General features: G+C 37.6%; 2 pseudogenes across 2 annotated transcripts; one reads left to right on the top strand and one right to left on the bottom strand.

Moving 5' to 3' along the window:
* Positions 1-19,474: 19,474 nt before the first annotated feature.
* On the bottom strand, positions 19,475-23,161 carry LOC311606523 (rho GTPase-activating protein 35-like; annotated as a pseudogene). The gene has a single exon. The product of its transcript is annotated as a rho GTPase-activating protein 35-like (transcript).
* An 11,485-nt stretch (positions 23,162-34,646) lies between these two features.
* Positions 34,647-62,762, top strand: LOC311606512 (eukaryotic translation initiation factor 3 subunit H-like; annotated as a pseudogene). The gene is made up of 2 exons: positions 34,647-34,698; positions 61,798-62,762. The product of its transcript is annotated as a eukaryotic translation initiation factor 3 subunit H-like (transcript).
* The last annotated feature ends 9,327 nt before the right edge of the window (positions 62,763-72,089 follow it).

The following is a 72,089-nucleotide window of genomic DNA, read 5'->3' as shown; positions in this document are numbered from 1 at the left end:
GCTACAAGAGGACTCATAATGTTGTGGACACTTTGGCCTGGACCAACGCACTTTCCGAGACCCAGGATGATTACAGGAAACACGGTAGAGTGATTTGGGGATCATTGGCTGTGAGAGACATAAACCACAGGGCTATCCTCCAGTCATCCAGACAAGTGAAGCATCAGAGCTTTTGTTCTAGGGAAATCGTGAGAAAATGGATGAATCTATCACCAGACTCCTTTCACACAACTCCAGATGCTACCTGCCAAAAACAGAGTTGGCAAGATGACTAAAGGACAGCATAAAATCATACGCAAACCCCCCCCAAAAAAAAAGAAAAAAGAAAGAAAAAATGGTATCTCCAGATCCCAACTATCCCAAAGAAAACAGCCCAGAGAACTGAATCACAAAGGAAGTACAAGAAAATGACCTCAAATCCGTAGTAATGAAGATGATAATGGGGGAAACAAATAAACTTCATAATCAAATGAAGAAATATGCAGCCAAAACACTGGAAGACATAAAAGATGCCTATAGAGAACTACTGGAGAAAAATAAGGAAAATAGAAACAAACAGATGAAGGGAATCAATAAAACTGTTCAAGCTCTGAAGGCCTATGAAGAGACAATGGAAGAAACTCAAGACTATACAAACAATCAGATGAAAGAAATCAATAAAATAGTTCAAAGTCAGAAGTTGAAAATAGATTCAATGAGATACACACAGACAGAAGAAAAACATGAAGGTGAGAGCTCAGAAAGGAAGGTGAGCAACACGGAGGTGGGCATTTCTAACAGAATTCAAGAGATGGAGGAATGAATCTCAGGTCTAGAAGATAAAATCGTAGATCTTGAAGCAACCTTTAAAGAAAATGTTAACTCTAGAAAAATTCTCACACAAAACATCCAAGACATCAAGGACACCATGAAAAGAAGAAATCTGAGGATAATAGGCATTGAAGAAAGAAAAGATGCCAGACTCCAAGGCCCAGAAAATATTCTCAACAAAATCATAGAAGAAAACTTCCCCAATCTAAAGAAAGAGATGCCTATAAACATACAAAAGACCTACAGAGCACCAAATAGAATAGAAAAGTAAAGAAAAGCTTCACATCACATCATCATCATCATCATCATCATAATAATAATAATAATAATAATAATAATAATAATAATAACCAAATATACAGAACAAATAAAAATATTAAAAGCTGAAAGTGAAAAGGGCCAAATAACAATTAATGTCAAACCAACCAGAGATCCACTCAACTTCACAGCAGAGACGATAAAAGCCAGAATGGTCTGAACAGAGATCCTGCAAACCCTTAGAGACCGCAGATGCGAGGACAGACTACTTTACCCAGCAAAACTATCAATAAACATTGACTGAGAAAACAAAATATCCCATGACAAAAAAAATTCAAACAGTACATATCCACAAATCCAGATTTACAGAAGGTACTAGAAGGAAACCTCTACCCCAAAGGGACAAGGTACAACCAAAACTACATAGGAAATAGATTATGATACCATTGCAAAACCATAACACACAAATGCTCTACTGAAATCAACATCAATATTAATACTCTTATCAGTCACTGGTCATTAATATCGCTCAACATCAATACTCTCAATTCTCCAATAAAAAGACATAGACTAACTGAATGGATGCATAAACAAGATCCAACATTCCTCTTCTTTCAAGAAACACATCTCACCAATAAAGATGGACATTACTTCAGGGTAAAAGACTGAAAAAATATTACAGGCAATTGGTCACAAGAAGCAAGCAGGAGTAGCCATTTTAATATCTAAGAAAATAGAATTTCAACCAAAATTAATCAAAAGGGGTGGGAGGAAATTTCATACTCTTCAAAGGTAAAGTCAACCAAGATGACATCACAATTCTGAATATCTATGCTCCCAATACAAGGGCACCCACATTTGTAAAAGATCTGTTAATGAAGCTTAAACCACACATCGATCCCCACACAGTAATAGTGGAAGACTTCAACACCCATTTCTCAGTTAAGGATAGGTCATTGAAACAGAAAGGAAGCAAATAAATAATATCATTAATCAATGCCATGAATCAAATGGACCTAACAGATATCTACAGAACTCTTCAACGAAACAAAAAGGAATACACATTCTTCTCTATATCCCATGGAACTTCTTGAAAATTGATCACATTGTAGATCACAAAGCAAGCCTCAACAGATCCAAGAGGATTGAAATACTACTTTATATCATATAAAATAATGAAAGTTTTAGGTTGCAATTCAACAACAACAGAAATAACAAAAGACTCCACATACATGGATACTAAACAACTCTCTATTTAATAACATCTGGTTCAGAGAAGAAATGAAGAAAGAAATTAAGGACTTCCTGAAATTCAATGAAAATGAAGGAACAATATACCTAATTTTGTTGGAAACTTTGAAAACAGTGCTAAGAGGAAAATTCATAGCATTAAGTCCTTTAAAAAGAAATTAGAAATATCCCACATAAGCAACTTAACGAGTCAACTGTAATACCTAGGACAAAAAGAAGCAGAAACACCCAAGAGGAGTAGGTGTCTAGAAATAATCAAACTCAAGACTGAAATTAATAAATTAGAAACAAAGAAAACAATCCAAAAAAATCAATAAAACCAAGAGATGGTTCATTGAGAAAATCAACAAGATAGACTAATTAAAAGACAGAGACACTATCCAAATCAACAGGATCAGAAATGAGAAGGGAGACATAACATCAGACACTGAAGAATTACAAAGAACCATAAGATTCTGCTTCGAAGGCATATATACCAGAAAATTAGAAAATCTAAGGGAAATGGACAATTTTCTTGATCAATTCACTTTCCAAAATTGAGTGAAGAACAGATAAACAAGACAAATAGTCCCTTTTCCCCTATAGATATGGAAACAATCATTGATAGCCTCCCAACCAAAAAAAGTCCAGGTTCAGATGATTTCAGTGCAGAATTCTACCAGACCTTTAATGATGTGGTAATACCAATAATCTTCAAGCTACTCCAAAAGATAGAAATGGATGTAACCTTACCAATTTCATTCTATGAGGCTATAGTTACATTGATACCTAAACCTCACAAAGACCCAACAAAGAAAGAGAATTTCAAACTAATTTCTCTTATGAACATTGATACAAAAATACTCAATAAAAAACTTGCAAAAGGTATACAAGAACATATCAAATATATCATTCACCATGACCAGGTAGGCTTCATTCCAGGCATAAAGGTTATTTTAGTAAATGGAAATTCATCAATGTTATCCACCATATAAACAAACAGAAAATTAAAAACCACGTTATCATCTGCTTAGATGCAGTGAAAGCATTTGATAAAATCCAACACACATTCATGTTTAAAGTTTTAGAGATATCAGGGATACAAAGCACATACCTCAAAATAATAAAGGCTATATACAGCAAGCCAATAGCCAAAATCAAATAAAATGGTGAGATACTCAAGGAAATTCCTCTAAAATCAGGAACAAGGAAAGGCTTCCCACTGTCTCCATATTTGCTTAATATAGTACTGGAAGTTCTATCCAGAGCAATGAGGAAAAAAAGGAGATCTAAGGGATCCAAATTGGAAAGGAGGAAGTCAAATTATCCCTATTTGCAGATGATATGATAGTCTACATAAGTGACCCCCAAAATTCCAAAAGAGAACTCGTACAGATGATAAACACCTTCAGGAAATTGGCTGGATAAAAAAACAATTCAAAAATGTCAGTAACCTTCCTATATACAAATGACAATCATGCAGAGGAAGAAATTAGGAAAAATACACCCTTCACATTAGCCACAAGCAATATAAAATATTTAGGAGTTACTCTAAGTAAACAAGTGAAAGACTTATTTGAAAAAAATTCAAAACTATGAAGAAAGAGATTGAAGATGATGTGAGAAGGTGGAATGATCTTCCTTGCTGATGGATTGGGAGAATTAACACAGTAAAAATGGCCATCATACCAAAAGCAATTTACAGATTCAATGCAATTCTCATGAAAATACCTACACAATTTTTAAAGATATTGAAAGTTCAATTCTGTACTTCATGTGGAAAAATAAAAAACCCATAATTGCTAAAACAATCTTATAAAATAAAGGATCCTCCAAAGGAATCTCCATAGCTGATCTCAAACTTTACTATAAAGCAATAATAATTAAAACAGCATGGTATTGGCACAGCAATAGGCTGGTTGATCTGTGGGATTGATTAAAGACCAGATATGAATCCACACACATATATGATCACTTTATTTTTGACAAAGAAGCCAAATCTACTCAATGGAAAAAATATAGCATCTTCAAAAAAAGTTACTGGTCTAACTGGTTGTCTATGTGTACAAAAATGTAATTGGACTTATATTTGTCACCATGCACAAAACTCATGTCCAAGTGGATCAAAGACCTCAACATAAAACCAGAGAAACTAAGTCAGTTAGAAGAAAAAGTAGGGACAAGCCTGGAACACATTGTCAAAGGAGACACCTTCAGGATCAGAGCACAAACAGCCAGGATTTAAGGTCAAAATTAATAAATGGGACCTCATGAGGCTGTCAAGCATCTGTAAGGCAGGAGACATTGTCAACAGAACAAAGCAACAGCCTACATGTTGGGAAAAGTTTTTCACCAACCCCACATCTGATAAATATCTAATATCTAAAATATATACAGAATTCAAGATATTAAACACTACCAAACCAAATCACCCAATTGAGAAATGGGGCTCAGAACTAAACAGAGAAATCTCAACAGAGGAATATCCGATGGCTGAGAAACACTTAAAGAAATTCTCAATCTCCTTAGTCATCAGGGAAATGCAAATCAAAGCAACTCTAAGATTCCAACATACATCCATCAGAATGTCTAAGATCAAAAATTCAAGTGACACTACATGCTGGTTAGGATGTGGAGAGAGAGGAACACTCCTTCATTGCTGGTGGGAATGCAAATTAGTCCAGCCACTTTGGAAATCTATGTGGTGCTATATCCGAAAACTGGGAATAGGGCTTCCTCAAGACCCAGCTATTCCACTCCTTGGAATATACCCAGATGTTCCAGCACACAAAAGAACATTTGCTCAACCATGTTCATAGCAGACTTATTCATAATAGCCAGAACATGGAAACAGCCTAAGTGTCCCTCATTAGAAGAATGGATAAAGAAACTGTCGTACATTTTCACTAGGGAATACTACTAAGCTATGAAAAAGAAGGAATTCCCAAAATTACTGGACAAATGGATTGAACTAGAAATGATCATAATGAGTAAGTTTACCCAGAAGCAGAAAGGGTCAAATGATATATACTCACTTATATCTGGACACTAGCCCAAGGGCCATGTCCCATGAAAGTCTTCACATACCAGGAAAGTGGAATAGAGGTGAGGACATCCTATTGACACTGTAGGTGAGAGACTTATGGGATATTGGGAAAATAGAAGGATCCCGATGGTTCTAGAAAACTACAGGAAGAACATCAGCATAGACAGATCTTGTCCCAGGATTTCTGCTCAAGCTATGGCACCATCCGAGGACAATAATTGCAGTAAGCATCAAATTCCTACACAGATCTAGCCAATGGACAGGAAATTCTCCACCGTTAAGTGGAAAGTGGGGACAGTCTTTCACACAAACTCTAGTGTCCCATATTTGACCATGTCCCCTGGGTGGGGAGGCCAGGTGGCAGTCAAAGGAAGGATAACAGGCTACCAAGAAGAGATTTGATACCCTATGAGCATATATCCGGAGGAGGAGGTCCCCTTCAGTCACAGTCATAGGAGAGGGAAGTAAGGGGAAAATTGGAGGGAGGGAGGAGTGGGAGGATACAGGAGATCAGCTAACAATTTAGATGTAATATGAATAAATTAATATAAAATATTAAAAAAGAAGAACATCCTGAGTGAGGTAACCCAGACTGGAAAAGCCATGCAAGGTATATATTTACTCATTTGTGTATATTAACCACATAATACAGGATAATCATACTATGATAAAGAGACATATGAAGCAACCAATGTCCCTGTATGATGTGCATATATACCCTATTCTCAGATGTAGTAGATAGGCAGCAAGTCTCTTTGTGAGTCCCACAATATGGGAAGTAGGGACTTCTTCTTTCTTTCCTCTGCCCACCCTCAATAATGACCACAGAGATAGAGAATACAGGTATTACAGATGAGACATGAATGACTGATGTCAAATGTTAGGGATTTCTCCTGATTCTGAGGACTAGGGGAGGTAGGAAGATGAAGTGAGGGAGGGAAGGAGGATTGGTTGGCAATGAGGGTAGGGGCTACAATTGGGATGTGAAGAATTCAAAATGTATAACAAGTAAATAACTTATATTTCTAATACCACTACATGGGTATAGTTCTGAGACTGGCCGAGTCATTAATGTCTATGTCTAGACAATGATTTTTGTAGGTTACAGAATCCCTATGACTTATTATTTGATGCCCTTCCTCATATGGAATGAAAGAAGATATACAGATATCTTTTTTTCTGCTCTTACAAAGAGGAGAGACCTAGCCTTGATTGTTCTCTGCATCATGCACAGACCATACATTTATAATTTTAGGACTGTACAATGATTGTGAGGAACTGTATGTTTTCAGAACAAAAGAACGAGACACTGACACTAGATCAGACTTGATAGGTTCATTCCTCTCAGCATGCTTGACACTGACAACCTGCATGCTTCCTGTTTCAGCACCAAGTTCTTCAATTGCTGTTCCTCTTCAGAACAGGCTATCTCCAGGACAGATTCAAAGAAAGCTTCCTGTCCCAGTCAGTCCAACATTTCAGTCTCCCAATGGACTCTAATTAACCCTGAAATTTCTCAACATTAAGAAAATGTAATATAAATGCTATTCCTAGCTTGTTTAACAATTTCTCCAATTTTATTTGGGTCCCTACAAATGAATTATTTATCCCAAATCAGCTGCAAGAAATCTTAAGAGAATGACACCTCATTTCTTTAAAGGGGTTTTAGTAGGTTTTTGATTGCTTGCTTTTGCAATGGATGTTTCTTTTTTTTGTTTTTCTCATTTTTTGGATGATAAGATATATTTTTAATAATATTTATCTTTCTTTTTTACTTATAGATTTATATTATTATACATATGTCAAAAAACTACACAGAGAAAGAAGAACCACAGAATAATCACAAATTATATTAATGTTACATTCATAGTGTTCTGGCTATTTTTATTGGTCAAACTTGAAGAAAACATTTTCCTATCTTGGTGATTCTAAAATTCTGAATGTAAATCAATATCTATCATATCTCATCTTTATCAACTTAAAACATCTATCTATATCTCAAAACATCTTAACCTTTAAAGTACTAAGTTTAAATATAAAACTAATATTTGTAGCCAACCAGCCAATGGGCAAAATGTCCTCATTTTGACCACTGACAGAGTTCTCCCTAAAAATAGGCAAACTTGGATGCTTATAGAGCTGAACTCTCCCAAGAAAGAGTAACTCAATAGTTTCTGCCTCACAAATATGTTTATCATATATATTGGGTCAGAAGCCTGAAGAAAATGCTTCAACTTTATGGAGAATTTTGAATGACTGATAAGGCAGCCAATTGTTTCTCTTTTTTTCAATTTGGAAGCTACTAACATGTATGTATAGCTTACTCAGGTAATTAATTTGATTCGTTCTCAAGTCTCTGATGGGATTAAGATCAGAATGTTTAGAAACGTTAGTCTTACAATTAAACTTAGCTGTTTAGGGTTTAAGATGTTTTTAGGTCTACATCAATATTTTTTATTTTGTTTTAAGTTTATAATAATCAGATTTCATAGATATTGTTTTAAATTTAGAATTTTAGATGCACCAAGACAGGAAAGATGTTTTCTTCAAGGCTGCCAAATCCAAAAAATAAAAAGCAATGAATATAACATGTATGTACTTTCTCATCCTTTCATGGTTCTTATTGTTTTAGACAGTTTATTGTTAAATGTGTAATAATATAAATGCATATGTAAAAAATAAACAAAAAACAAACTGTAAAAAATAAAAGAAAATAGACTATAAAAAAAACTTAATCAAAAGAGATTAGGGAAAATACTTCAAACTCATCAACGAAAAACTCAAACAAGCTGACATTCAAATACTGAATATCTATTCCCCAAGTGCACAGTAACCCACCAAAGAACAGGTCAGTGAAACAGAAGCTAAACCAAAAAATAATGACAAAAATATATTTTAAGAATCAAAAGGACCTACCAGATATCTATACAACATTTTTGCCAAACACAGAAGATTATAGCTTTTTCTCAGCACCTCATGGAACCTTCTCCAAAAGTGATCATGTAGTAGGTCACAACACAAGGTGCAAGAGATATAAGAAGATTTAAATAATATCTTGCATCCTGTCTGACTGCCATGAATTAAAATTGAACTTTAACAACAATTAAATTACAAGAGTCTACACATATAGAAATGGAAAAAATTCTATACTTAATGACAACTCGTTTAGAGAAGAAATAAAGAAAGATATTAGGGACTTCCTAAAATTCAATAAAAATTACGGTACCACATAGCCAAAATTAGGGGGAAAAATGAAAGAGCAAAGTTCTAAGAGCAAAGTTCATGACAATACATGCCTTGAAAAAGAGATTGTAACCATCTCATACAATCAATCTAATTGCATATCTGGAAACCCTATAAAAATAAAATGATGCAAACACACACAAGAGGTATAATGGGTGGAAATAATCAAACATAGGGCTGAAATCAATAAATTAGAAAAAAGAGAACAATTAAAAGAATCAACTAAACAAAGAACTGGTTCTTTAAAAAAAAATCAACAAGACAGAGAACCTCTTAGCCATGCTATCTAAAAGGGAGAGAGACACTATTCGAATAAGTAAAACCAGAAACAAAAAGAGAAACATAACAATGGTTATTAAAGAAATACAAAGAATCATTAGGTCTTATTTCAAAAACCTACACACCACAAAATTTGAAAATCTATATGAAATGGACAATTTTCTTAATATACTTCACTTACCAAAGTTGAATAAAGAGCAAGTAAGCAAATTTAATAGTTTCATATCCCCTCCAGAAATGGAAGCAGTCACCAAAAGTTTCCCTCCCCCCCAAAAAAAATTCCAGGGGCTGATGGTTTCAGTGCAGATTTCTACAAGAACTTCAATGAAGAGATTATACCAATATTCTTGAAGGAATCTCACAAAATAGAATGGGAAGGATTATTACTAAACTCATTCTCTGAGACCACAGTCACTTTAATACCTAAACCACACAAAGACCCAACAAAGAAAGATAATTTCAGACCAATTGCTCTAAAGAATATTGAAGGAAAAATGCTCAATAAAATACTTGAAAACTGAATCCAAGAACACCTCAATGATATCATTCAACATGACTAAATAGGCTTCATCCAAGGCAAACAGAGATGGTTCAATATGTGGACATTTATCAATGTAATCCACCATATAAACAAACTGAAAGAAAAAAGAAACACTTGATCATTTCTTTATGAAACAAAAATAATTTGAAAAAATCCATCACTCTTAGTTGGACAAAGTCTTGGAGATATCCAGGATACAATATTCATATCTAAGCATTAATAAAGCCTATGTACAGCAAACCAATATCCAATATCAAATTAAATGGAGAGAAACTCAAAGAAATCCCAATAAAATCAGGCACTACACGTTTCCCACTCTCTCCATATCTCTTCAATACAGTAGATGAATTTCTATCTAGAACAATAAGACAATAAAAGGATGTTAAGAGGATCAACATCAGAAAGCAGGAAGTCAAAGTATCACTATTTGCCGGGCGTGGTGGCGCACGCCTTTAATCCCAGCACTCGGGAGGCAGAGGCAGGCGGATCGCTGTGAGTTCAAGGCCAGCCTGGTCTACAAAGTGAGTCCAGGACAGCCAAGGCTACACAGAGAAACCCTGTCTCGAAAAACCAAAAAAAAAAAAAAAAACAAAAAAACAAAGTATCACTATTTGAAGATGATATGATAATGTACACAATTGACTCCCAAAAATCCACCAGATAACTCGCACAGCTGATAAACACCTTAAGCAAAATGTACATACACATCAAAAATTTTAAAAATAGGTAACCCTTCTGTATAAAAATTACAGTCTGTCTGAGAACAAATACACAAAAAGATACCCTTCACAATAGCCAAAAAGAATATGAAGTAGCTTGGTGCAACTCTAATCTAGAATCTAAAAGACTTGTATAAAAAAATCTCTTAATAAGGAAATTGGAGAAGATATCCACAGATGGAAAGATCTCCCATGCTTGTGGATAGGTATGATCAATTAAGGAAAATGGCCATCTTAACAAAAGCAATGTACAGATTCAATGCAATTCCTATCAAAAATACATAAATAATTCTTTACAGACCTTGAAAGATAAATTCTCAACTTCATATAAAAAAATAAAAATAAAAAAACAGAAGAGCTAAAAATATCCTGTACAACAAAGAACTTCCAGAGGAAACTCCATCTCTGATCACAAACTGTAGGATAGAGCAGCAGTAATAAAAACAGAATGGTATTGGCATAGAAATAGCTGCTAGACCAGTGGAATCAAATCTAAGACTCAGAAAAAAAAAACCAAACATCTTTTTGGCACTTGATTTTTTAATAAGAGGCCAAAGCCATATAATGGAAATAAAGATAGAACCTTCAAGAAATGGTGCTGGTCCAATCTGATGTCTACATGTAGAAAAATGTAAATAGATCCATATTTATCACCCAGCACAAAACTAAAGGTGGATTCAAGATCTCAACATAAAACCACATATACTAAATTGTTTAGAAGAAAAATTAGGGATGAATCTTGAAATCACTTGCACAGGGACAACTTTGTAAACAGAGCTCATGCTCAAAAAAATCAGCAATTTAAAAATGGGACCTCATATAACGGAAAAGCTTCCGTAAGTAAAAAAAAAGACACTGTCAACGGAACAAAACAACAGCCAACATACTCAAAAAAGACCTTTACCAACACTACATCTGACAAAGACTTATTGTCCAAAATATATAAAGAACTCAAGAAAATAAACACGACCAAACCAAATTATCCAATTAAAAAATGGGGTAAACAGTTAAACAGAGAATTCTTAGGATGAATATTGAATGGCTGAGAAACAAAGAAATGTTCAACGTCATTGATTATCAGAGAAATGTAAATCAAAACAACTTTGAAATCCAATCTTACACCAAACAGAATGGCTAAAATCAATAAAATCAAGTGAGAGCTCATGTTAGTGAGGATGTAGAGAATCAGGAAGACTCTTCCATTACTGGTGGGTGTGCAAATCTATACAATCACTTTGGAGACCAATCTGACACTTTCTTAGAAAAATAAGTATAGTGGTACCTCAAGACTAAGCTATCCCACTCTGTGGCAAATACTGAAAGATGGTCTAAAATATAACAGGGACATTTGCTCAACTATGTTCATAACAAGTTTATTTCTTATAGCTAGAATCTGGAATAAACCTAGATGTCCCTCAACTGAAGAATGCATAAAGAAACTATGGTACATTTACACCATGCACTACTACACAGCTATTAAAAACAAAAAAATCTTGAAATTTACAGGCAAATGAATGAAACAATAAATGATCATCTTGAGTGAAGTAATCTAGAAACAGAAAAAGAGGCATGGTACAGACTCAAATATAAATGTATATTAACCTAACATATATGCCTTCTGAGTGATTTCACCAAGCAGAGCAAGGGGACAGAAGCTTGGACTCACAGCCTTACTCTTCTCAGAATGCTGAGAATGATATGGAAGAGTAGGGGCATAAAAGGTCTTAGAAGGTTCAGGAGACCTAAAAGAAGACCCTCAAAGCCAGTGTATCTCTTCCTAGTGGTGGCTGCACAAACTGCTGTACCAACCAAGTATATTGCATGCAGTGAACCTGAAACCTGCTTTCTAATATAATCAAATTTCAGCTCATTTTCCACAGTTGTTGGGGGAACAGGTACTGCCTCTGACATGAAATATGGTACCCCTGTTTCATCATTTAGCTTGGTGGGAAGGCCCAGGCCCCTATAAAAAAGGAGGAGAAGCAGACAATTAGGATGAAACCAATAGGCTGTGTTCATATGGTGGGGCAAGAGGTGCCTTCTGCCAGAGGTCTAGGGGAGAGGAATAGGGTGGGAGAGGGGGGAAGGATAAGTTACAAGTGGGGCAATGACAATCAGAATGTAATATAAATAAATCATAATAATGTGAATAAAAAGAAAAATGAATTGGCTAACAAGAGTGAAACTGCTTGTCTGTGCTAATGACAAAGCAGGGACCTAGATCACAATGCAGCCATACCTTTTGTACATACGTGTGTGTGTGTGTGTGTGTATCAATAAATATATAAATAAAACTACCTGATTTTGATCAGTGCTGCTTCTAAGTATGCAAATTTGAGGCTGACCATTTGGTATTGCATAACCATTTGTTTGCTCATTCCTAGAAAAGACTATTCTTTCCACTTTTAGTACTCCTTTGATGATGATAGTTCTTTGTCTAGCAGTGGGGTGCTGTGAGGATTTCCACTTCCACATTAACATGTCTACTGGTCATAAATTGCACTGGTTTTGTGTCTGCCAACTTACTGTTGAATGGAGCTTCTGTGTCATTTCGATACCCATCTCACTGCATATTTCCTGGTTCTTTAGCTCTTAAATCTTTTGCTCCTCCTCTTCAGTGCTCTCCAAGCCTTAGGTGTAGGAGTTATGCTACATATGTTTTCTGGGGCTGGGCTTCCCACAGTAAGTTGTCGTCTACATAATTCCTAACAGTATTTCAAACAATTATCCTTATAACTACAGACAAGTCTAGCTCTCACCACTGTAAAAGGCACTTTTCATTGTAACAGACAGTCCATTTCAGAAAATCACAACTGTCCAAGAGAAATCTTTTTAAAAATCAGTGTCACTAAAAATATGTATGAAACTTTGTTTGATAGAATTCACTAAGAGAATACAAGTGCTTGTTAATGAAGAGGGCAAAACAGGGTGCCTGTGGTCATACTGTATCAATACTTTTCTTGTATATCTACATCACTCTATGTGGTATGTATGTTCAAAAAATTTAAAAAGGAATGGTGAATTCTTTGACTAGGCTCTTTATAGGTTTCCAGAGATGGGGAAAGGCAAAATTTCCTATTATTGCTTCTCAGCACATCTGCCAAGTTTCTAAGGGCCTCAGTCTTATTGTTCCAATGTATTTCCAAGTCGCAGAAAATCTAAAATTGTCATGTCTGAAACAGAGACAAAAACAATCCATTGTGTGAATTATTATATTTAATAAAAAAAAGTCATAGGCTTTTTTGGAGATAACAGGCCTGATATATGGCTCAGATAATCAATATTTTATTTCGTATTCATCAAAAATTCATCACCTACTGGCAAGGAGCACCTTCCAGGGAGTGTCTTCAAGTCTTCACCCAGAGCATGAACTGTTAATATTTCATGCATTGAGGATGAAGTAGTTGTGCAGGCATGTTATCCTGGCCCAAATAGCATGGGGAAAATGATGATGTATTGTAAGCAGAAAGGGAAATAAAGAATAGACAGAATCCAAAACCTAGCCAACTCTCCCACAGAGTCTCCAAACACAAATAGTTTGCTACAGCATTGAGGAGGTTCTTCTGCAAAGGACAACTGGTGTAGGACCCTTAGCACTGCTTCTTATTGCCTAGTGTTCTCCATTCAGAATCATCATCATACAACCTCAGGGCCCAACAACTATATTTACTAAAGACTGGCTGAAGCAGAGTGGCACATGCTTGTAATCCCAACCCTGGGAGCCTCTGGTGGCCTGATCTAAATTTGCAGGACTGGTCTTACAATGAAACTCATCACCAAAATGAGGAAGAAAATGTCTCCCCAGCAGGGCCTTTGACTCTCTGCCTGATGATATCTGGAGAGTGTCTTTAGAAATAAAAGACCCCCAACTACATTTGATGTATTGCCTATAGGATAATTAGGTGTTGTGTTCCTATTTATGTAATAGGAGCCTTCTGTCAAATAAAAACAAGCATCCATGAAGTGCCTGATTTCAACCAATTCTGTACACCTATCCTAGAAGTCCCCCAATCACTCCCCAAGGGTTATATAGCCTTTATTTTTTTCTGATAAAATGGACATATTTCCTGTAATGGTTCTCAGAGTGTTTGAGCTCTCTGTAATTGTTACATCCTTCCAAGTCTTGTGCCTAGTCTTTTGCTCCCCTTCCCTTTGTAGGCTGGTGCCAATCTGCAGCCCATCCCCAAGGAAGAGGAGAACCACAACTGATATGTGTTTTGTAACTATGAAATAGGGGACATTTAAAATTTATTAAGATTTGGAGGCTGGAGAGACAGCTCAGTAGTTAAGAACACTTGTTCCTCTTGCATATGACCAGGATTCATTTCCTACTCACAGTTCCTGTAGCCCACAACTACCTATAATGTTAGTTCCAGACAAAACAGATACATTCTTCCAGAATCCATGCATAAAGCAAAATTTTGGCACACACATACACATACAAGCAAAACACACATTCATATTTTAATTTTTAACTCTTAAGATTGTTACTTAACTTTTATCATGTACATGTATGAGTGTGTGTGTGCACATGGAAGTAGTATCCATAGAGGGCAGAAGGAGGTGCAAGATCCCTATAGCTAGACTTTCTGTAAGTGTAAGCTGTTAGACATGGCAAGCTCTCTCAGGTCCTCTGCAATAACCATACCCACTCAGTTATTTCTCCAGCACCCAAACATATTTCTTAGTGTCTTAATATTATGTTTATGAACAGGCATGTCTGTAGAGGTCGAGTGAAAACTTTGTATGGTCCATCTGTTCCTCGCACCTTCATGTAGGTCCTGGGGAACACATTAAGGTCCTTACACTTTCTGAACAATTGGCTTTATACCCCCCATTTGCCAAGCCCTGCCTGGCTTTTTTTCACTCAGCATAAAGTTTCTATAACTTTTGGGTGGAACTATTCATGGTCATTCACTAGTGAGTGTTTTCCCATTATGTGGAGACTTCATAGTTTGTAAACTCATTCATGTAGCAATGGACATTTGAACTGTTTCCAATTTATGTTTACAATAAAATGTATATGAATTTAAGTATTGAACCTTCATGTGAACACAGGCTTGTATTTCTGTTTGGTGAACAATTTGTGGTAAAATGACCACTTCATGTAATATATATATATATATATATATATATATATATATATATATATATATATATATATATTTGTTTTGTGAGAATTTCCTGGGGGGGTACATAAAACACATATGTATACTTACCCCAGATATTTAACCCACAACAGACCAAGGTCACAATTGCACCAATGTCCAACTTCATGAAACTGCTACTTCTACTGGGGTTACTAATAAGAGTGGGGGATTACTTGCAGATAGTGGGATGCCTCAAAAGCAGCTGCATCACTGCAAACAGAAAAGGAAAAGAGCAAGATTTCACAATAATTAAACAAAATAATCAGCCTTACTTGGAAATACTGAGCTTTGTAGGATCTCTGTCTCTGGTGGGAGACAACAGAGCTAAAGCAGAACTACCGACCATTGCATGTGGACAGCTGCTTGCCCAGTCCTCAGGACTCAGAAGCCATGTTTGCTAAAGATTAAACTGTCTTAACTAAAATCTGAAAATCTCAGCTTCTGGAAAATATGCTTAGCTCTGAGGGGTCAAAAATCTCCTAAGAGGCAGGGCATGATGATTGGTCACATAGACAATATTATAGCAGCCCCTACCCCTATTTAAGCTATAAATATATCTGATGGGGCTGGACACCTTTGGTAAATAATTTAGAGGCTACAGTTATGCACTTAATTCAGAGGTCTTTTTTTTTTTTTTTGTCTCTAACTGCTGAGTATTTTCTCTGGGAGTGTGAGCACCTTCACTACCACAAGTGATGACTCATAAAAGTTGCAATCCCAGAGTATCCTCATTGACTTTCAGGGCTCTGCATGCCAGGGAGTCTCCCTTAGCTAATATGTTTCCTCCCTGAGCAGGTACTTTTCTCTGCTGTAAACTTGTGGTCTCTTTTTAATTAATTGTTATTAATACATATAATTGAAAATACATAGATATTTCTAAATATAACTTGCTCATTGTTTATAATGATATATATATATATATATATATATATATATATATATATATATATATATATATGTTTTTTTTTAGGGCTGACGATTTGGTACTTAATACCTAGTTGGTATTTCCTTCCTTGTGTAAAACCACTCTCTATTCTCAGCATTCCTTAGTTTTTTATGTATGCTTGAGACCTAGTGATCTTTCCACCATTCACTATAGTGGATGTAGACATATTTTTGTTTTTATACTTACTGTAGAATGTGAAAATGCATTGTCCTCTGGGAACAGGCTCTTGAGCAGGCTAACCACACAGGGAGTCCTCATACATCAATCATTAATCCAGGAAATGGCCCCTAAGATACCAGAAAGCCAATCTGATGGAGGCAGTTCCTCAGTTGTGTCCCCATCTACACAGGTAATTCTAGTTGACAAAAAAAAAAAAAAAAAGAAAAAAAAAAGAAAAAGAAAAGAAAAGAAAAGAAAAAGGAAAAGAAAAAAACTTAACCAACATGTGTACCTAAAGATGTGTTCACCTAAGAGACTCATGATGATTTTTTAAAGAAGGAATGAAGAAAGCGAGGAAGGAGAGAAGGAAGAGAGGGAGAAAGGAAGGAAAGAACCAGCATTGTGACACATGTTTGTAATCCCAACACTGTTGGAAACAGAGATAGGCAAGGACAAGGACCTCTGGCTCTCCACCTTTGCCTTCTTCAAGAGCTTCGTTCTTGTGAGAAACTCTGTCTCTCTATCTGTCTTTTTCTCTGTCTGCCTCTGTCTCTTTCTATCTCTCTATTTCCCTGTCTATCTGTTTCTATTTCTCTCTCTCCCTCTCTCTCTCTCTCTCTCTCTCTCTCTCTCTCTCTCTCTCTCTCTCTCTCTCCATAAAAAAACAAAAGCAAATGATAAATAAACAAAAAATGGCATGAGGTAGACAACTCCTGGTGAACAATAACTTTTCTCTGTCTGACACACACACACACACACACACACACACACACACACACACATAAACACACAGATACCCCCTCTGTTTGTGAGTGTGTCTGTGTGTATTTGTGTGTATGTGTGTGTGTGTGTGTGTGTGTGTGCGGGCACGTGCATGTAAAAGAGTGACGGAGGACAGAAATATGCACAAATTTCTTCGAGCAGGAGTTATAGATATTCATGAGCTACCTGACACTGGCCACAGGAATTGACGACTAAGGGCTCTTAATCTCAGGGACATCACTCCAACTCCAGGAATTATAATAATTTTAATGTAATGATATTTTATGAATAATGAGTGAGAAAATTATTGATTGGTACTTAACACATATCACGTGTGCAGTAACTGATTCTCTTCAATTTGAACTACTACATATTGCACTCTTTGTCTCTTATTGTAAATAGACTACCTGATTAATCCAATTCCATTTTAAATATTATTGATACTCTGTAATATAAGGTTAGTCTATTGAGAATAATACTGATTAAATACTATGCATTATATTAACAGCGAATATACCTTCTAGGCAGGGGAGTAGCTAACCTGGCCACCCATTGAGGGCTTATGACAGCAACCAGAGTGCCTGAAGAAGGAGGAGTGGGGGCTCCAAGAAGGGCTCTACCAGCCATGTGACTGTCTGCCACCCATTGCCATGTTATACAAAGGGCATATGCAGCAGCCTCAAATGTGGCTAGTCTGTTTTACAAGTCTGTTCACAGCAGGATAACTCCCCCACTCCCTCCAATCTCTTTGAAGTCATTGCAATGGTCTTGGGGCTCAGGATGTGAAGTCAGGGCAGGGGACAGTCTGCAACATTAGTGGACACCACACACATTATATTCTTGTTGACTCCAGGCCCACAGCACATAATAACCCTATGGGGTGTGGGGAACATTTATGTACAAATCATTTGTACCATGGGTTTGGTTTTGTCATGAAGATTATACTTTGCATTGGCATCTTAGTGTTTGAAGCACCGCATATTGCCAAGTAGTAGAGACAGGGAGACAGCTAGTTTTATTACAGCAGAACCCTGGGCCAGAGGCCAGTTACCCTCCTGCCCTGCAGCAGCAAAGGCATACCTTGTTAGCATACCTTGGGCCATTGAGAACACACCCATGTGCTATTTCTGAAGTGCAATGGTGCTACCCATGCCCCTTCTATGCTCACGGTACTTTAGTTTCAGATTTCATGACCCAGTCCTGAAAGTGGTGGTGGGGGCCAGGAGCCAATTAGGGCTGCCACATCAGGGGCACAGTGTGGGGAGGCTGCTAGTCAAGTGGCAGAGCTGAGTCAGTGCTATGTGACAAGCCAAGCACAGTGCCTACGCCTGAGAACAGGATCCTGTTTCACAACCAGATTTCCATTTCTGGAAGTGGCACCCAACCATGTCCCAGACACCCACGCTGGTGGCATCCTCAGCAACACCAAACATGCCAGCCTGGATGCTGTGTGCACATACATGTAGTGTTTCTATAGTAGTGCATGCAGTGTTGGTTGGCAGTATGGCTGAGGACTGTTGACTCAGTTTCTTAACATTTAAACTTTATTATACAACCCAAATAGCTTACACAAAAGGCAAAAAAGGTTAAAGGGAAAAAAGAGTGAACTTTCTAGTAGCCATTCTACAGGATGGTTCCCTAGGTGTCTCTGGCCTGTGCACTGGTCCAGCCTGTTCACTGATCTTCTTCCCACTCAATCCTGGTCTGAACCTGTTGCTCCTCTCTGTCTTCTCTGCCTGCCTGTCTCTCATGTTCAAGGGGTGGTATCTGCATCCCACTGAGGTTTGATTAGAAACACAAGAGTCCAGGTGGAGTCCCTCTGTCCCCTTCCTGAATTCCAGGCACAGGATGGCTCCATCCGATCTATCTCAAGGTTAATCTCAGGGAGTATCTGTGATGTGTCCAAGGGCAAAGCCCTGCAAAACTACTTTCATCTGTGACAAAGCTTACAATCCTCTCCCCCCCAGTGGGCCATGCCAAGAATCCATGGGTTCTCCAACTGTCACTTCAGGGAGCAGAGTGGGGGCAATGGGTTTGCAGTCATTGCCCAGGTGTCTTTGCTTTGCTGTTACATGAGGGGCTCTTTTTCAACCCAGTGGTCAACTGCCAGGTGGGAGTAGAAACTTGAGGTCCGCTTTCTTCCTGTGCTTTCTGTCATCCTGTATGTGTGGAGGGTTCCATCTGTCTTCCAGTGTTCCTTGGCTGCAGAGAATAGATCAGAAGCCTATCAAGGGTTGAAGGGAATCCACACACTGGATCTAGGCACAAAGCTTTCCTCTTGCTGTGCTGTTGGGCCATGACAGGGCCCCAGTGTGCCATGGGGTAGCAGAGCTATATCCCACATGGAGTCACCATAGTTGTTAAGGGCACCTAAAAATAATTACTCTCTCAGCTTGCCTTTGTGATGGATGGCCGGCCGGGCTTTGGGCTTTCGTTTTTTGGTGTTCCTCCTTAGACTTCAAAGGATATTCCTCCTCCTGGAGTCCTCATCTGTCTCGTACAGCATTGTTCCCCTTATAGCCCTGGGATGTCTGATCCTTCTCTTTTTTCTGGATGGGCCCCACTTCATCATCACTCCCCACACTGAAGCTGGTGTGGTAACTAGCAAACCACCCCAGATGGGGGCATCTCATCCTGTAGAGCACAGGCTTGCTCACAGAAGATGCCTTGCACCCTTGCTCTAAAGAATTTGTGTCCATTTCACTGTCAGAGCCATTGCCACTGCCATTGGTCTAGGCATTGTTAATATTTCAAATAGTGATGATCTTGCCCTGGGTGCTGTGGTGAGGCACCAAGTATATGTTTTCTTCCTCATTCCTGGGCTTGACCACAGCATCCATGGGTCCTGTATATTTAAAAGGATCAAACCCATCCTGAGTCATCCAGGTGCTAGAAGACACATACATCCTCTGTCACTCCTGATGGCCTTGCTCTAGGTAGGACATATCTTTTATGATCTCACAATGGACAGGAAACTTTGGTTTGACTGGTCAAGGTACTTTGTTTTCAGTTTACTCTCAAAATTGCTCATTATAAAAGACAGCCTGTCTTTTCCCTCCAGTTCCATAGAGAACGTAGAATGGTCCTTGGACAGGGAGGGTAATGTTGCATCTTCTCAAAACAGGTGGTACGATGGAGGCTCCACATCTTCTGAGACCTGCAATTTTGATTTTCTGAGTGGTGAGCCATCCCTGGGGGATATGAACATCTCTTCTGTAGTGCTGCATGCCTCAACAAAATAATCGTACATGTGTGTGGCCTCAATTATGTTCTTTTTATATACCACATCTTTAAAAATGGGAGAAAGATCTCAAGTTTATTCTGGGGCATGCTACAAGGGATGCTTGTGAACCTCTCTTCAATTTCTTGTGCAATTTCTTCCCCTCTGTCAGTTGCTTTCCACTTAAGTCATTATCCGGGACATCTACAGCACTATCAGTGAGTGCAACAAGATGCATGGGGATAATATCTTGCACTTCACAAAGAAAGGCATGTAACATTGCCTAGGAGGCCTTATGCTTGACTAATAAAAAACAATGTACCTATGAACCAACTGTCTCTTTTGGATGCTAAACAAGGAATGGTATGAAAGAACAGACAGCTCAATGCGCTTCTTGTGTAGTCCATTATAAGTTCAAGTAAAACAGAGTTATGGTTCCCACAGTGGGAAGATTTACAAGTTTGGGACTGCAAGACAGGGGAGAGTATGTCATCTGCACTAAAGGGATTGCCACACATCAGACACATGACAATTCAAAGGTCTATAACACCCATGTCTTTGATACTAGAAGTGGAGCTGACCAGGTTTTAGTTGTGCTGAGAATCCATGAGTCCCTTTAGAACTTGACTGATCTGCTTCTCGTTAATGTTGCACCCATAACCAATGCCAGCAGAAGTAGGATTGAGAAAGATGCACTGAAGCTTGCTAGCAATCTGCTGGCCTTGTTGTATTAAGCTGTGCACTGTCTCTCCACTTGTGTCCTCTCTCTTATTAACTAAAATTAAGGTCAAGTGGAGGTGGACTAAGTGGTTATCCTACTGGCCCACTGTGGACTCTCTGCTCTTCTCTATACTCTCCACAACATAGGACAACTCTTTTGAATTGTACAGGCAGAGGCAACCATGGGTTTGGAAGGTTGGTATCGGGAAAGAGTTCACAGGAACCCTGTCATTCCCCTTTATTGGCCTCAGAGTAAGCTCATACATTTTACCATCTATTACATACTTGTCATTCTTTGTACAAAGAGCTCAAATTTCACTGGCAAACTCTCAGTCAAGGCCATCTTTGCCTATGATAACTAAATAGATCCTATCAATATTGATGTCAGACAAAGAGTTCTTCTGATTCCTATAAGATGAACAGATAAAGTGAGAACTGATCAAATATTCAATCTTAGAATCTACATAAGCTGGGAATCTTGGGCATGTGTCCTTCGTGGGGTGGTACATAAAACGAAAGTGCTTCCAATTGAGAGTGTCACACTCTACTTGGAGCTTCTGCAGTGCTTTAAATCATTGTTCTTCCCCCAGAACATCCTGGACGATGTCCATCTTTTCCTTGTTGGTCTTGGTATTCAGCTCCAGTTCATAAAACAATTCTGAATACTCCAAAAGCAACTCTTGGAACTCTTCCTTTGCTTAGTCTATAATCTGCTTTTGATGCTTGCCATAGATGTCTATGTACACAGATTTCTTCTGCCACTGGTAGAAGGTCAAGTACATAATAAAACTAGGAGCTTCTTCCCAAGGGTTTCTGGGAGTTATTAAAGAAGAGGTTTCCAGGTTTTCTTTCAATGCCCTTCCCATATCAGCTTTCTTCCTCTCGTTCCTCAGCTTCTCCAAGTGGGCCTCATACAGCTGTTTCTGCAGGGATGGTATGCATCAAGCCTAAGTGAATCCGCTCATTTTCCATGTTGTCAATGTGGCTGGTGGTATCCCACAGTGTCTCTTCAAGCACAACAAACCACTTTAAGAACTCTGGCTTGGTAGCTAACAGATTTTTTTTTTTTTTTGCTTTAATGCAGCTCAGGTGGTCCACTTCATCTAGATTAGATATGACGGCTTCAAAAGCCAATGACAGGGTTGCCAGCTTGCTCTGGCTTTCAATGTGCTCATACTTGAGGTGGTAGATGTGCTTCTTGGCTTTCTGTGACCCTTCCATGTAGACATAGTCATGGTACTAAGGGAATGCCTGCATCTTTCAGTTGACAGCCTGTTCTCATTGTGATTTTTCATAATTCGGCTCATCAACGACATGTACTTGTACTTTGTTGTAGCTATCTGCTGACTCTGCTGCTTAAGAGCTTCAAAGTAAGGAATGATTTTTGTCTTCCCTAGACTCTTATCAATGAGTTACACTAAGGTGCTGAAAGCCAAGTCCACATTCATATTGGACCTTGTTGAGGTCTCTATATCATGGAGGTTCTTTTTGTTTAAGGCAAATTTATGTGCATATCTAATGTACCACTCAATGCCCTCATCACACTTAGTCAGGACTGCCTCATGGGGTTTTCTTGTTGTTGTTGTTGCTGTTTTGGCAAGCAAATTGTAGAGATTAGAAACAAACTTGAGGTGATCATCTGGCATCTGTTTTTGCTCAAAGTCGTACTCCAGCCACAGCTGGTCAGTGCAAAAATACATAAGTTTTCCACTGATGCAAGCTTGGTGGCTGCAGCTCTCTTGATGTACGGCTGCAGTGCTGAGCTTCGATGAGGTTGAAAAGTCTGGTGGTCGATAAACTCAGTCTGCTCCAAGATGTGCACCTTACATTCCACATAGTCCCCCAGGGAGCAGCTAACTTCTTCACAGTACAGGAAGTGATCATTGTTGACAAACCACACACCAAAGTCATTGGTGCTGAGGACAGAAGTCTGGTCCAGGTGAAACTCAGGCTCACAAAGTGGTTACACACACAAGACTTCCTGATGCCACACTGGCCTTTCTCTTTCTTAGTCCCAGACAATCCCACCCGCTGATGTAGTAGGTGAAGATGCAGACATCTTGCCTTCTTGCCATCATAATCTTGGAAACATCTTGACACAATGAGCCACTTCTGAAGTCAGACTGGCATTTAGCAGAAGAATCAGATGGCTTTTCAGCAAAGCCCTTGGAGACTGGCCATCCCAACAGCACAAGTGTCAGGTCTCGTAGTGTTCTAAATCAGTACAATACCAAATCTTATTACTCATTGCCAAATAGTCAACATGTCTTCCAGCCTTCGGGACACCCTCAGCACGGCCTCACTGTGGGGGGGCCCTAGCAGACCCTCCCTCATGGTCATAGTATCACTATTTTAAGATGTAGATTAGAACAAATTATATCCCTCAAGATTAAGTGAAATAAAAAGGACTCACCCCACTAGGAAACAGGAAACTCTCTACTCTGAGGAGATTGCCTAGTGGGTGAAATGCCTGGCATGCAAACATAAGGAACTGGGTTTAACCACCAGAATTCAAGAGAAAATTGTGTTGTTTAATGCCATCGGTTTATAATTTCAGTGTTATGGTTCACTGCGTAGGTATTCTACCCAAATGGATGAGCTTCAGTCTTGAAGAGAGACCCTGTGTTCAGAAAGGGAATGGCTTCCACAGACATATATATTTGAATATCTGCTTCTAAGTTGGTATACTAATTCAAAAGGATTAGTAGATGTGGCCTTGTTGGTGTGGGTAATGGCCTTGGTTGGAGTATGAGTCAGTTGAGAGTAGGCTTTGAAGATTGAAAAGCACACACAAGGCCAAGTCTTCTGTCTCTGACTTTTGCCTATGTAACAACTATAGTTCTCAACTACAGCTCCAGTACCATGCCTACCTGCATGCCAGCATGCCTAATACCATGATGATTATGGATTAACCTCTGAAATCATCATCAACCCAAATAAATGTTGTGTTTTATACATTGTCTTACTGCTATAGTTTCTTAGTTTCTTTTCAGATATAGAATAGTAATTAAGACATCATTATTTAAAATATAAGGAAAGTATGAGGGGGAAGACATATACTCATCACTTTTGACCTTCACATCCACACACACACATGTGCATATGTGGTCATATACAAAAGTGCAGAAAGATATACACACAATGAAGAAGCAATTAGCTACAAATAAAATTACTAATTACATTTCTAAGAAGTTTGAATGCTACAAAGCAGTTGGAAAAGTTGTGAATTTTGATAATAGTGTTATAAATAAAAGAATTGATTATTTTACCTTCCTTGTGAGATAGTGCTTATAATTTTTTATGGCAAGCTTTATAATACATGTTAAGCGTCCCCAGTTATAGACTATTGTTTTAATCTGTGGTATTACTTAAAAACTTTTAAATAAATGGATTTTGGAAAGAGATACTGAAAATCTCATTGGAAGTTGAAATGACCTTGTATAATCTCAAATTGGAAATTTCTTGCTTTGAGAACTCAAGAAAATCCTATAATCTCTCTGAATGACAATAAAAATTTTAACTGTCTGTTCTTATAATTCCATTTCAGTTCTAAAATTATATTCTAAAGCATATTTTATTTAATAAAATATCTTTTTATGTCTCCTCCCTTTCCTAAATGTAGGTAAACCTATTATAAATTCAGCAAAAAAAAAAAAAAAACACATCATATTACTTGGACTTTCTGATGAGATATAATTGGAATACTCTGTGGCTATTCCAGAGATAAATAGGTGAACAACAGTTGAAGATGAGGCTAATCGAAAGGTACAGTTGACTGATTTATATTTAGATTGAATCTTGAGCTAAGGGATCAAAGAAAATCAAGCTGTAAGGTTTTTTTTTTTAGGTTCTGTGATTTGGTTGGATGTTTGAAAGCTTGATATTTTTGTGTAGATCTAGAAATGAACTATCTTCTTGCTGCACGTATGTGCAGATATTGTTGCCTGCAGTGAGTCTCACTAATTAGCTGGACTCAACTGCTGTCACAAATACATCATATTAATATTGAATATAGAAAAAATGATGTTAATCCAATTGTTCACAATAGGAAGAAGAACAACGAGGTCCATAGGCCTCCATGTGAAGATTTTGGGAACTGACATGTAGTTTAGGGTTAAATAGAAGGGACAAGCTATGAGTAAATAAGCACCCTGTGAAGTTGGGGTCCTGACCATGATTGATCCATCAAATACTAGCTAATTTTCAATGGAATTTCCACATTGTGTTCATTCTATTTTCCTTTTTATTGAGAAAAGTCAGCTCTACCCATCCCCACACCACTCACTGCTGGCACCAGTCTCCAGCTTTCATTTCTATCAGTATGAGAATCCTGGGGAAATTCAAATTACCTAGGGAGCTATGTATCTTAGTTTCTTTTTTGACTACTCTGCTAAAATATCATGCTGAGACTAACTGAGCTTTCCCCATTTCATAATATTCAGGATTTCCCCCTGCCCAGAGAACAGTCATATCCATGTTTAAGATGGGTCATCTCACCTCCAGGGTGATTCCAGAGTCTATAAGTAGACAATTAACATTAATTCATAATACTTCTGTTGACATTGCAGCAACGTAGATTGAATGAGAATTCATTTCTTCTAGGCATGGTGGTTATATAGGGACATTTCTACTGAATTATGCCACTGTTAATAAGTGTGTGAGAATGTTGGTATATTAGATACATGATATTTTCTGACAACTTAACTCCCTACAGTGCTGACTATGGTTTTGTGTCTTATTGGCTCTCTTGTACATATATTAATATGAAAGATGAGAGCAGAATACATAAAAATTCACTGTGAAAAGTTGTGAATGAAGGGTTACACTAACAGGCATGATATAAGGAGGGACAGTGTCTTAGGCCAAGGATTGTAATACAAGCAAGATAGAAGAATGCCAGGAGAATTTTTTACTTACAGGTCCAGTCATTCATGATGACTCCAACTACCTAAAGAGCTGCACCTGAATAAACCAGTGAAAGCAATAGGAGGTTACATGGCATGTAAAAGAGGAACATTAAAAAAAATAGCATTAATGTAAAGAACTGTTGCAAACCATCTGAATTGAGTGCTGGGAACTGAATCAGAAGCCTTCACTAGAGTACCAAGTAATCTTAGGCTCTGATGTTTTTGTCAAGCTCCAAGTCTTAAAACTTAAATATTATGTTTTGGTGATCCAGGCAGCAGTACCAGGATATTTGCATCCTGAAGCTATGTCAGCAGGGCAAGCATCTGGGAGCACTTACATATATAGCTTACGACACACACACAAATGCACACACACAAACACTGGACAAATATGTGTATGGATTAGAGCATGGAAAAAACTTGAGAAGGATTAAGAATAGAAGATGAGTACTGGGAAATAATTGGTGTCTGTGAATAAATGGAGAAAAGAAGAACAGGTTAGGGGAGAAAGAGAAAGTGGGGAAAAAAGTGAAATGACACATAGCATCAGGGATCTTGGGAGGTTCTATTTCTTCCTAATGATACTATCCAGATGACTCACCAGATATGTTCCATGTCCATGGGTATTTAAAAGTATATTTCCCACTGAAAAATTCTTCATATGAAACTTCAGATAAATGACATTTCTCAGGGGAAATTAGAACCAGACAAGTTTCTCTTGTGATCTCCTGGCTTTAATTCACATACATTATGTGTTGGACCCTTAGCTTTCAAGCATGTGTAGGGCTGGTGTTCCTCTAGTAAAATACCTCTTGTCTTCTTATAAGGCTGTAGCCCCAACATATCATAAATTTCCTGTGTGCAATAGCAGTAACTTTGATAGTAGGTAGAGTAGACATAACTCTTTCTATTCTTCCAACCCATATCTCTGTCTTACAGAATTTTGACAAATACACAAAACCATTGAGGCTAAAGAAAATCTTTCATTTAAAATATTGTGCATGAAAAACTAAAGTCTTACTGGATTAAAGACCTCAACATGAACCCAAACAAATTAAATCTGTTAGAAGAAAGTGTATGGAAGAGTCTTGAGCTCATTGGAACAGGAAACAACTTCCTGAAGATAATGCCCGTACTCCAGGCTCTAAGATGAACAATTAATAAATAGAAGCTCATGAAACTGAAAATCTTCTGTAAGAAAAAGGACACTGTCAACAGAACAAAACAACAGCCTACAAATTTGGAAATTATCTTGACGAACTGCAAATCAGAAAAAGGGCTAATATATAAAGAACTCAAGAAATTAAACAATACCAAAACTATTTATTCAATTAAAAATGGGGTACAGAGCTAAATAGAGAATTCTCAGCAGAATAATCTCAAATGGCTGAGACACACTTAAAGAAATGTTCAACTTACTTGTTATCAGGAAAATAGAAAGCAAAATAACTCTGAGATTCTATCTTACACATAACAGAAGGCCTAAGATCAAAAAGTTAAGGATAACACTTGCTGGCAAGGCTGTGGAGAAAGGATAATAATACTCCTCCATTGTTGCTGGGAGTGAAAACTAATAAAACCACTTTGGAAATCAGTCTGGCATTTTCACAGAGTATTGAGAATAGTGCTTTCTCAAGACCCAGCTGTGCCACTTCCGGGTATATACCTGAAAGAAAGATGTCCCGCCATTCAACAATGATATTTGCTCATCTATGTTCAGAGCAGCATTACTCATAAAAGCTATAATATGTAAATAGTCTAGATGTCCCTCAACCAAAGAATGGATAAAGAAACTCCCATTCCTCCCTCACTCACATTTTCCCCTTACTCCACTCTCCTATGACTGTGACTGAGGGGGACTTCTTCTCCCTGTTTATGCTCAGAGGGTATCAAGTCTCTTCTTGGTAGCCTGCTATCCTTCCTCTGAGTGCCGCCAGGTCTTCCCATCCAGGGGACAGGGTCAGCTATGGGGCTCCAGAGTTCATGTGAAAGTCAGACCCACTCTCCACTCAACTGTGGAGAATGTCCTGTCCATTGGCTAGATCTGTGTAGGGGTTCAAAGTTTACTGCATGTATTGTCCTTGGCTGGTGCCATAGTTTGACCAGGACCCCTGGACCCAGATATGCCCTTCACAATGTTCTTCTTGTAGGTTTCTAGGAACCTCTTGATCCTTCTACTTTACCATTCTCCCATGATTCTCTCATCTAGAGTCCCAATAATGTGTCCACATGTAATATGAAGAAGAAAAAAAACAAAGGAACATCATTTTTTATAAAGAGGATTTGGTTACATAAGTGATCTTTTTTTATAAAATAATTTTAATCACAGAAAATTCTTCTGAAGAAACACATAATCTCTATTCTTTGGCTAATTATATAATAGCTAAAAATCTACAATTCCCTGAGCATGTGAAACCACTCAGAGCCTAGAAAACCTACTGTGCATGCCTGATGACCTAAGTCTATCTATAAGGCCCTCATAGGAAAATTGATGCTAGAACATTTCTCCTTAGTCTTATAGGAAGATAGGAGGCATTTATGAAGCTTTATGAAAGTTCAGGGGACAGTTATTATGACACAGGCAGAAGTTAAAAAACAAGATATCAAGATAGTATGAGTACATATGGTCATCATTGGTCTAAAGGGATTGGACTATTAGGAAGTGTTGCTTTTTTGGAGTAGGGATGGCCTTGTTGATGGAAGAGTGTCTCATTCATTTCCTACTCCCTGCGGATCCATATGTAGGACTCTCAGCTCTTTCTCCAGGATTATGTCTCCCTGAATGCTGTAATGATAGTAATGGATTAAATTTCTGAAATTGTAAGCCAGCTTGAATTAAGTGTTTTCCTTTCAAAAGAGTTGCTATGGTTATGGTGTCTCTTCACTGCAATAAAAACCTGAAGATATATAGTATGACAATGCTAGAAGAGATAATGTTTTAATGGAGACCTAAGTTTAATGGTTAAACAGTTTTATTTCACTATTGCTTATTATTATTATGATGATGATGATGGTGATGTGTATATAGCTGTTTACAGGCATGTCTGTGTGATAGTGTGTGTGTGTGTGTTTGTGTGTGTATTCAGAGAAAAATCTTTCATATTTGTTTTTATGCTTCCCCTCAGCATTCCAGGGATTATCCTCAGGTTGTCAGCTGGCACATTAAGTGATTTTAACTCCTGAGCCATTTAACCAGCCCTCTCCAATGTATTATTTTTAGAATTATTGTGCTCTTGATATTAGTGTCTCATTCTGCATAAGCACACACAACCTTTCTTGTAATCTTCACAATTAAGCATCTGCAAAATTATTTTCATAGACATTTTCCAATTTTTCCTAATAATTCCAAACCATTCACTTTTGTCCTATATTTCTATTTATTACAGAACAACCAATATATTCTACATTTTAAAAATATTATCTCTTTTTTCATGAATAAAAGAAATATATTTATTCCTTTAGTACTTTTTATTTTGTAGATTTTTAATTATTCTTGATTATTTGTATACTTGAGTGCAAAGTATTTAATGTCCCACCCACATACTTTAACTTTTAGATCTCATCCCCTACCTCAACTTCCCTATGAGACATGGAGAAACCAGTCTGTGATTACTTTCGAAGCTTCTTCTCTAATTTCTGAATTTCAAGGTGCCAGAAGATACTTTGCAGAAATACAAAAGCCATTGATAGTCATACCCAGATGTGAATCTTCTACCCTACAATACTGGGAATCCTGGATAAGTATGCCACTGTTAGAGTAATGACTTAGATGTTATAGGGTTAATCAACTACTTTCTAGATAGGTTTTAATGCTTTCTTAACAATGAAACATATATCGCATGTGTATACTTGTGTCTAGGGTGAGTAGTAAATTTACTTACATATATTAAATAGAACTATTTGCTCACATTGATTCTGTGTCAGTGATCTCTAAGCAGCCAACCTTTTGCTTCCTGAATTATTGTTTGTTAATGTGTTATAGAATATAATAATTAATGCCTACAAACACTTTAAATCTATTTTCAAATTTTTACTTGACCTGGAAATTACTGTTTCTCTCACACTTAACATTCTACTCCTGATAACAAAATGTAAAACCATTAATGTAGAAATGACATATTTTGCATGGAAAGTATTTTTTTCATATTTTTCTCAGTTTTTAATTATAACTGAATTGCTTATTAGAGGAGACATTCCACATCTAGTTACCATATGAAACATTCTTAATTTTTTATAGTATAGAAAATGTGTCCTATGAGAAAATCTACCCAATAAATAGTCATGGTATTGTAGTCTCAGCTATTAAGTAAGTTGGTATTCAAAAACAAACAACAGCAGTAGAAAGTTTCATAAGCTTTTTGTGTCCTTCCTGAGAGATTCAGAGTTTGGTTGTATTTGATAAAAATTTTAAAGTATGTGAAACCGAACAAAAATTTAGTGGAGACCTGTTGGTGCTTCCTGTTGCTGTTAGTTTTTTCACAGTTAAGATCCCAACTTAACTATCAGGTCTAATTGCAGGATGGAATGTGCAATAGATTTTTTTCTCTCCCTATTCGTAGGTAAGAACTTTAAGTGCCTGATTTCTGAAGATCTACCTGACTGCATTCAGAATTCCCTAAGCTAATTTCAGTTTCTTAGTTAGACTATTGGGCTTTAAATGTAGCTCACTTATAAATAGTGTGGCTGTGAAGTAGCTGCCCTTGTAGAAATATCCTTTCTTGTGTTTTGAGCATAAAATATTTTTAAATAAGACCTTAATGTCAACTCGCTAAAGAAAGACTGTCTTGTGTCTTTGCCTACAAGATAAAACAGTGACCCAATCTATTTTATTCAAAGGAAATTTGTAGAATTAAATTCAGAGACTTTCAAGAAACAGTATGGCTTCTTTTGCAAGAAGGAGATTGAAGAGAAAGGTTAGAAGACTGGGAGGTTGTCTTGGAAGTGATGACACCCTCCCTTTACAAACAAGGCTTATCATGTAATCATACTTGTATTACACTGATAAAGAAAATAGTAAGCTTCAGGTTTTGCAATAGGATAATGTCTGCTAATGTGGTTCTCACTCAGTGTACTTAAAATTATGGTGGACTGATGTAATGATTTGTTAAAGCATCATTTATGTTTACTTTATTTTTTGTATTCTCTTTATTTCCTGTAGACACACTGGAGTGTACCAAGTGAGCATAGATGTGTGCATGCACAAAAGTGTGCATACAAGTGGAGAATGTCAGAGTTACTCCTCTATTATTCTCCACCTGAGTCCCTTGAGTCAGGTTCTCTTGGTGAACTTGAAGCTTGTTCTTGCAATGAGGATGGCATAGAGAATGCCTCAGCCATCCTTTTCTATCTGTCTCCCATAGATCTAAGGTGAACAGGTCCAGGCTGTTATGTTGATCCTAGATAATGATATTTGATCTTATTGCTTTCAGAGTAAGTACACTGAGTCACTGAGCTATCTCTATCACCTCTAGTACTTTGTTTATTGGGAAATATTATTTTTTAAATTTTGGTAGAATTTCCTTTCTTGACTTTGGATCATCTATTTTCTAGTTAGTTAGGGTAAAGGTTGTGTATGGCATTCAATGTTGGCAGCAAACAAGAAAATGGATCCTCCAACCAGAAGACTTGCTGGCTGCTAGTTTTAAGTTCTTGTACACACCAAAGAAATTGTACTTATAAATCTGTTTTGTTCATGTTTGTGCTCCCAAGAAAAAAAATGTATCAGCGCAGAATCCAGTAGGTCCAATTGATTTTCATGTTCAGGATAAATTGGTGTAGAAAGTGGGGAAGGTTACCAGGGAAATGAGGCCTGGGGGTTAAGTTGAATTAGGAATACAGAGGCATTAACAGTTGTCATTGGGGTCTATTTGTGGGGAGACGTGGAAATGGTCTTCTCATCTGAGGTAGAGAGTCCACAATACCATCATAGTTGATCTTGTCAAACCAGTTTGTTTTATTTGAGCTAATAACAAGAGCAAAACTGACTCAACAAAACCAGCTTCGCATAGGTGACAGCTCATGAAAGCTGGAAGCAAGGAGTCTACTTATAGACAGCTCAGCATACTTCAGTACCTCTGCAGTATTCATTATTATAAAAGCTTGGGGTGGAAGGAGCCTAGTACATCTCAAATTTGAGGTGATACTTCTTGCATTCTAAGGAGCCTCCCTTTAGAACACTACATTTGAAAGAGCTTACTGCAGGCTTGAATGTATCAACTCAGAAAATCACTGCAGGACAGAAGCCTGTAAGAAAACAAAAACAAAAACAAAAAACCTAGGTTGAAAGATTGAGCTTTGATTCTTGCCATGGCTGTGCCACCGACATTACCTTCTTGGTCATAACATGATAACCTACTTGCCTATAGGGTTTGGAATGAAAATGGTACCGATAAGCTTCTATATTTGAATACTTTTGCTTTGATTTGGTGGAACTGTTTGGAAAGGTTTAAGAACTATATGTGACTGGGGGCAGGATTTAAAATTTCAAAAGCCTATGCTGTTCCTGCTTGTTCTCATGATATCTTTCATGATTTTCGTAGATTCTATCCTTGTGAAACTGGAAGCTACAAATGAATTCTTTCTTCATATTTATGTCACTTAAGTCATGGTATCTTATCACAACAACAGAAAAGTTTTTTCCATGTCAGTGCCTCAATTTCATCAGCCATAAAATAGCATAAAATTGAGGCTTGATTAGCTAATTCTCAAAGATGTTGTGACTATTGTGGGTTTAAAGAAGTATTTAAAAACTACTCAGTATTCAGTAATAATAAATAGAAATTGCACATAACAGATTTCACTGGCCTAATGCTAGAAACAACAAGTCACCAGACCCCAATGTTATAAATGAATTTTGCAGGCAATAAGAACTGTATATAGAATATATGTATTCTTTAAAAATGAAATCTAACTACTAAAGTGCAGCTGGACATAAAACACCAACGACATTGTACTCATAACAAGCTATCACACAGAGAATCAGTTCTAAGATCACTGAAATTTTCACACATTCATTTAGCTAATTGAATCTTAATTCCACTGTAAATAAATGAACAAGGTCTTTGAATCACCATATTATTGTTATTAATATTTTGGTCCATTTTTACAAAAAAGAACCTTTAACATGTGACCTATCCAGGATACCAGTAAGAGGCATCTTTGATGACTTAAACTAGAATTTCCCACATAGGCTCATGTACCTGAATATTTGCTCTACATTTGGGGAGTGTTATGAAATATTTGGAGGTGAAACCTTGTTAAAGAAAGTGTCACTGTGGATAGTCTTTAAGGGTTTATAGTTTGCAGACACACCTTGCCTTCTTAGATAAGAATATGAATGTGATCATCCAAGTACCTCTTTCTGCTGTCCATTTTCATGCCTTCATCATATTTTCTTTAACATCCAAGAACAATGAACTGAAATAAACCCCTTTCCCAGTGTCTTTTCATCATGTATTTTATCATAGCAACATGCTTTTTGGGTAAAACACTTGTCATGCAAGCATAAAGAAGCCTGTGCAATCCAAGTAACCTGTATATAAAACATGCAAACAAACAAAACAAAACAGAAACAGCTAGTCATGATAATAAAACCTTGTAATTCTAGTGCTGGGAAGGCAGACAGAGGAGGACCTCTGAACTTGCTGTTCAGCCAGGCCAGGCCAGACCCCTTTAAAACCCATTGTCAATGAATGTAAGGAATGATAGCCTTAGGTCAATGATATATGTTGGCTACATTTCTTAACAATTGGACTTTATCATACAATCCAACAGTCTTATACAAGAAGGAAAAAGGGTTAAAGGGAAACAAGAGTAAACCTTCTATTTGTTCCATGGAACGGATCCCCAGGTGTCTCTGGCCTCCACAATGGTCTGGCCTGTAAGCTGGTCTCTCTCCAAATCCATGTGCGATACTGCTTCAAAATATGTAGCCTTCCCTCTCTCCTCTGTCAACCTCTCTCCCAGGCAAGCAACTGCCAGTCTGGGTCAGGATCCCTGGCCCCATCTATGTTTGATTAGAAACACAATAGCCTGACTAAAGTCCTCAGGTCCACTTCCTTAGTTTCAAACCCAGGACAGCTCCATTCAGTCTATCTGTGCTGTTTCTAAGGGGCAAAGCCCACCAAGACGACTTTCACCTGGGACAAAGTTTACAATCCTTCCCACAGACATGCTCAAGTTTGATCCTTGCCGCCACCATGAATTCAAACACATATGCTTCATACATACTTGCATTCATGTATATACATACACACCAAAGACTTTCCTGTTGTTAACTTTAAGAACAGACATTTAATTCATGTTCACTCTTGGTAGAGGATAGACGATAATCCTGACAATTGTATAGCTTCTATTACAAATTAAAAAAAGACTGTAGGTCAACTTTCTTCTTAATTATATATTACAATGACTTTAGTCCCCTTATACAATTTTCTTGTACTTACAAGCCCCCAGTTGTTGTTGATGCTATTTGCCATAAACACAAAGGCCTAATGGGTGGTGACAAACAGCACATTTGACGGATAAGGGCTGAAGAAAGGGATCAAACATCAATTCTACAAAGAAGTGTTAGCACACCATAAACATAATAAACAAATGCAGATGAAAGCTGAGTTCATGAATAATAGATTAGAAATACACTGAACAGTATTAAAGTATGCAGACTTTGATGTCTGATGGATTCCAGATGAAAAAGGACAAGAAAACAGGTGAGTGAAAGGTGAAACCTTGCTCGGCAGAATGATTCATTTACAAGGAGAGACTCTGGGCACATGGCCACACTGTAGAGCTGATTTCAATTCTGTGCAGCTAAACTTATTTTTCAAAGAAACATGGGGAGAAAAATAAATGGGCAAATAGCAGTAAAAGCAAAAAAAGAAGGAGAATAAAGAAAAGATTAGAGAACACAAAGCATGCTTTTGATGCAGTCAATGTGACAAGGTCTAAAACTATCTCCAGGCAAGACTATGAGAAATCTCTACATTGGATCTACAAAGGTGGGCAACAACATTATACACACTGAAGTTTTTGGTTGAATACAAAGGATAAAGAACACCAAAACACCAACTTTCATCTCTTTGTACGTCCTGACCATAGACTAATGTGATTAGTGACGTCAAACAATAACAGTCATGTTTTACATCCATGATGCATTATACATTTTAATTGTGAGTCAAACTGAATACCTTCTTCCTTAAGTTGCTTTTCTCAGGTGTTTTGTGATATTACCAATAAAACTAATATATAAACTTTAAGGTATAGATATTGAAATATGAATATTTATATTGTAAGCTAAATATATTGGGTATTTTGCCATAGTGGAGGAAAGCTTCCATTAGATTAACTAGTATAGGGTGTTGTTTATGGATGGAACTGAAAAATTGTGATGTGTGCTTAGAAAAGTTTTGGTGAATTATCAAATGTAGACTACAGAAATTCTAAATTGCTCTGAACAGAGCTTAAGAAGTGGTGATGGTGATTCAACCATGGGGAAGAAGGTAATATAGAAACATGTTTTATAATTTAAAAATATGATGACAGATATTAGATCATATGATTATTATTAAGTGAGCATTGAGAGAGAAGAAAAGGGGAAGGGGTGTCCCAGAGAGAGAAAGAGTGGGTAAGGGACAGAAATCACAATCCAGGGTTGAAGTCACCTTCCATTGTACCCAAATCTTTTGAGACTTTGGGGAACTATTGTTATGATCTGGGAATCTCTATTTATTATAATAAATTTGTACGTATTAAATGCCATATTCAGCAAATCTCTGACAAGTTTCAGGGTTTGCATATTTAAGTTAAATGATCTTTATATTTAGTTATCTGCTCTAAACTATACTTTATAAACACAAAATAGAATATTATTGACCTTGAAATATAATGAGTGATCTTTGTTCTCAGCATGACTAAAAATATATTTTGAACATATTAAAGAACTTTTACAATGCCTTAAAATTTAAAGCTAGGATTTTAGGTTTTATCCCTGTTATGTTGGAGCCTTAAAAACATAAACACAGTCCATAAAAAAAGAGTGGAATGGCTTCCTGTATGGATTAATAACATCTTTAGAAAATAAAGTTAAACATGTTTTAGGGCAGTGAGTTTTACATTTTGAGAATGAAGGTAGAGCATAACAATGAAGTCTTAGCATTGTAAACAAATGAACATTAATACAGCTGTACTAGTACTGGCTATGGGCCCTGTAACCAGTCACTGCATGCAGGGCTTGTCTCAGGCCCTGAACTACCCAGGCTTGCCTGCAGGCAGGCAGGACATAGAGCATAGAGACTGCACATGCTCTCCTGACAAACCCACTGTGTGAAAAGGAGAGGGAACAAAGTGCAAAGCATGTGGCTGACCCAAGCAAAGATGTTGTTCAATCAAGTTTGTGCCCTCAAAAGTGGGCTACACCTCCTCCATCTAAAACCTGCATGGAGACTGCCATGTGATGTGAGAAACCATTCGCCAATGGATAGATTTAAAATATTATAAGACTGTAGTTACTCAGGATGCACGGCGAGTCTGCCAGCAGGGAAGTGTGGCTGTGGCACCTGTGAATTTTTTGTTGACCCCACCTAGTCCCTTCTGTGCAGCCCATGTGGCAGGAAGAACACAAACCTGGGAGATTCCCTGAGACATACCTCCAAACCGCCAGAGCCTGAAGCTAGGTTCTCCAGTGTGAGAGCATAGGGTTCTGCTGTGTTTATCACTGCAGGGGGATTCAGCCATGGTGACTGAAGGAAGGGATCACCTATATACTGTGTGCAGGCAACAGAGTGTGGCCAGTCTAAAGTCACTCCCACAAGACGGCCCCACAATTTGCCACACTCTGCAGTTTGCATTTGCTTACCAACAATAGATGGTCTGGCCATCCACTAATCTACACAGGTGTTCACTGGAAACAGTGCCATGGGGAAGATCTAGCTACTCTGCATAGTGAATACCTGTGCACTGCCGTGAGTCTCCAGAGAGATGGAATCAGCAGAAATTTACCACAACTTGGAATCATAGTTTCAGTGCAATCTTGGGAAAGTGGCACTTGGTAAGGGCAGTTATGTTTGTCAGAGTTCACAGCCAGTTGCAGCAGGAGGAGAGCAGGATATTACTTAGAGAAATAAATTTAGAAAACAAAATGGTCCTCTGGGTTTTGTATCAGAGTCACAGGCATAATTTTACCATTTAAAAAAAGAAGAAAATAAAATAATAAGGTACCAGGCAGCAGATATTATATTATATGAAGTTTATAAAATGAGTATGGGGGAAAATGAAAGGAAGGAGTGGTACCCAAGAGAGAGAGAGTAAGGGACAGAGAGAGAGAAAGAGAGTGAGTGAGTGACAGAGAGACAGAGAAAGAGGAAGAGAGAAAGTAAAAGTAAGAGACAGGGAAACAGGCACACAGAGGGTCTTTCATTTTATATAGTCCTGGGCAGGATCATACCTACAAGGCAGGTAGGCAATGATATCATAAGTAGGCAGACTGAAGCAGAATTCCAATAACCCACACAGTGTGAATTGAAGAGTCATAAAAAAGACACCTGTGTAAAAATTTCCCAAGACTAAATAATGTAAATCTCTGCAATGGTGGGAGCTGGGATATTGGCGATTGAGAGTCACGCTGTCTTATACTATCTTTAGACCTTTCAATTCTCATTCTCCCCACCAAACCATACACACACACACACACACACACACACACACACACACACACACACACAAAATGTGTGACCTAACATCTATTCTTTTTACTGTTAGGTAAATCCCTGTAGACTGTACAGAAAAAATCCTAGCTTCCACTAATTCAAAGGCTAAGAGAGTTATCACAGAGCTACAGAGCTTCTGAGGCAAGTGGCAGTATTTCCTACACTCTATTGTAACCTGATGTTCACACTCATTTACTTAATTTTTTTAATTTTTGTTTTGTTTCTATGAAAGCTTCTTAAACATGTTAAATTTTGGAAACAGGGTGGTAGGTTAAAGTCCTCGAAAATAAATCTCTCACTCACATTTAGCTTTGTACTCCATCTATTTCTAGGAAGGGAGTAGATCACAGCTGCCAACTTAGAATTTGAAATGCCATATAAAATGTGGGGGGGGGGGATGTCACAATTGCCATCTGCACATCACTCACACCCAAGCTTAGGGTCTAGCTGACCATATGAAAAGATATCTAGACACTGATATGTGTAGCTCACCAGAAATGACAGTCCAGTCAGAGCTTATAATCCATTGAAAATCTTTATTCCATTTGTCTGGGACTATATGCAGGTATTCAGTCATAAATGGAGCACCAGTAGTCCATAGTACAAGGTTTTTGAAGGAAGAAATCATATCCTGGCATCTGACTCTGCAGATATGGGAGGACTTTATGTAAGTATAGAGTTTAACATATTTGACAAAAGCTAAAACAAGTAGTTAGCTGGAAGGTGTTAAGTTCCAGAAAGAATTTTAATAGAAGCTAAGATAGCTGAACATCTTGAACTTGGTATTCTAGAACAGAGATAGGTAATTTTACAAAATGAAGGAGATCAAATTTTAGTAAACCCTGAGATTTCTTCGACATGACTACAAAATGGAGGAATCTCTGCACTGCTTTGCCCTGTCTCATTATCAGGAAAAAAAAAAAAAAGGAAAACAGTAGAGCAAGCAGTGTTACAGATGTGGTCCATAGTCTGTAGCACAGTCAGTAGAATTTCCAGTATTATTGCACTTAAGAAGCAATATTTGTACTATAAAAAATTGATAGTGATAAATGTAGAAAAAGGGATATCAGTCTCTCATAAGCTTCCTTCTATGGGAGATCCTTGGGAAAAATATATCAAAGACAGCAAATGGGCTCCTCAAGAAAGAGTTGCAATTAAGTGTCTTAGATATATATGTAACTTGAAACATATATGTATCAGTAGCATATATAGTAGTTTTCAAGTTACATTTCAATGGGATTAAAATTAACTATTTCTTTTTCTCTTTCTTTTTGATAAATGAATTGCAGAGTAGCTCTGAGGATAACTTGGGTGTGATTCTAATCTGATACAGTATAAAAAGGAACACTAAGTTTTTATAAGGGTTTATTTTTTTATGAGATTCCTAGAAATTTGAAGTTGTGCAGCTGGCAAAGGAAAAGGATCTTAAACTGATCTTAATGGCACTGAACTTTTTCACTCATTGATAGCAATAAACTTTAACAAGGGCACAAGATAAGCACTCCTTTCTGTCTTCCTGGAACCCATCATTTTGCCTGTCTTTTTATCCTACCTCAAATGTCATTTTAATAGTGACTCCTGGCCATGCATGCATGCCTGAGGGGCTGTACACTGATATGATAGAATATAGAGTGGTGACCTAGATCCTCCTGACCATAGCTTTCAAGTATGAAAATATGTTTACAAATTTTTATATCTTATTTTTATGTATTCATTATCTGTATAAATGCATGTAACTTCTTTCATTTATATGTGTATAAAGACTTAAAATATTCATATAGTAATGTTTTTAAACCAACACCCATCTGAATTATACTCTAGTGTAATGTATTGAAAATAAATGCAATCATTATAGTAGTAATCATTTTTTATATGCTGGAGTCTGTTAACCCTTCTGTATTGTTTTGTACCTAACTATAATTATTAATTTCTTAGTAAATCATGTTAAAATAGTATTATGAAAATATACTTACTTATTAATAAGCCCTTAAAATATGATGATATTGTATTCTACTAGTCCATTGATAGTTTATCAGTTTAACGAGACATTTGCTGGAGGATTCTGAGTTTTCTCTACATAAAATGTGTTATTTTCTTCCCTATTTAAATGAAAATTTTTTCTTGGTGTTGCAAAAGTTCTCCATTGAGAATTTTTTATGTAAATATTGCCTCTTAACTTTAGAGGCAATATTTGTTGTTTTTATCAGTACACAATCAGGTGTGCTCCTCGTCATGTTATGTCAGGCATTTCTCATCTCTACCATGCTGAGAGCTTTAGTTACAAAAGTGTGATATATTTTGTCTCATATGTTTTTCTAGGTCAGTGGAGATTATCTTATGACTTTTTATTCTGTTAAACAGTATAACATTTTTGTGGATTTTTGTGAGCATTTTGAGACAAGGTTTTTTTTTTTTTATTAGCCCAGGGTTACTTGAATGTTGAAATTGCCATGATGGAATTCAGCAGTTTCTAGGACATTCAATTTGTTGTGGTGTTCACCGCAGTATCAAGGACTCTGTGTATTCTTTGATATGAGTTGTTTATTTTTTTATACTTACATATACTTGTCTCTTAGTTTTTTCCTCTGACTCTAGGTAAAATATGAAAATTTTTTTAGAGAATATCATTTCTTATTTTCAGAGATAATCTAAAATTTTTGTATGTTCACAAAGGAAAAATAATATACTATTCCTTTACAATAATCCCACTATGATATAGAATTTAAGGATAACTGTAAGGAAAAGAAATCTCCATCTAAAAACAAACTATGAAACAATGGTAAGGACCTGCAGAATAAAGAGTCTGGCATCTGAGCTTATAGATCAACACAGCTGATGTTCATTTTAATTTTTTTATTAATTTATTCTTGTTACATCTCAGTGGTTATCCTATCCCTTGTATCCTCCCATTCTTCCCTCCCTCCAATTTTCCCTTATTCGCCTCCCTTATAACTGTTCCTGAAGGGGATTTCCTCCCTCTGTATATGCTCATAGGATATCAAGTCTCTTCTTGGTAACCTGCTATCCTTCTTCTGAGTGCCACCAGATCTCCTCCTCCAGGGGACATGGTCAAATATGAGGCACCAGAGGATGTGTGAAAGTCATATCCAACTCTCCACTCTACTGTGGAGAATGTTTTGTCCATTGGCTAGATCTGGGTAGGGGTTTAAAGTTTACCACTTGTATTGTCCTTGGCTGGTGCCTTAGTTTCAGTGGGACCCCTGTGCCGAAATCTGCCTATCATAATATTCTACTTGTAGGTTTCTTGGACCCTGTGGATCCTTCTACTTTGCTATTCTCCCATGCTTCTCTCATCTGGATATGAACAACTTATCACATCTTTATACTATATCAAACTCCACAGTTACAATGTGAAGAAATAAAAATTAATAATCCTAAAATCACATGTAAACACAAAAAGGAAACTGAGTTGTCAAGATGCTTTGAGTAAAAAGCCCAGGGCCTCCAAATATGTGTTGTCAAATATTATGTAGTGAGAAGAAAAACAAACGCGCTGGTGAGCAGGACGAACTCAGAAATAGTATATGCACATTCAGCTAATGTTTGGCAAAGCTTCCAAGAGTAAACAGAGGGAAGAACAATTTTTTTCAAAAGATGGTGTTTTAGAAAGGGAATATCCAGAGGCAAAGTAATGAAATAGGACTTTTACCTAGTTATATACAAAACCTGACAAAAAAGCAATTGAAGATTTATACTGAATCCTTTACTATAAAATTCCTCTGAGGAAATGCAAAGAAAGAGCTTCTCAATAGTCTTCAGAAAAAGAGCATATAAGCAATTTCAAAGGAACAAAAAGTACAAGTAAAATACAAAATAGCTACCTGGTATTGCCCTGGGGGCACATCTTTCATACAAGAGACCTACATATACTCTGCAAAATATTTTTCATTTATTTCCTGTTGTCTATATTCCATGGATTCAGAAAATGTTATACAACTGAAAATGGAGGAAGTACTTAATAACACTAATACACACCTGCAACACTGATGAACCTTGATGATTAAAAGAATGTTAAGATGTGCAGAGAAGGGAAAGAAATATCAATCACATGTCGGTGGCAAAAATGCTGAGGAAATAGGGGAACCATGCTTTCTACTATAAACCTAGCTAGATTTCCAAGGCTACTAAGGCCATAATCTTAAGTAGTATGGCCATAATAAAAAGGATTTATCCCTCTGGGCCAGTGAGTTTATCTTTTGAGCTGTCTGACCTTATTTCAGTCCCTGGTATCTATATGGTGGAAGGAGAGAACTCAGTTAAATTGGTTGTCCTATGGTTTCCACATATCCACTGTAGTACATGTTCACCTGCATAAATAAATAACTAAATAAATGAATAAATAAAATGTAATACAATTCTTAATAAGGACATCCTATTGGAACTCTAGATGAGACAAGCATGGGAGAATGGCAAAGTAGAAGGATCCAGAGGGTTCTAGAAACCTACAAGTAGAACATTATGATAGGCAGATATGGGCCCAGGGGTCCCGCTCAAACTAAGGCACCAGTCAAGGACAATACAGGCGGTAAACCTTAAACCCCTACCCAGATCTAGACAATGGGCAGAACATTCTCCACAGTAGAGTGGAGAGTTGGATATGACTTTCTCAAGTACTCTGGTGCCTCATATTTGACCATTTTCCCTGGAGCGGGAGACCTGGTGGCACTCAGAGGAAGGACAGCATGTTACCAAGAAGAGACTTGATACCCTATGACCATATACAGGGGGAGGAAATCCCCCTCAGGAACGGTCATAGGGGAGGAGAATAAGGGGAATATGGGAGGGAGGGAAGAATGGGAGGATACAAGGGATGGGATAACCATTGAGATGTAACAAGAACAAATTAATAAAATAATATATATCTTGGAAAAAAAAGAACAAGCAATGCCATTTCTAAGGTGTTACTAAGTTGTAATTAAAACATCTATTTCATCTGGTTAGTTTTGTAGACAGGAATTCCTCCTGTATTTAAAACCTGCAAATGGAAAGCAAATACTCAGGTGGGAAGCAAGTTAAATGTTTTTGTTTTCATGAAGGTGGAATTGTGATAGATTGACATACTGTAATTTTTTTTTTTTAGTATAAAAACCTGCTAGTAATGAAATCAGGCTCACAGTGTTATGATAAATTAAGGAACATAGAAACAGAGTATTGCACATTACTTTATCTAATTTAGATAATTTTAAAATGATATTGCAACTTTCTAACATTTACTGTACTTTTTAAAATTATTTGTGATGTGGTCATGTGCATGTTAGTGGAAGCGCCTATAGAAGCCAGAGATATGGTATCAGATATCTCTGCAGCTGAATTACAGGCAGTGGTGAGCCATAGAACTTGGATTATAGGAATAGAATTGGCATCTTTTGCATGAATGCTATTTACTCTTAATCTCTGAGATGCCTTTCTAGCCCTTAAATATTCTACTTATTGTTTGTCGGTTTTTTTTGCACTATAATGTAGATAGGTTTTTTCATTTTTCATTAATTTATTCCTGTTACATCTCAATGGTTATCCCATCCCTTGTATCCTCCCATTCTTCCCTCCCTCCCATTTCCCCCTTATTCCCCTCCCCTATGACTGTTCCTGAGGGGGATTTCCTCCCCCTGTATATGGTCATAGGGTATCAAGTCTCTTCTTGGTAGTCTGCTATCCTTCCTCTGAGTGCCACCAGGTCATCCCCTCCAGGGTACAAGGTCAAATATGTAATGTATTTTAACAAAACTCATCTGTTTCCATCTACCAAGTCCTCCTACACTCCAATGTCAATGTTCCTATCACACACACATACCACTTCCTGGTCATCATACCTGGAAACACTGTATTTAAGAAAACTGTATTTAACTATTTGAGAAGCTTTCAATATCCAGTAGTGACTCAGTTGAGAGTGGCACTTAAGAGTCACAGACATTTCCGTGAGTGAATGGTGACTGGCTTTGTCTTGTCTTCTTCTGTCAATTATTGCTGCTATGAGTTTTTGTATAGTGTGTGTGTGTGTGTGTGTGTGTGTGTGTGTGTGTGTGTGTATGCATATATATGTATATATATATATATATATGTATATATATATATATGTATATATATATGTGTGTGTGTGTGTGTGTGTGTGTGTGTGTGTGTGTATCTGATTTTTGATATAAATGTTTCGTTGGAATAAGACATTGAAGTTATATCCCCAAATCAAACCATGTCAAGACATTGTACTAAGAACCTCGAACTAGGACTCCAAAATTTTACATAATAAAGATATATGACCCTATCTTTTTGACAATAAAACTACTATTTTATTTATCTTCCATCACATATGAATTGCATAATATTTTACATTCAGAAACCTCTCTATCTTCTCTGCATATTATATATATCCACACCTTCGTCGTAGTTTAATGCTTCATGAGCATAGAATATTCTTTGTGTCCTGTCCTTCTTGGCTCAACACCATCATACTTATAAAAAAAATGGAACAGAGGAGCTGTTGTTTGACTGTGCCTTAATTAGCTCAGGCTTCCTCCAAACCTTTATGAAGCAAACCAAAAATCTGAGCTCCGTATCCTCATGTCTTCTCATCCTAAAATGCTGAAATTACAGGCATATTCTACCATGCATGGCTTATAATGTAATGTGGTTCAAACCTACACAGGGTTTGTACATGCTAGATCTACAAAACAATCTATGTGTTCAGGTTGACTCCCAATTTTTTTCATGTTTTACGACTCAGTAAATTCCTTTTTAAACTACTGCTTTTTCACATAAGTATCTGTCTGCTGACATCTCAGTGGTATTGTCTCCCTGAAATACACAATAGTAGGATATGATCTTTTCCTTGACAATATTTGTGTATTATCAACTTATCAAAATAAGCACACATGTGCATTGCTTGGGAATATTTAATAAATGAACCAGTACACTAATGAAAGCAGACAAGGCTGATAGCAGAAGGCACAAGGAAATAATTGTCCAACTCTTGACCAAAAGTAAAGAGTCCCTAAAAGGACATTTGGGTTGGCAAGGAGAGCATCTGAGGTCTGCATATATTAATGAAAATCAATGAAAAGCAATAGGCCTGAAAGAATGAAAGAACCTTTGATTAAATCAGTTAAGGATGTTGTCTTTATGTAAATTAGAAACATCAACTAAATTAAACTGTGGAAAGAAGAAGATTAAAAGAATATTAATGGGGAAAAGGGTGAAAGAGAGAGAGAGGGGGAAGATGGGAAAATAAAATTGAGGGGACAACAATTGAGATGTAATCTGAATAAATTAATTATATAAAAATAAAATAAGAATAATTAAATTTTAAAAACTGTATTAATGAGCTGATGGAAAGTTGATAAGACTTCCAAAATACATGTTTTGTGAATGTTAGTTTTACATCAGTAAGAGCCAAATGTGAAGAAAAGTTATTTTCTAATGTCTCGTGTTTCTCAGTGTCTTGCAAATACTGCTTTCTAAAGGTCAGGGCATAAAAAGCTTCAGCATCCTAGCAAAAATAAAGGAAAGTTTCAGCTACTTTGTCTCCCTCTGTATTATGAATTATATGGGATTATTGTATGCATGGCTGTATATGTGTTTTTATATGAGTGTGAATGTTTGTTTATATGTATTTACATGTGTGTATGATTGTGCATATGCATGTGCATACCCGGGTGTTTATATGCTAGTGGAACCAGAACACTTCGATTACTCCACAGATTACACTTTGTGGGTCATGGTCTCTCTGAACTTTCAGTTGGCTGACAGACTGCTAGACTGTTAGATTGTTCATCTCTTCTAGTTTTCCTAAGGTACTAGACATGCCAGCTCAAGTCTTTATTCTTTTACACAACACACTTCAACAAAGGAGACATCACTCACACTCCCATTAAGCATTCTTTTCCTGTTTTTTTGTGTGGTGGGGCATTCTTTTTTCTTTTTTTTTAATATACTTTTGTAGTATTACACTTATATACAATAAACTACCCACAGCAAGAAGAAACATGAAACACTCAGAAAATATATAAATGACACATTCATAGAGTTTTGGCTATTTGTATTTGGCAACATTGAAGAGAACATCTTTCCTGTCTTGGTACATCTAAAATTCTTAATATATGTCAATATCTATCATATCTCATCTGTATCAACTTAAAACATCAATCAAGACCTAAAAACATCTTAACTCCCAAACAACTAATCTTAATTGTAAAACTAAACTATCTGTTCTACAACTCCATTATAGGCTTGGGCAGTAATAAAATTAATTATCTGTGTAGACAGAAAGTGCCAAGTAAGCGACTTCCAAAAAGAGAAAAAGATAGACATAATTTGCTGCCTGAACAGTCATCGAAAATTCTCTATAACACTGGAGCACCATCTTCACCCTTCTAGTCCAATATACCTGACAGTCATATTTGTTAGACAAAAACTATGCAGGACTTGTTTGCCCTGTCTTGAAAGAGTTTGGCTGTCCGATCTGCTTGCATCAAAGTTTGTCCTCTTTTTTTTTTTTTTTTTCAGAAATCTCTCTGTGGCATAAATGAGCATCTGATCAGCAGTACAGCAAAACAGAAGCATTCTTTCCAAAAGGCCATCTCAGCCTAAGAATCTTGGTTCACTGTTATAAGCCCTTTACTACTTCTATCATTCTCAGTAAAATCTGTGTTTATTTCTTTTTTTTTTCATGAAACATTGTCTCTATACTTCTCATGCTCAGTAATAATTTCCCCAAAACTCATCCTACTTAAAAACCTTTTCTTGCTTTCAGCCATTATGCCTGATCTCTTACACACAGTACTCTCCTGAAGGGGGAAGATTTTGGGTTCAACAAGAATAATAGAGAAGAGGGAAGAGAGTTATTGTAGGAGTATTAAAATGTACAGCTTAGCAAATGCTCTGAGCTCACACACATTAGAATAAGTACAGAATACACTATGGTATGGTAATGTGGTAAATTATAAGCCCACAATACTTGCTGGTGGCTAAACTCTTTGATTTTTAAAGGAAGAAAGGATCTTTTATTGCGAAGAAGGAATGTATGACCATAAAGGTGTAGAGGAAGGGGACCATGGAAAAGTTGTTCCTTTCCTTACTGTGCATCTCTTATATGTTTTGTGTAACCCACCACTCCTGATATGAGAATCCCAGTATGGCCTTTAGCCCCAGCAATGTAGCTGAGTGAATACAGACCACTTCTTGGACTTGCTGCCTTCCACCTTAACTCAAGGTTCACACAGGAGACCCTTGAGTAGGGAAGAAAGTTACAGAATTATAGGAGGCATGAAATACCTCTATTTTCTCCATGAATAATACACTCATAAATTTTACACAAACCACACATGAATTTTAAAAATATTTAAGAGAGCAGTGAAAAAATATAAGAATATATTATAGTTTCAAAACACTAAAATATATGATAATAGTGAAAATCTTAAAGAAAAATAAGAATATTAAATTATCCTAGAGAATCACGTTTTTGCCTTATCAAAATGCTTCCACATAATGAACACATAGTCAGGAGGACCTTCAGATATACTCAGTTCTGTCCATTTTCCACTGCCTGTCAATTGTACAAAATATTATCATTTTTCATGGAGCTGAAATGACATGGATTTTTAACTATTATTGCTTTGCTTTGCTTCCTGGCCCCAGAGAGTTCTTTCATTCAGAAACGATAGAGAGCTGTGAGTCATATCCTGTCCCTCTAGGTTCAACACACATCGGGCATTTCCCATCAAATGTAGGATAGAATTCCACGACTGAACCCTTTAATCTCTTACATTTTCTCTTCCCATTACTGTTTCATTTACAGATTAAAAACATTAAGACTCCAGGGCTTCTAACCGTGCTTTAAATGACATAACCATAGTATTGCATATACAGGGGGCATTTATGTCTCTACTTAAAGGCTGTGGTATTTTTTAATTTCTTTGAATAGTATGTCTGACATTATAAAACTACACTCTTTACTAACTATATCTTATCATTTAAAAAGTTCCTCATAATAATTTGGTTTGTTTGTTGTATTTTTTTCTTATTTACATTTGTGGGGGAGTGGTGTGTGTACATACAGATGTGTACATGTGCCTGGATATGCACACTAATGAGCATGCCATGTATTAGGAATATTCTCACACATCAGTGTGGAGGTCACAGTTCAACCTCAATTGTTGATTATTAGGAGCAACTCACCTTTTTGTTTGAAATAGTTACTCTCATTGACTTACTGCATGCAAAATCTGCTAGACTGGCTGGGCAGAGAGCCCTATGATCTGCAATCACTGCTTTCCCTATGCTGTGATGACAAGCATAGAAACTCATGCTTAAAATTTGTATCTGTGTTTTGAGATGTAAACTCTGATATCTAAGCATTTCACTCATTGAGCAGCCTCTTCTGCTCTCTTACCATTACATCACATTATAATTACTGGCACAGACATCAGATTTACTACATCAGATTCACTAGGAATACAACAAGCATTTGTGGAATTAATGACTTGGCATTCTTCTTCTTCTCTTCTTTTCTTAATAGCTCCTAAAATAAATGCTATTAACAAAGAATCAGAGTTTCTATTAGTATATTCTTGGTCCATCAAGAACCCACCAAAGTCCTTGAATATTTATAACTTTATTTCTTCAGAAGTTATCTATCATTTTTGAGGTGAGAAAAGCATTTCCACAAGAGCCTATGACTTCACAAGAATATTAAGAGAATAATCAAATCAACAGTTTATTTGTCGTAAGTTATTGAGGACAAGGAACCTATGCAGTTATTATTGAAGTAATAAATTTATAATGCTTAGTATTTAGTAGAAATTCACAGAGTGACTATTGGAAATTTTCATTTATTAATTCACTCTCACTTTTATCAAATATACATGAATAGTATATGTTTTCTCTTTAATGAGATATGTAATTCTTGACTATAAAGACAGTAAAAAAAAATTTGTCCTTAAAAATACATATATACTTAAATGCAGTTTCTTCACCTTTAGTCCATCACACACATCATAATACAAAATAATAACTTTAATGATATGATAATTGTATCCTCAATATATAATTATGTATAAAGCAAAATATTTTCTGGTTATTACATTTTAATTTTTAAAACAATGAAGTTAGATTTCTCCATATTATTCTGATTCTCTTATCTTTTAACACAGGCCAGATTTTGTCACAATGAACAGATCAATAAGGTGAACTGGGTGTTGTGTGAATGGTTGGTGAAAAACTAAAGTTTGTAATGATAGCAATTATAGCCAAACTAGAGAGGGATTGGAATCTCCGAGGCTACTTCAGCTCTACTTCTAGAGCTCTTAATGAAACAATGTTGGAAGAAGGAGCTGTAGGATTTTAACTGGAATATATATTTTAACTGGAAATATATTTTCATTAAGTTATTTATAACAATATGGGTATTCATGAGGCTCACTACTCTTAAGACCCACTGATATTCAACATTTTATGTTACCTTGGTTAAGAATTCATTTTAGTGCTGAGCTACACTGTCTAATCCTTATGTGGTGTTGATTGCCAGGAAATCATTGCAGACAAGGAAGACTCATTAGGAAGAAAGACTGGAGACTGGCCCTTGGTCTATGATCAAAGTAGCTAGTATAAATTTAATACAATTAGTTTTGATTACGTACTTTTTAGAATTATTACATTTATAGAAATCAGTAGGTAGGCTATAAGTGTATCCTTGTCTAACATACAGAAAACTTAGTTTTAACCCACAACCAAAAGCTATTTAAGAAAGATGGGGCATGCCTTTAATCCCAGCACTCTCCAGACAGAAGCAGGTAGATCTCAGAGTTTGAGGCCAGACTGGTCTACAAAGTGAGTCTAGGGCAGCCAGAGACTAACCTTTTCTTGAAAAACAAACAGACAAACAAAAACAAAGTAAGGCCTAGGCAGCCAAGTCTATATATAGAAACCCAGTATTGAAAACAAATATTCACATACTTAAATAGATTCCCTGGTTTTAATTTACTCTGAATATTATATATCATAGTCACATACTTTGTATATAGATTTCAAACATTTATATTTTAAAACAACAGCAAGATAATTTTGCAGATGACAAATTACTGCTAAATGATAGTTTATTCTTATTTTCCTCATATATACACATTAGAAATTACAAGAAGGTGGCTGTGATGCCAAATATGAAAATAGGCAAGTACCAAAAATGAGACTTTTGAAGTGCCCCCAAATGTTTAGTATAATAAGTTCCATGAGATCAAACTTCCTATTGAGCACTAGTGTAGCTTTTGGGAGAATGTAGGCTCTTACAGGTTGTCATTCAAAATTTCCTCTGAGGTGAAACAATCCAACCAGGATAGAAGTAAAGTCTGAGTCTCAGGGAGCACATGAAACATCATATCCATAAGGCCCCTCCCTTTCCAAATTGCATAAGGAGTAAGACAACAATGTAGAAAGAGACTGACTTGCAAAGCTGCCTACACTTTCTACAGATAAATCCAGGAGTCCAGCTTCTACAAGCTGTCACTCAAGGTTGGGTGAGCTTTCTGCTACTCAGTTGCCTTTGAGTTAGGCATTTCCTAGAATCACTCATCACCCACATTCAGGTAAGCAACCCTACAAGTCTCATTGGATCACTGTATTAGTTCAGTTATTTTTTTCAGGGGTAATAGAAGGCAACTTAATATAAGCCAGATTCTTCCGAGAAGTGATAAGTTTACTATAGAAACTGTTTTCATCATACTGGCCTTTGTAGAAGTCTTTGGGCCAATTATCTTGATTAATAGTTGATAGGAGAGGATACAGGCCACCATGTTTGTGTCATCCTGGACAGGTAGTCCTTGGTAAAAAAAATCCAGTAAGCAGCATTCCTCACTAGTCTCTGCTTTAGTTCTTGCCTCTAGGTGTTGTAGCTAAAATAAATTTTACTTCGTTAAGAAAACAAACTAATACATTTGTCAAGTTGTACATTGATGGAATTCCCTTTTGTTTTGTTTTGTTTTTTGTTTGGTTTTTATCTTTTTTTTTTCTTTTTTGCTCATGTCTCCTAAGGAATACATTCACAAAACACAGAATGAACAATCCTCAGTAGTCATATGGAAAGTATATCTGAATAGAGAGATACATTATCTTTGTTCAGAACTTGAATCTCAGATTGCTTTCCCTAAGAAAAAGCAGTTCAATGTTTGCTATTTTGCAGCGTGGAAACAAGAAGGTAAAAAGAACCTCAAGACTGTAGAATTAAACAGTGTAGCTGCTGAATTATTTAGCCCACGGTCTTTCCACTCCTTAGTTCTCTTATCATTAGTTTCCAAGAATGTCAATTTCAATTCCACTGTGCAGCTTTTCATGTTATATGTGGTCTATTCTGAAGAGTGTTTTAAAACCTCTTATTTTAATCCATTGTTTTTTCCCACATTTGAAGAGTATTCAGGACACCATCACCCTTTCACCAACCACCACTATAGCACAACGGCTCATAAAGACGTCTTCAGGATAAATGCACATTGACCTAATAGGGTAACTTATCAATACTGTCCTGGAATGTATCATGTGTAATTAGTTCTGCTTTACCTAAGAAAAGCAGCTATAGGGTTGACAAGATGTTTCAGTGAGTAAAGTTATTTTATGCCAAGACTGATGACCTGAAAATGACATCTGGAACTAACATTGTTAAAAAATAAATTGCATATTTTAGCAGTTGTCCTCTCACCTCCACATGCCCACTCTCGTGTGAACGCACACATCCTCATACTCAAAAAACCAAATAAAATGTGTTTTAGCAGAAAGAAAGGTAGCTATACTGTAGAAATATTTTTCTTTTTATTCAGTGATAGTTCAGGCATGTTTGTGCATCCAAACACGCACAAAAAATAATGAATTTATCTATTTTTATCCTCTCTCATCATCCTCTCTTCTGATAAGCACCTTCTTCTTTCAAGCCAATCCACCTATTACCTTTCTCTCAGCTCTCTGTGTCCCACTGAGTTTAATTAGCTTTGCTCGTATGAGCACAGGTGTCATGTTACTTAGTTGATTATGACCAACTCATTAGGCACTAAAACAGGGAAAACATCCATTGCTCCCAGTAAACATTAACTACCTACTAAACCCCACCAAATGCCTGTCTTTCCAAGAGTGTCTTTTCCCTTCCATGATGGAATCTGGGAGAACCTGGTATTGTACAGGTCTTGTACAGCTAAGAACCAGTACTGTGAAGTGAGGAGTACAAGAACCACATGTTTATAAGGCAGCATTTTTAGTATATCCTCTGGAGTTTCAAAGACTTCCTGAGAATTTGTCTGCTCATTCATTCAATGCTATCAAACCTTCATTTAGAGTTTTATCAGTCTGAATGAGCTTCCTTCCATGAATGAAAGCTTCAACTCAGGAAATTCTATGCAACTTATAAGATCACCCTATCTTCTCTTCTCTGGATTTTAAATTCCTTTTTGCTCTTGTTCCAAAGTATCTCTGGAGCCTTGAATAGGATACTTTAACTATCCTATGAACAGGATTTTTTTCATTAAATGAAAAATCTTTCCACTATTTTAAAATTATTACACACACACACACACACACACACACACACACACACACACACACACACACAAGCTTTGCTCAAAGGGTATAAAAGACAGTTTATTCTTAAGACAAATATGAGAAGCTATGCCTGAGAACACAGATTTAGGACACTCCAACTTCCATATTCCAACATGGTAAACATTTGATGGTTTTCATAGTGATGGAGCAAAGAGTGTTACAAATAAGGCATTGTTTTCTTATCCGCTGGTAAAAACATCAAATATGTATTTAACATAGAGGGGATGGCTCTGCTATAGGCCTCAGATGCTGAGCCAGCCTTAGTTTTTGGTACACAAAAAGTTGGGTTTTGATAAATTAATGCATTTCAGGACAATTTATTAACCATGTTGTGTTATATCTGATGAAGATATGGTAATGAATTTATGACTCAAGTGACAAAAGGTTTCTCAAAGCAAATTATTCTTTGGCTCTTAACCTAAAATCTTTCAACCTCTTCACATCATTGAAGTTCTAGTCAGTTAATTAGTCTTGCAGATCATTTAAGAGGAATGCTTATTTTGTGTGTGTGTGTGTGTGTGTGTGTGTGTGTGTGTGTGTGTAAATTTGTCTGTTTCTTTGAGAACATCCTTAAAAGATGAATTACCCTAGATATTTTGAAAAGGAAATGTTGAAGGCATCAGATACCAATGAGATGAAGCCAAGCACCCACAAAACTGGGAAGGTCAGCTTGCTTCTCACAGAAAGTCTTAGGGGAAAGGCTGATTCAGCATTCAGAACTGTTTAACATCAGTGTACTAATAATCACATGCATATTTACTGGAGCCCAAAGGCACAGATCATTTGTGGACAATTGTTACTGTAGGGTGTTTCTGATTTTTCTGCACAAGTTACTGTGTAATGTACTTACTGCCTGGTAACAAACAAAGAATGAATGATGATTCTTAGAATTTACAAATATCTGTCTAGAGTTTGGGAGGACAGTCCAACTGGCCTACTCGTTTACGAATTTTTCCTACTAAGTTTTACCAAAATTTGTAATCCAAGTGTCCTTAAATAAGGACACAAGCTTTTAGTGGATGAGGTGATGTTACTGGGATAGAGCCTGGGCCTTGGAAACACTCACAAACCATTACTAGGCCATCCTTATACACACACACACACACACACACACACACACACACACACACACACAAATTACTTCAAGCTTCTCACTTGAGGGAAAAGATTTTAAAAAGGGTAGGAGTTTAACAGCTAAGCAATCTTGGTAAATATATGGACTTGGTCAAGGTGTAGGGCATATCTTCTCTTGTGACCTTCTTTTGCAAGGTCCTCTGACAAGATGTTAACATTATGTGATATCTTTTTCTGGAACATATTTTATGGATGTTACCTGGCTTCTTATTTTCCCTTCTCTTCTCTTGAGATTCATGAGAGAGTTCCAGTTTCCTGAGTTCAACTGTCTCAGTGGTTCAGAAGCCAAATGAAAGCATATAACATCTCTTAGAACATCTTCATTATATCCAGCATGGTTCTTGTGATATTACTTTGTGTATGTAGCCGACTTTTATTTCCAAGAAATGAAGTGATATAACAAATAGTAGTTATGACATGAATTTCTAAGTGTGCTCCTGTTTTATATGTCTAACATCATTGATTAATGTATCTTATGTAATTCTTGATGTTATTCCTCTAAATAAAAGTTTTATCCTTGTCTTTTCCCTCTTTTCAAAGGCACAGCTTAACACATTTTTCCTTCAGGGTGGATCTGACAAGCTTAAACTCTTTCTCAGCAGGAACAAAAGCAAGGCAAACTTAGTTTCAGTTGGGTTATATATCTCTTTTATATCACCCATAAAATGCAGGTGCTGATTTGCTCTTTCAGTCCAACACCTGCATTTTATGGATCTTATGATATAATATATTTTATTTGTGACTCCTTAAGGTGGATTGAAATGGAAAGAGATGACATGGGATTCATTTAAAATGAAAGGCAGAATTAGTGATGTGATTACATGGACGAATATTTCTAAATACCTATCAATCTTAAAATGATTACTATAAGCTCTAAAAGAAAAATTCAGATAATTGTATGAGCTCTTCATTTCTATTCACTTTTTTATTATATCTTTTTAATGGTGGGTATTTGTGGAAACCTCAATCTGAAAAGCATCTTTAAACAGAAGTACAATAAATACTATAGAGGTCTCCTTGGAGGCCCAGAGTTCTAGAAGCACTGTTTGATAAAGTTTCAGTGTCCAGAAGACACAGTGACTTCACCATGCATCCTAAGGGCATTGCTTGACAAAGTTCTAATGCCCAGAGAATCAGGTGTCCTGAAGGCACAGCGAGACAAAGGTCCAGTGCATGGACAACATGGTTTGACTTCTTAATCCCCACCCCCTTGTTGGAAATTTCCTGCTGTTTAAGGTCATTCTCCAAAGGTTATAATGGGAGTACTAACATAAGCTTGTGTTAATTAAAAATAATAAAACTAATGGTGGTTATTTTGGAAACATAGCTATGCAAAAAAATGTGTTTCCTGTATAATCTATTTAGTTTTACAGTTAGATTATTAATGATATTAATAAGAATAAAATAGAGGATCTGAGAAACTGTTTAAAGTGCAAAACAGAAATTTTGAAAGTTTACAAGCTGAAACTGAATCCCTAGGCTTTTGGCCAAAGAATATCTAATGGGAAGAGCAAGGATCATAGAACTATAAAAATTGGGTGACAAAGCACCAGAAAAGCTGAGCTCCATGATGCAATTACTGTGATAAGGCCCCCTACCTTTTGGGGTTGATCTCTGTTTGTCACATGCTTGAAATGCTTTTATTACTTGTGCAACTTTGGGATATTGGATTTATGGAAATTTTCTTATGAATCACTCATGCCCTCTCCCCAGAGTACTGCTTCTTAGATTAGTAAGGAATGTACTGACCATACTGGTCCTCCCATTTTCAGGGAGATATATCTATTTGGACATAATTGAGGGTCTACCTATGGCCCAGAGTACTGTGACTCAAATAATTGTGCCAGAGGCCTCCTTATGAAGCTCTGTCTCAAAGATACACTTTGGCACATCTGCCCCTGGATGTTCCTTACTGGGGGGACAAGATAATCAAAACAAAGTAAACTTATAAAGGTAAACAATATCCAGTGGTAGGCTAGAGAAGTTTTTAACAGTTCAAATTTAAATTCCCTTTCTTTTAATGATGGAGAAAAATGGTGTGGATAAATGATAAATAAATAAAATATTAAGACATCCTTTCTCTCTCTTTTTAAAAAATTTTATTAACTGTATATGATTTACACATCATGCACCAAAATCCCTCTTCTTTCCCCAGCAAAATAAATCAGACAAACAAAAAATCTTGTCACAAAAGCTGTGGTGTATCACGAAGCATAGCTTTTTGTCTACATATGTTTACTTTCAAATATTCATTGCTATGAGTCATAGGTCTGGTTGGAGGCCTACACTATCTTTAACAGATTATCACTGCGACTGCTATCAGATATCCTGTTTTCGAAGTGTCAAGGAAATTATTTATCTTTGAATTTTTAAGTCAGGATCCTTCATGTGTTCCAGTAGGTCATCATGGGTTCCCTCAGAGCCCTTGAACATGGCCCACTCAATTGTTGTCAAGGTCAAACCTGCTATCCAGCTCCTGTGTCCTTGGGATAGGGCAGACTCACCCATTTCCATGTTATCAGGACAGGGCCAGCTCACCTGCTCCCCTGTCCTTAGGGCATGGCTGGTTTATCTGCTCCCATGTCCTAAGGGCATGGCTGGCTCATCCACTCCCTGTGTCCTCAGGGCAAGGCCAGCTCTCCTGCTTCTATGTCATTGTGGCAAGGACAGCTTTTTTCATGGCAGGGTCTGCTATACTGCTCCTGTATCATCGGGGCAGGGCCTGCTCTCCCACTCCCATGTCATTATGGAAGGGCTGGCTCTCCTGCTCCAGTATCCTCAGGGTGGGACCAATTTCCCACTCCTGTGTCTTCAGGTCAGGACCAGCTTTCCAGCTTCTGTGTCCTCAAGGCAGGGCCAGTTCTCAGGCTCCCATGTTCCCAGGGCTGACTTACCTGCTCCCATATCCTAAGAGTCAGATCTGCTCCTGTTCAATTTGTCAATTATTGCTGGCCATCAAGACCTGAATGGCCTCCTATTCCTGTAGGCATTGGATCTTATGAGCCTTCAAGCAGGTGGCAAGTCGTGGTCCCTTAAAGTCTTTGTTGAGTACCTCACAAAAAACATTGATGTTAGCCCAGCTCAGCTTCTTGTCCTGGGGAACTTGTGGCTCTGTTGATTGGCACCTCTAGTCTATGATTCTATCATTTGCTCCATCTGCAATGGGCCCCTGGCTCTGTGCTGTCCCTAGTACCCACTTTCACATGTTCCAGCTTTCTGCACTGAGGACAGTCACAGCCTGTGAGAGAAGGCCCATGAGGTCTGTGGTGGGGGCAGTACAGTCCTTGCTTTGTCTCACCTTGAATAGTACCTCCTTGAACACCGTCTCCTTGGCCCACACTGTGCCAGGCTGACACCTAAAAAGTGATGGTGGCTGCAGTGTACAGTGGACCAGAGTCTCTGGGAGCTCACCAGAGCATGGTCCCATGGTTCTGCATTGAGCGGGCATGGACAATACAGGATTTCTTTCTTTCTGAGAAACACCAGCAGTGTGTTTTGGAGCTCTTGGTATGGTCCTTTAGTGGTTGTGAAGTCACTGATGTTCTGTGGATCAGACACAGTGTGTGATCTTGGCTTGGGTACTTCTAATATATTGCACTGTGTTTCCTCACAGTCAGGTCACTCTTGGTGTTGAACATTTCTGTGTAGCCCTGGAACACAATCATTTCTTCAGTTTGCTTTGAGGGCCTTATCTCTTGAATCCTGTGGACCCGCACCCACCATGCAAACCCACTATGTCCCCACTTTCTAAGAAAAGTAATTGATATAGGACCACTATGGTGTTCATATGACCAAGAAACAAAGATTACAAAGATTAGACATATAAATAAATTCTACAAATATATGAAATAGAAATATTTTATTACTTGCAGAAATTGAAAATAATTGAAGAAACTTTGGCATAAGGATTTTTCTTGGGCCTAATAACAAGTTTCACTATAATTATTAATATCTGGTATTATACTACTTGGAATATAGCAGTCTGCCCAGGCTGGCTTGAAAATTTTCTCTCTACATAGTGCCCTTTAAACTGTAAGAGTTATCAGCCAGAGAACAGGCTGTCATGTGAAATTCTGATATTGTTAAAAGTTGGGTTATAAGGTTAATGAGGAAAAAAGGATTATAAAAGATAATTTTCTTCTGTCACAGTTAACCAATGATGACTAAACTTGTGACCAAGCAAAAATTAAAATATGTGTTTAGGCACAAAAATGCTATGATCTATATTTTGGAACATCATGCATCTTTCCCTGACTACTGAGTTATGCATAAATAAAGAAGTACTCTGACTGTGAATCAGTCAGACTGTAAAACCCCTTTCAATGCCTGTGCCTGACTCATTCCTACCTTTCTTCCGTCATCAGTGTTGCACCCATTTTTCTTTAAACCCTTCCCTCATCTTGGGGCAGGACCCCAGCAGGTCTGTTTCCATCTCTAAAGTATGCTATAATTAATTACCCAATTGATGTGATAAAGAAAAAATATCTGGTTGATGTTTGTTTGACCTTGATTGTTATTTTCAGATAATTACAGAAATATAAGCAAAGTTTTATAAAAAGTTTTCTATTTCTGTTGTCCATTAGAGAATATAACCAGGAATCAGAATAGATAAAGAGTTTATAATTTAACTTCAGGGCATGAAAACTGTCAAGGGGAAGAACATAAGAAAAGAGGGGTTATTCTGTTCTATCTCACCATAGATATGCAGAAAAGCATCATGCTGAATAAACTGTAAGTATATAGAGAATGGGTACCTTTGACCTACTCTGATTTCAGAGTGATTCACAACCAAATGAATGTATAAGAATGGGGGTTATTGGCCAACAGTCAACTTTAATCTTGAAGTCATCATCTTTGCATGTCTCTATGACTGCTTATGTGTTTCTGTGCATGCATGGATGTGGACAGTGTTTTTGTGCTTGCATGGATGTGTATAAGTGAATAGAGGTGTGTATGCTAAAATATTTACATTACAATTTTTTACTATAAAAATTATATATATATACATATATATATATATTACTTTATTAATTTATTCTTGTTACATCTCAATGGTTATCCCATCCTTTGTATCCTCCCATTCTTCCCTCCCTCCCATTTTCCCCTTATTCCCCTCCCCTATGACTGTTCCTGAGGGGGATTACCTCCCCCTGTGTATGTTCATAGGGTATCAAGTCTCTTCTTGGTACACTGCTGTCCTTCCTATGAGTGCCACCAGGTCTCCCCCTCCAGGGGACATGGTCAAAGGTGAGGCACCAGAGTATGTGAGAAAGTAATATCCCACTCTCCACTCTACTGTGGAGAGTGTTCTGTCCATTGTCTAGATCTGGGTAGGGGTTTAAGGTTTACTGCCTGTATTGTCCTTGGCTGGTGCCTTACTTTGAGCGGGACCCCTGAGCCCAAATCTGCCTATCATAATGTTCTACTTGTAGGCATCAAGGACCCTCTGGATCCTTCTACTTTGCCATTCTCCCATGCTTCTCTCATCTAGAGTCCCACTAGAATATCCTCCCCTCTGTCTCAGTTTTCTGGTAAGTGAAGGCTTTCGTGGGACATGCCCCTTGGGCTGATATGCAGATATAAGTGAGTATATACCATTTGAGTCTTTCTGATTCTGGGTTAACTCACTCATTATGATCATTTCTAGCTCAATCCATTTGTCCACAAATTTTGGGAATTCCTTGTTTTTAATAGCTGAATAGTATTCCATAGTGTATATGTACCACAGTTTCTTTATCCATTCTTCTACTGAGGGACACTTTGGCTGTTTCCATGTTCTAGCTATTATGAATAAGGCTGCTATGAACATGGTTGAGCAAATTTTCTTGTTGTGTGCTAAAGCATCTTGTGGGTATATTCCAAGGAGTGGAATAGCTGGGTCTTGAGGAAGCCCTATTCCCATTTTTCTGAGATAGCACCAGATAGATTTACAAAGTGGTTGTACTAGTTTGCATTCCCACCAGCAATGAAGGAGTGTTCCTCTCTCCCCACATCCTTGCCAGCTTGTGGTGTCGCTTGAATTTTTTATCTTAGCCATTCTGATGGGTGTAAGATGGAATCTCAGAGTTGTTTTGATTTGCATTTCTCTGATGACTAAGGATGTTGATCATTTCTTTAAGTGTTTGTCAGCCATACAATATTCCTCTGTTGAGAATTCTGTTTAGTTCTGAGCTCCATTTCTCAATTGTGTTATTTGGTTTGGTGGTGTTTAATTTCTTGAGTTCTTTATATATTTTGGATATTAGACCTTTGTCAGATGAAGGGATGGTGAAGATCTTTTCCCAGTTTGTAGGCTGTCACTTTGTTCTCTTGACAGTGTCTCCTGCCTTACAGAAGCTTCTCAGCCTCATGAGGTCCCATTTATTAATTGTTGACATTAATGTCTGGGCTGTTGGTGTTCTGTTCAGGAAGTTTTCTCCTGTGCCAATATGTTCCAGGCTCTTCCCCACTTTTACTTCTAAGTGACTTAGTGTCTTTGGTTTTATGTTAAGGTCTTTAATCCACTTGGATTTGAGTTTTGTACAAGGTGACAAATATGGGTCCAGTTGCATTTTTTTACACATAGACATCCAGTTAGACCAGCACCATTTGTTGAAGATGCTATCCCTTTTCCATCGAATGGATTTGGCTTCTTTGTCGAAAATCAAGTGACCATATGTGTGTGGATTCATATCTGGGTCTTCGATTCAATTCCACTGATCAACCAGCCTGTTGCTGTGCCAGTACCTTGCTGTTTTAATTACTATTGCTTTATAGTACAATTTGCGATCAGGTATGGAGACTCCTCCAGAGCACCTTTTATTGTACAAGATTGTTTTAGTTATTCTGGGTTTTTTGTTTTTCCATATGAAGTTCAGAAGAACAGATAAACAAGTTAAATAGTCCCATTTCCCCTACAGAAATTGAAATAATCATTGATAGTCTCCCAACCCAAAAAAAAAAAAAAAAAAAAAAAAACCAGGGCCAGATGGTTTCAGTGCAGAATTCTACCAGACCTTCAAGGGCAAGCTAATACCGATACTCTTCAAGCTACTCCAAAAGATAGAAAGGGATGGAACATTACCAAATTCATTTTATGAGGCCATAGTTTCATTGATACCTAAACCTAACAAAGACTCAACAAAGAAAGAGAATTTCAGACCAATTTCTCTGATGAACATCGATGCAAAAATACTAAATAAAATACTTGCAAAACGAATACACATCAAAGATATCATTCATCTTGACCAAGTAGGCTTCATTCCAGGCATGCAGGGATGGTTTAATATAGGGAAATCCATCAATGTAATCCACCACATAAACAAACTGAAAATAAAAAACCACATGATCATCTCTTTAGACGCAGAGAAAGCATTTGATAAAATCCAACACCCATTCATGTTTAAAGTTATAGAGAGATCGGGAATACAAGGCACTTTCCTCAACATAATAAAGGCTATATATAGGAAACCAATAGCCGAAATCAAAGTAAATGGTGAGATACTCAAGGAAATTCCTTTAAAATCAGGAACAAGGCAAGGCTGCCCACTCTCTCCATATCTCTTCAATATAGTACTTGAAGTTCTAGCCAGAGCAATAAGACAACAAAAGGAGATCAAGGGTATTCAAATGGGAAAGGAGGAAGTCAAATTATCCGTATTTGCAGATGATATGATACTCTACATAAGTGACCCTCCAAATTCCACCAGACAACTCCTACAGCTGATAAACACCTTCAGCAAATTGGCTGGATAGAAAAATTAATTCCAAAAAGTCTGTAGCCATCCTATACACAAATGACAAGCTTGCAGAGGAAGAAATTAGGAAAACTACACCCTTCACATTAGCCACAAGCAATATAAAGTACTTAGGAGTTACTCTAACTAAGCAAGTGAAGGACTTGTTTGAAAAAAATTTCAAAACTCTAAAGAAAGAGATTGAAGATGACATGAGAAGATGGAATGAACTTCCTTGCTCATGGATCGGGAGAATTAACATAATAAAAATGGCCATCCTACCAAAAGCAATCTACAGATTCAAGCAATCCCCATCAAAATACCTACACATTTTTTTAAAGAAAATTATATTTATGAGGTAGTAACAAAATAATTTTATGAATGGATGTCACCACAACATGAAGACTGCATAGAAGGGACACAATATTAAAAAGTTGGAGAATAACTATAAACAAAGGCTTCAGCTGAACTTTCCGCTCATTCTTTACATTTGCTTGCAAACAATCTTATTATAGCCAGGCGTGGTACAGCAGGCCTTCAATCCCAGAGCTCTGCAAGTGGTGACAGGAATATCAAGGATTTACAGTAATACTTCCTTATATAGTGAGTTCAAGGCCAGCCTTTTACATTAAACCTTATATCAAAATTAACAAGTAAACAACTATTGAAGCTAAAATAAATAAACATATAGACAGTCTTTTTAGAAACCTGGCAGCATGCAAGGAAGGCACTGATTCCACGGCCACCTGCTCCAGCACTGTTGGTGGTGCCACAGGGCAGGGAAAAGGCAAAGGCAGCTCTGGAGGCTCAGCCACAAAGCAGGTGAAGACCAATGGTCTGCTAGTATTAAGGATAATCAAATATCACGTAGAAGGCAATGAGCAGTTAAAGATGATGCACAGCCTTCACCATGTAAATATCAATCACCTCCATGTAGGCTGGTATTAGTCCACATATTATTGATTGCTTGTTACCAGCGCACTTCTGGATTCTCAGTTCAGTTATGAGCATTCTATTGAAGAATCCACTGATCTCACTTATGGTCCCAAAAAACTGCCCAGGGGCCTCTCTCACTGAAGGCATAAAGACTCACTGTTAAACTAATGGAAGTGTGCAAAGAGAAGGACTTTTCCCCAGAAGCACTGAAAAAGATGAACATCACCTTTGAGCATATGTTTGAGGAGGTGCTCATAGTGATTAAGAACTCACATCTGTTCAATGTACTCATGTGAGAGCTTGAGAAGTCAGATATAGCTGACAAGTGAAAGCTGCTTAGCCTTGCCAGCAGCAGTATTTTGAGCAATGATCTTCAGTTGCTGATGGACTGGGTGGATGAAATGAGCCAGGACATAATGAAATACAACATGTACATGAGGAACACCAGTAAACAGCAGCAGCAGCAGAAACATCAGTTATCAGCAGAGTTGTCAACAGGCGAATATGTAGCAGCAGAGTGGAGGTGATCCCCTGTTCCCTGAGGAGGCTCTCTCCAAACTTGCCAAGCCCCATCAGGCCTCTGCCAGAATGGATTCATAGCTCAATACAGGCCAGATTAACACTGACTGCCAGGACATCAAGGAGTTCACTGTGTGAAATTTAGGCAAATTCTTCATGGCCCAGGTCCTTCAGCAATGAAATAAGTAAGAAAGAGAAGCTTCCAGAAAAGGAGTTGAGTAGAAAGACTGTTGAGATTCCACTAGTGATTCTTAGAAAACAGTATTTCTGTACTGCAAAGTGAAGAAGACTGTCACTGCTGTGTTGTTTTTGTAGCCAATAATAAAACACTGATTGATAATTAAATAAACAACAACAAAAACAAATATAGACTTAAACAAGTCTTTGGGATTTATTTTAATTTTTAATTATGCTTATATGTGTGGGTATATGCATATGCTTGCTGGGCCTTTGGAATACAGGAAATGTTGAATCTCCTTTAGCTGGAATTATAGGTAGGTGTGAACTGCAAGATGTAGTGACTGGGTACCAAACTCAGGTCTACTATAAGAACAGTGCATGTTCTTAATCACTAAAACTTCTATCCATACCAAATAGAAAACTTAAACTGTAAATAAATATTTTCAGAGTTTTGTAGCATTAAGTAATCTATATAAGAGATTAGAGCACTGAGTTCTAACGGGATGTCACTGATGAAGGTAGATTGTGATCCTTGATCTGTGGAGATTCCATATAAATATTCCCACTGTATCCCTAAAATCATCTATCTTGGTCATCTTCCATCTCAAACAATGTTGTTTTCCCTTCAGGTTTGTAGGAGAGGAGCATGGATGTAAGTCCGCTGAATATCCATAAAAAGCAGCCCAGGCTTACATTTGATGGTTAGTAGACATTGAATAATATTTTCTTCCCTTTATTACCAAGAAAAAGGGAGTGAATCTGCTAATAATGGATAGGTCCAATACAAAGTCTAGTAGTTGCTTTTTAAAATTGCTGCTTCTTTGAGTTTTAGTTGTTTGAGTGAATAGACAGTCCTTTCATCAATTAATTTGATGGCTGGTGAGCAGTTACTCACTTTTTCCCTTCTGATGCAACACTGTAACTAGACTTTCCATAACAGCATTAAATATACGGTTATCAAAAGTGGCTGAGCAGATAATAGCAACAACTGCATTCATGTTTGTAAACCTAAGTTTTATCCCCAAACTCACATAAATGTAGAAGGAAAAAACTGACACCATGATGTTTTCCTCTTATACACCCACACACCCAAATACATACTCATACACACACACACACACACACACACACACACACACACACACACACACACACATGAAACATAAAAGTACATATTAATGATTGGCTTTTGGACTGTTGACAAGTCAAATATTTAACTTACTTTGTTGACATCTACTCAAATATGGTATGTGTGTGTATGTGTATGTGTGTGTGTATGTGTATGTGTGTGCATGTGTGTGTGTGTGTGTGTGTGTGTGTGTGTGTGTGTGTATGAGAGAAAGATAGTTTAAAGTTCCTCTTATATTTCTATACTTTTTTCAGTCTCTTAAGCTAAAAGGAACATTATACTATGCTATTTAGATGAAATCATAGAACCTTTTTAAATAGTTCAGTTTTATTTGCAAGTTTTATTTAGTCTGAATGAGAAGAAATGTCTACTTCCAACCTGTCCACCCACAAAACTGGAAAGATAGACAGAAAGAGGTATTTTTATTACATGTTCATAATCATAGAAAACCCATTGAAGTAAGAGACTCTTAATATCCCTCAAAGTGAGTACCTTTAGTCTAAATGAATTATCAAGCACTTTTGTTATGTAAAACAAGGCATGGAATGAGTCTAGACAGAGGTCAGTTTCACAAAACCATCCTAGGTAGTGACTATGACAAGGAAAATAAGGATCTTAAGCTTAAGGAAAATATATCTGACCATGTCCCAGAAACACCATTGGGTTACCCCAAACACCACTTTCCAAAATGGTAACAGATTCATAAGATTTTTATTGTAACGCAGCAAAGATAGTGGTAAATTGAGGAAAAATGGGTCCATCAATCAACTTTTGACAACAAAGCAGGACACACTTTCACATAGAACTCAAGTATTGTGTTAATTCATTTTTTAGCCTTTGGTTATTGAAGGTCAGAAATCTGTTTTGCATTTCAAATGGAGTTTATTTAAGAGTTAAAAGGACATTATGCCCCCAAAATGAAGACAGATAAATAACAAATAAGGGAACTAAATACAACCCAAGATACTGGTGTCGTCTTTAAACATCCAGCATCTCATGATCAATAAACAAGCCTTGTTTAATGTAAGTATTGCTTTCTACCATCTCTCATTTCATTACTTCAATCATCACAGGGAGACCAAGTGTTGTCCACTTTTTATAGTCTCAGGAGATGGAAGATGCATCTCCTCACTCCCCTGCCTTACTGAATTCTACCTACTTCTTATGCCACTTGAGCATGGGGAAAACGGCTACCATGGGTATATTTAAATGCACCAGTTACTTACAGATGGCATGGCATGCTGTGGAAAAGCTATAGAATATTCTATTTATTCTATTTTCTATTTATCTGTCTTCTTCCTTCTACTCTGCACAGGAGCATGCCACTACCATCTGGGCTTGCTTCCATTTTCAACCAAGTTTTTATTATTTTCTCTGATGTCTGCTTTAAGAAGCACCTCCCTAACCCACTACTCACCTGTAAGCATTATCTCTTTTAGATGGAGTCTTTACTGGCAGTATTTAATTCTTTCCAGCACACTTTTCTGGGGTACTATTGTGTTCATATATTTATCTTCTTCAGATTGTGAGAGACCTCTTTTTGAATAGTGATATTCTGGAATAGCTTTGTTTTTTCTTCTCTGAATGAACATATTTAGTATAGAAGGTGGCCACCTAGATGGATCAATGGGAAGAGGCAATTGACACTAATTCTAATAGTCCAGAAATTTTAAACCAGTGACCCAGTTTTTGGCACAAAAGACTGATCTTCTCAAATTGTCTTCTGACCTCCATATAAATAACTCACACAGGTAAGTAAATAAATATGATTTTAAAATTTAGTAGTTACAGAGATGACTTAGGAATTAAGAGCACATACTCATAGAACCAGTGACAGGCCATTCTGGCTCCAGAGAGATTTGAGCTTCTGATCACTCACATGCATAATAGACCCATAAATATAGCATTAAAAATACTTTTTATAAAAATAAATGGAAGGAAAACAGTTTTAATTTACAAATATATATAAAGTGGGCAAATAAATGATTTAGAGGAAAAAATGAGAATCTGTATCTATAACACCATTTTCTATGCTATGTTTCCTCCACTGTACATCATTTCTCTTTTCAGAGTTTGAAACTTTAAGACTTGTTGTTCTTTAAACAAATTATCTGACCTATTATACAATCAACAGTAATTTTCTTCTGATTGACTCATGTTTATTTTGTTTTCTATGAGGTCCCATGGTAGCCCTTGATTACTTGAATTCAACATATAGCTGAAGATGATCTTGAACTTCTGCTATTTCTTTCTCCACCTTCTGTAAGCAGCTGCTGGTTTAATGAGAAGGAGAACCAAGATATCCAGTTTATACCGTACTGGAGAGTAATCTCAGGGTGTATATATATATATCAAGAATGTTACTAAGTTGCATCTCAGCATACTGTTTTTCATGGACTTTTTAAAACATTGTAACTAATGGGAACAATAAGGTCATGAGGACTATCAGCATCTCGCCAATATAGTCTATACGCATTTTTGCTTTTATCAGATTGAACTGACTAGCTCAAATCAGTAGGGGCGTAATGAATATTAGCTGTACATCTAATACTACAGAGTCAGTGGTGCATATTTGCAGAGAGATTCAAGAAGGACTAATAAGTAAATGAGAGGAAAGCATTATAAAGAGGAAGCAATCTAGTTAAAAACTTAGTTGGGAAACTGAAATGGTGTATGAGCATGTGCACGTGTTTGTGTGTGTGTGTGTGTGTGTGTGTGTGTGTGTGTGTGTGTGTGTGTGTATGTGTGTGTGTGTGTGCATGCACACAAGCATGTGTACATGCCAGCAAATAAAGCCTATATTTTCCCCTTTAAACTGTTTAATTCACCAAATAAACTATTCTGGTCACCAAGCCAAAAGGACATATCTTCAGCTTTGGCTTTATAAGCACTACACCTTTCTTATTCTTATTCTTGTTCTTATTCTTATTCTTATTCTTTTATTCTTATTCTTATTCTTATTCTTATTCTTATTCTTATTCTTATTCTTATTCTTATTCTTATTCTTTTATTCTTAGTAGTAGTAGTAGTAGTAGTTTATGAGGATTAAACTCAGGTCCTCATGCTTACAAAGTGAGTGACTGGGATACGTTTTTCTACTTTGAGAGAAATATTTAAATCTTGTTCAGAGATCTTAATACCTCTGTGAAGTCTGACTACTCCAGCTCTAAAGGAAGCATAAGCCCTAGAGCCTTTGAGGTTTGGCCATTTCTTTCCATCTTCTACTTTGTTTAAATTCGTGGAACACATTAAAGGTTCATTCAATGATAGAGCCACATTCTGCCTATTCAGAAATGAGCTGGGAGGGCTGGGTGTATTTGGAAAGTAAAGGAAACAAAACCAGACTACTTTCATAGATTGATAGGTGCGCAGTGGATAGGAACCTGGGAGTGTTGCCCTCTTGCATTCTTGGTGGGTCATAAAATACTTAACCCTCTGCTTAAGCATACTCCATAGCATTTTTCTATTTAATAATTATATATAAGGTAAGAAAAGGCATAAGCTAGTAAGTTATAATAATGTACCAAGCAACAGATATTATGTGGTAGAGGAGTTCATTAAATGAGCATGGGGGGAGAAGGAAGGGGGAAGGGCACCCAGAGAGAGATAGAGACAGGAAGTATAAAGAGAGGGGGGGGGGTAAGAGAAGGATGGAGGAGAAGGAGGCAGAGAGAGAGACCACAAGGTGGATCTATGCTTTTATATGGTCTTGGGCAGGATCATGCCACCATGGCAGGTATTCAATGACATCACAATTAGGTAGACTGAAGCAGAATGCTAACATTTCTAATTTTTCCTATAATTAAAAAATGAGGAACATTGGTTTTTTTTTTTATATAAGGTAAGGTAAAGTATATAAATGTAGGTTCATTGGAATCAGTTTTTGCTGCCATGAAAAGAGAGAAAAGAGATAGGAAATAAAAAAGCAATAGTATACAATTGTCCAAATTATATGCTAAAGAGGAAGGAAAAGTCCTGCCCTGAAAGTTCAAGATAGAGGGCAGACTATGTCAGCCAAGTCCTTCTGCAGATAAGGACAGATGAGTGCTAGGAGAATGTGGAGCTGTTTGTCTGGGGTCTGCAGTACACCATTTCACACTTTTACAAATATATAAGGGGCAAAGTAATCATTTTCACTACTTCTGGCTAACAGTAGGGTGGCAATTCAGAGTTTAAAAGGCTGAACTTTTGGTCAGGTTACAGAAGAATAGGCTGCTGCCTTTGTTGCTCATGGTCTGAAAACATCTGCAGCTAGGCATCACAATGCTAATCCAGCTAGGAGGAGCAATGCATCTCCAGCTGGCATGATTTTTGAGATTGGACATGAGCATTTGTGGGTAGCTGCTTTGACAATATCCCAGATATTGGAGGTCTGGGTGGATACTGGAATATGTGGGCAGAAGAGAAAGTTAGTAGGTTAGGTAGAAAATTCCCCTCAGGTATACATTTTATACTCTTGGGAGATCAAAGAGAAAAGGCTTAAGACAATGCTGGCAGGGTGTATAATTTTGGTTGAGCAAAGAAAAGGTCTGCATATGGGGACTTCCTTTTATTTTACCTGGTTGCTGGGAATAATTAAAAGGCTTTAGTTTTGGATCTGTGCATATTTGGTTACAGAGGAATGTAAACTAAGAAGCCCTTTATGTGGTTGTAGGGATTTGAAATTCTTAGAAGACAGACCAAAGGCATGTTAGAAAGAACAGACATCTGTACATTTCCCATTAGGAGGTGAGGTCAGTAACCTGTTAAGGTATCCACAAAAATGGATAGTGACCCAAAGAACACGTGCAGACAAGTTAGTCAGCACTAACCAGCAACCATGAACATAGCTCAACTGATGAGCTAGCTTCAAGTATGCAGCTACCCAGTGTACCAGGATTTCAGATCAGACAGTGGCTGTGGCAGAGCAGCTAGAAAAAGCTACATTGTAATACTCACCCAATTGGAATGAACCTAGTTGTGGTCATGGAGGAGGTTAGATGTTGGGTACCTATGCGCTCAGTGAACCAGAGATGTTGATCAGTCTCTTGGGTAAAAGGAAGCATTTACATGACTAGGAAGGTGGAATTTAGCTCGTGTTGTGTGCAGAAAGGTGGCAATCAAGTAGTCAAGGAGAGGGGACTCCCAAAAGTGGAAGGAATCCTATCCTTAGAGATAGGTGATAAGTGAGAAACTTAGGCTCTTATCTGGAGTCCATTTGACCTGAGAGGTGGATTTTCTGTAGTTTAAAAGAACCCTTTTAATTTCATAAGGGGAGATAAATGTAGCATCATCACTATTTTTAAATCTGTAGTAAAATATACGTTGTTAGACATGTAAACATTGTATAAAAAGGCAGTAGACATACAGTACAGCAGAACCTTGGGGAAAGAATTTTGTTTTAAAAGCATAAATACTCTGGTGTCAGTTTAGGGAAGGCAGAGGCATTTTGGGCCTCTCAGGAACAGTAACGTGGGGAGGACAGACATCTCTCGTAGATCAGAAAGCCAAAGCTCACTTTAGCATCAGTACACATCATGAAAGAGGAGCTTCTTCCATTTGCTTAGAAGACTCCCCCTACCCAGATCTAGACAATGGACAGAACACTCTCCACAGTAGAGTGGAGAGTGGGATATTACTTTCTCACATACTCTGGTGCCTCAACTTTGACCATGTCCACTGGAGGGGGAGACCTGGTGGCACTCAGAGGAAGGACAGCAGGTTACCAAGAAGAGACTTGATACCCTATGAACATATACAGGGGGAGGTAATCCCCCTCAGGAACAGTCATAGGGGAGGGGAATAAGGGGGAAATGGGAGGGAGGGAAGAATGGGAGGATACAAGGGATGGGATAACCATTGAGATATAACATGAATAAATTAATAAAGTAAAAAAAAGCGACTATGTAAAAAAAAGACTCAATAATTTAAGCACAATGGGAGACATTTTAAGAAAAAGACAAACAAAAGGAAATTTAAAATCTTGATCTTAGAACTATGATAGGATTGTATAGTGGAATGTTTTTCCCATAATTCAATTAATAAATCAGAGCTCCATTAATTGATGTCAGTACTTTGAATAGTTAATACAACAATATCATAACAACAGAATTGCAACAGGAAGAAATAAAGCATCCTTTAGACATGTTGACCTTCATAACTTGCAGCTACAAACTTCAAACATGTTTTAAAACACCTTATTGGAAGCTTTAGGACATAGGTAAAATTTCTGTAAGTAGTCCCTGTCCTTTAGCTAAAAGAACGGGAACAAGATAGACTGTATCTAGACCTGACATTTAAAAGTTTGTCACCTGCATATGAAGAGGGCTGGGAAGGTGCCAGGGACCAAACGGCCTGAGGCAGACCTCCACCCATTCAGCATTTGCAGCAAACATCCTGCTGGGCTACTCATTAGGTATGCAAGGCATCCGGCTTAACCCTGAGAAGACAGCGATCTGATCCTAAGATAACCACAGAGACATCCTGCTTTGTCTCACCTGGAAGACCCCTCCCCTTGCAAATGTTCCCGGGGCTCACCCCCAGAAGATTTTGTACTTTTCCACTACTCTCCTTGCGTACCCCCGCCCTCCCTAAAGCAGGTTTTAAAAAGCCTGCCATTACCTTCAATAAACGGCTCTTGACAAGCAACTGTTCGCTTGAGCTCTACATCTCTCTCGCCCATGTCTTTACCTACAGGTTGCGACCCCCCTCGACCCCCCAATAACTGACCAGCTGGACTGGTTGGTGGACTAGTCACATGGACTAGTTATTGTTACATGGACTAGTTAATCTGGCGCCCGACGTGGGACTCGAGGTGTGGGTTTCTTCCCGAACGCATTAAGGGACCGGTCCACAGGAGTTTTCATGACCAGCCGAGTTAGCCCGGCCGGCTTCGTCATTAGGTGAGTCATCCGTTCGCATATCTCAAGAATGGGCCATTCGCTGTCCAAAGAAGCAAAGAGGCTTAAAGGACATACTCAGAGAGAGGGGTATTAGGGTAAAAAGAAACATTTGAATGAGTTTTTTGTTTTTATTGACCAGACCTGTCCCTGGTTCATGATTGATGGACCTACTATTCATTCTGAAAAGTGGCAAAAGGTGGGGCGTGAGCTTAATGCACTTATTAAAAAAGATGGTAATACAGCGGTGTCAAACAGTATTTTTTCTTATTGGGGCCTTATACGGGACATAATTGAGTCCAGCGAAAACGAAAGCAGACAGAGGCAGCTCCTCTTCGTGGCTGAACTCTGCCTGCACGAATCTCTCCCTCCTTCTTGTGTTCCTTCCTGTTCCTCTCTGCAGGGTTCCTCTCTTACGTTCATTGACATGCCCCCCGATTCTGTTCCTCCTACATCCTCGGAGCCCTTAAAAAATCTTTCCCCTGCGCCTGCGTCCAAGCCTTCCCCTTCCCCCCGCCGTCTTCATCCGTCGCTTCCTCCCACCTATGAGGACCCCATTTCCGCTATGGAACGCGGGTGTTCACCACTTTGTGCCCCTGTTTTTCCCCCAAAAAGGACACCCTCTGTCCGGTCCGGTCCGCCAGCCTCTCCTGTTCCCCCTCTGTCGGTCGCCCCTTCACGCGCCTCCCGCCATTCCGCCATTTTCCTTTCTCAGGCCCCAGATGAGCCCTTGGATCCGGATGCTGCTGCCACCCTTGAGGAGGAGGCTGCTCAATATCATTCCGATGATGGCCTCCTCCGCGCGGCACCAACCTTTTCCTCCTCTACCTTGCTCACTCTTCCCCCTCCCCTTACTAAGCCCTACCCTGCCTCCCGGCTCCCGCCACCTTGTTCCCTCCCAAACTGCTTTTGCCAGATGGTGGCCCATCTCCAACACCAGATCTCCCATGCGACGAAGATTCTTCAACTTCAACAACGGCTTTCACTTTTAACAACGCGCTTTTCCTCCACAGCCCCGTTTATTTTACCCGTTCCCAGAGCCAGCCCACCCTGAGCGGGGCGAAAACTGAGGCGAAAACTGAGGCCACTGATTCAGGCGCTGCTTCGGGAAAGCCACCTGCCCCTACACCCTCCCAGTCGCCCGCGGCCCTTGTAGATTCTGATAGTGAGCATGACTCCTCAGGTTCGGAGGGAGAACAGAAAGGTGGTGGAACGGCTCCTGACCCTACCCAGCCTTTCGCGCTCATAATTTTTCCTTCCCTCTTTGCCCCCACAGGACTGCTCTGGCAACGGGCCCCTCTTTTTTGGCTTCATCTCCCC

The sequence above is a fragment of the Acomys minous genome, assembly GCF_964271855.1.
Source record: "Acomys minous genome assembly, chromosome: 1".
Lineage (NCBI taxonomy): Eukaryota > Metazoa > Chordata > Mammalia > Rodentia > Muridae > Acomys > Acomys minous.
The sequence above is the reverse complement of the archived record's forward strand: the minus strand, read 5'-3'. Positions and strand labels throughout refer to the sequence as shown.